Consider the following 65407-nt stretch of genomic DNA (forward strand, 5'->3'; position numbering starts at 1 on the left):
TTAGGCAGAGGCAGGTAGATCTCTGTGAGTTTGAGACCAGTTTGGTCTACAAGAGCTAGTTCCAGGACAGGCACCAAAGCTACACAGAGAAACCCTGATTCAGTAAACCAAAACAAACAAACAAAAAAAACAACCAACCCAATAAATAAATAAAATGCTATCTATCTTAAAACTCACATGCATTAGTTACATGATTATGGAGTTCATAGAGAAATATGTCAATTTTGTTATGAATGTTGTGATGTAAATGTGAACTGTCCCTCATAGTTATATCCGTGTGACTGAATACATGGTTTGCGGATGGTGGTGTTGTTTTAGAAGGTTATGAAACTTTGGATGGAGCCTTGCTGGAGGAAGTAAGTCACTATGCTAAATCTCAAGGCTTTATAGGCCAGCCCCACTTCCTGCTTGTGTCTGCTTCCTCGCTGGAGATGCAACATGATCAGCTGGCCCTCTGCTCCTGATGTTAGGACTTCTCTGCTGGAGCCATGTCTCCTCCACCATAATGGAATGATGCCCTCAGATTATAAGGCGGTGTAGGGTTTCCATCCCTTAAATAGCTTTCTGTCTAGTATTTTGTTACAGAAACAAGAAAAATAGCTAATAAAATGGATGAACAAATAACAATAAGCTGTGGTAAACATAATTTATAATATTCATAAGTCATAGACGAGGTGGTGATGCACAGCTTTAAGCCCTGTACTCGAAAGGCAGAAGCAGGCAGATACCTGAATTCAAGGCCAGCCTGGTCTAAAGCACAAGTTCCAGGACTAGTAGAACTACACAAAGAAACACTGTCCCTACAAAGAAAAATGAACAAATCATTAAAAACCCCATACAAATATTATGTTTCTGTGTTGTTCTTCGGAAACAGAAAGAGAGAAACTCGGGGTCAATGAAAAGAGGGTGTTGAGCTTGCAGAGCTGCTGGAACAAACAATTGATTTTACACCTTGCTGCAGCAAGGCTGCGGATTTCATGAATTTTAATGTTTGATTTTAAATAATTTTTATTTAATTAATTAGAAAATACATTTATAATAAATAATTTAGTGTCACTTTATTAATGTTAAGTATATTCAAATTGCTTTTTTCTTTTACTTAACTTTTATTGATTCTTTGTGGATTTCACAATATGCATCCTGACCCCACTCATCTCCCCATCCCCTCATGTGGAGCCTCCCCACTGAAACAAAGCAATATTTAAAAGAAAAGTCAAAAAACAAAGGAAACAATCAAACAATAGAGGAGGAGGGAGGGAAGGAGGGACAGAAGGGTGAGAGAGAGAGAGAGAGAGAGAGAGAGAGAGAGAGAGAGAGAGAGAGAGAGAGAGAGAGAGACTCTCATGAAAACTATAGTGTGGCCCGCTGAGACAGGACTAGAGAGATGGCTCAGCCACTAAAGGCTAAGCTCACAAAATTGTTTTTGTAGCAATCTCCAAACCATTTTCATTTTGTAAAATTGAAACTCTATACTCATTAAAAACTCATTTCTACTTCTTGCCCATGGCGACTTTACTTTCTGGTTGTGAATTGGCTATTTTACTACTTCACATATAAATATTCTATCATATGTGATATCACAGCTTATTTATTCATTGATCCAGTGTTGAATATCTGATGTGTTTCCACTTTAGGCTATTATTACCTCTGAACACATGTTATAACTCAAAGGTTCTCCTGTTGCCCTTCTACTTTTGTATAGACCATGAAAGCAGAATTCATGGCTTCCTATCATACTTATTGCATCAAATTTTATTATAAATATGTAATTAGATATAAAACTTGTCCTATGATACCTGCTTCATGCTTCCATTCAGCACTACATGATGCTGCTTATGTACAGGGCAAATTGCTACAATGCTAAGGCACTGTATCTAACTCCAAAATCAGCTATGGTTCAAATCTAAACTTGTTATAAACCACAACATGATGGAATTTGGGGAAGATTTCACCATGGGTCATTTCTTAAGGTATTCAAACGCGAATGGACTGTGAGGAGGAGGTGGAAACTGTGGATGGTAGGGCCTAGTCGGAAGAAGTGTGTCATGGCTACATGCCACCGAGAGATATATGTGCTCATTAGATTTAACCCTCCACTTGGATCACTCAGCAGGAGAGTTCCTGTTGAGGAATTATCTAAATGAGGTTTGCCGATGGACATGTCTGTGGGAGGTTGCCTTGGTTGTTAGCTGACATAAGAAGACCACATCCATTGTGGGAAGCACTATTACCTAGGCTAGGTTCTGAACTATATAAGAGCAAAGAAATCTAGGAAGCAAGCAAGTAGGCCTCATGTTTCTGTCAGTTCTTGGCTGTGACCATTGGTGGTAGCAAGCTCTTCTCTGACTTTCCAGGAATGACAGAATGTAACCTGGAACTGTACACCAGATAAGCCCCTTCCTCCCCTAATTTACTTTTTGTTAGAATGTTTTGTCACAGCAACAGAAATAAAAGGAAATAAAAGGAGAACAATATTTTCCCCTCCCTTCCTGCATGGCATTTTGTTTTGTTTTTCCTGTTGACCGTCACTGAACAAATCATCTCTTCTGTCACATGCCCTTGTCACCATGCTGTTCTGCTTCACCATAACACCAAAGCAATGGAGGCAGACAAACATGGGCGACCACCTCTAAAACTGTGAGCCAAAATAACCTTTCATCCTTTAAGTCTCTTTCTCCGTACTTTGTCTTAACCCTGGAATACTGAGTACACATTAGTCAAGGCTTGAGTATTTCCATTTGTTCATGTCTTGTACACATAACTGAATAATAGAGCATAGAGTAAAAATATCATTGTATGATTTGTATGATTTTTATGGTTACTTCACAACAATTGCTGGCTTATTAATTCAGCAACTGACACATAATGGTGAGAGATATTTATAATCAGCTACACAAAACGTTTATTAGCAACATTAGCATTTGTTCCAACTTTGTGAACTTGTGAACACCTTCACAATATCGCATGTTATCTCTTCCACAATGTTGCACATAAATCTCCTCTACAATCGGATAAGCAAAAACAGTCTTTCCTTTTGTTCCCCTACTTGAGCCTGTACGCTGCTGACATTGCTATCCGTCCACATCTTGTGTTTCACTGCTTTTATTTCTAGAAGTTTAATATTCTCTTTTTCTGTTTATTTCTCAGGAGCAGAGGTTGTGCCTTCGCTTATCTTTCTGTTATTCACTAAAAGACTTAAAGGAAGCATCTACTAAGTTAAATTTAGACTCCAAAGTACTTCATGCTTTGTAATATATGTAGCAGATTCTCTGTAATACTCTTAATTATTATTCATAGAAATAGATAAATATAAGAGGTTTTGCAATATTGAAAGTTTATTTGAGGAGTCTTAAGATTCGAAACATAACTGTTTTTAAAACATGCCTACTATTTATTAAAGATAAAAATATGTATGATTCTAAGATTCTCTGGAGAGGTCAACCAAAGAAATATACAGAAAAAATATTGGGTGCCAGTGTTAGTGTTAGTGCAGCTGATGTCTCTAACAACCACGGGGAGCGATTATCTCACACAGTGAGAATTGAAAGAGAATCTGAGTTTATCTGATTGTAAATAAAAACAAGGTTTTACAATTTTATTTTTGTTTACTCAATAGGCAGATATAAATTTTACACTATCCACATGAATTACTTCAGTTTCCAAATAAACCATACTACATATGACCTTTGGAAATTTTCACCTCTGTCTTTCAATGAACAATCTTCTTCCTGGCAGCTGGGATACTTAATCTCTAGGTACTTCTCAGAATAGTTCAAATGTTCTTCAGTAAAGTTTGCATCATTTTTTTTTCTAACATGAGCAGAAAGAAAAACTTGACTCTTGTCGTGTTGACTCCTCTGTAGCCATGTAGTCCACAATGGAGCAGTGTTCTAGTTTCCTTATTTCCACATGAATATTTTATTATCGTAAGTTTCTAAAGTGCTGAAACTACATCTTACTCCTAATTTATTTTCAGCTGTCATATATCAAGTAAACAGTAACATGTTAATATAAATGACTGATATAAATAGTTGAATAAAGACTGTGAGAACTTTCTTAACTGGAACTGTCTTACCAAACATCAAAAAGGATTAAAAGAAATCAGGAGTAGTGGCACACAGTTGTGATCTCTGCATTTTGAAGGTGAGAGCAGGAAGATTTGAGGCCAATTTAGGCTATGTGTGAGACTTGGTCTATAAATAAAAACAATAAAGGAAGTTAATATGTGTATTTGAGGACATTTCAAGTAAATATGAAATGCTTTCTGTGTCTTGCAATTATTTATGTCATCCATACATTTTTCTGTTTCTAAGTAACTATATATTTTGTTTTGTACAACCCCAAATATTGATAACCAAAAATAAAAAGCTGGATACAATAGTAAGTCAGTCTGGCCATATGGCATGTGATGATTTATCTTCAAGGAAACATAACTCTAGATTTGTCTATGAGGACGTCTAGAGAAGGGTTTAACTTAGGCGGGTGACAACATTCTGTGGGTGGAGTCCTAGACTGAATCAAATGGAGGAAGCAAGTGAAGCAGCATCATTCTTCTGTTCCTGCTTTTGAACTGTAGATGCCACCCGTGTTGTCTGCACCCCGGCTTCCTGTCCGTGATGGACCGTACCCTCCAACCATAACGCAAGATAAATGCTCATTGCTTAAGCTGATTTTGTCAGGTGTCCTCTCACAGAAGCAAGAAAAACAATGACTACATAGCAGTTTGTTTTCAGAGAAATAAATTTTTTGAGAAATACATGTAAAGCTATCATTGCATAAACAAAAAACATTTTATAATTATCAGTATTATTTAGTTAATGATGGTAGTACATTAGAATATTAAAGACAGCTGTTCTTTTAGATATGATGAACTGTTAGAAAAGACAAAATAAGAAGACACCAAAAATTCTATTGGAAGCTGGATCCAATACTTGAAGCACTGGGTCATTTCTGAGATTAGTCATTTTCCCCTACTGCAGTGGGGTCAGTAAGAAAGGTCTGAAGTAGAATGGTAAATGTAATGAGAGGACAGGCTGAGGAAATTATTCTGGAACACATTATTTGGGTTTCGAATAAAGATACTCTCTAAAGTATCTTTCTTTCTCTAAAGGAAGGAAAATTGGTGGTTTCAGTTTGCTCCCTAGCAGTTCCTAGAGTCAACTCCTGCCGTGGAGATGCGCTGCGAATGCATCAATGTGTTTCCCATATAGAAATCTCTGCGGCGATGGATAGTGAGCTCCTGGCAGGGAGGTATTTGTAATATGCTTTTACTGCCAGAAAATGCATTTATTGTTTGGATGGCTGCAGTGTGCCGAGATGCTCAACAAAATTTAAATATTTTAGAGATAAAAATAATTTGCAGTTTTCTATAAATAGTCTCCAGGGCATCAGACTAAGAACAGAATAAGCCCCAAACCTCAAAATCTGAAGTCTCCCTCACCCAAGTACACAGTTTGACTACTGAGGCTAACATTCACAGTGGAAATCGAACATGCTATGTAGCCATTACCAAGCTTATTTTCAAAATGGAATACAATGTCATTTACTCAAAATATAACTCACTGGTTTGAAACATGACCAGGTGGCACAAAGTCAATTGCGTCTGATGACTTATTTCCAATTAAGACAGGTTTAGTTTTCCCTACTACTTAACGGTTCATTTTTTAAAATCCATTTACACAATTTAAATATATACAATGCAATAAACTTAAAGATCTATCTCTATCTCTTTCCATTTTCACCTTTTCCCATCTCTTTCTTGTGTATTGGTTTTAAAGGAGAACAGTTAAGTGATGAAGGCCTGCCATCTACTGGTGAACAGGAAGCATTCCTAAACACTGCGAAGTGTTAAAATGACTCGCTGGAGTGCATTCCACAGACAAAAGAAAAAGTGGTGACTAAATTCTAAAAGTGAAGCCCTAATTGATATAATAATTTTCTTATTCTCTCACTTGTTTCAATAAATCAAATCTGAACCAGCCCAGTACCACCAAGGACTAAGCTAACCCTCTAGAATGCAAAGTTCACTAAATCTATAGCACTTAGTAAAAATCATTTCCCTCTTCTTGAGCATTGTCAATAGTACACAAATATGGCTTTGTAGCATGAACTTGGGTAAATGGATTAAGACTTTGAAGACAATTACTAGAAACGATTAAATATTTACAGACTAGGCCACTGGCAAAACTTCCAAGGGAGCATGCCAAAAGCACACAAATCTCATAAATTCCTCATGCCTTCTCTTTCAAAACTCAGAACACCTATTTCAGTGTACCTCGTGACCTCTTTATAACGGGAGAAGGAGCCAGAGAATAGGAATCCTGGATGTGGTTTCCACATCACACATGCTGGTCTCACCAGTACTCCAGTACCGATGCACATGAGAAATGGTTAGCGCACTCTAGGACTGCAGCTGTCTTCCTATCATACTTACACTAGACCACATCCACACAGAAACCTCTCAGCTGGTGAGATAAAACATAAAACCTTTCTTAAATACAGACACACGGCTTATGTTATCAAATTGGTCCGATCAAAGATGCGGAGTAGAGAAAGTGTAGCATTGTTAATCAATAGGCTTGAGAAGTTAAGCAAAGCTATAATATGCTGCCTCTTAGCCAAAACTCTTGTACAGTTAAGATTCTCTTTGGAGTCAACTTTTAATTTGAATGTCACTTAAGTCATTTTTCTTCTCATTTTGAGTAAATACACAAAGTAGCATGTTTCATCACAGTATTTTCATAAATACTGGATGAGGAATAGCTTACCAAGAGCCAGCCAAAGCATTAGGGACAGCCCATTGCTTGGAATCCCTCAAGTCTCAAGTACAACAAGCGACACAACTGTTCATATATATATATATATATATATATATATATATATATATATGAGAGAGAGAGAGAGAGAGAGAGAGAGAGAGAGAGAGAGAGAGGGCCTAGATCTGTATCATGGAGACTCCCTGGTTGTTGGTTCAGACTCTGTGAGTTCCTATGAGCAGGGTTAGTTGTTTATGTGGGGTTTCTTGTGATACCCCTGACCTCTCTTGTTCCTACAATTCTTCCTCCCTCTTTTCAGCAGGATTCCCCAAGCTCAACCTGTTTGGCCATGGATCTCTGCATCTGTTTCCATCAATTTCTGAATGAAGGCTCTCTGAAGACAATTAATTGGTGACAATAGTCACCATCCTGATCTCAGTAGACATCCAGTTCAGGCTATGTAACTACTTTTGCTAGGAGTCTTAGCTGTGGTCATGGGAGTTTCCCTTGCATCAGGTTTCTACCTGACCCCTAACTGCACCTGCTTTACAATCACCCCTTTCAGTACTCTCCCCCTCCATTCACCCCACAACCTGAATCCTCAAGTTCCCATCCCCATCCACCCCCAGTCCACTCAGGAGATCTATTCTATTTCCCCTTCCCAGAAAGGTTCATGTGTCCCTTGTTAAGCCTTCCTAGCTACCTACCCTCTCTGGGTCTGTGGATTGTAGTGTGACTAACTGGATGTCAGCATGTAAAGACTGCAAATAGATTCATACATGTCACCCTACACACAAATCAAGTCCAAATGTGTTGCCTGAGGTTTCTGTCCTATCCGGTCCTTGTGCTGCCCAGTTCCTGCAGTCCTTAATTTCCAAAGAAAATTGGTCTACATTAGCTATAAACTGATTGGCCCAATAGCTCAGGCTTTGTATTAGCTCTTATAACTTATATTAGCCCATTATTCTTATCTGTGTTAGCCACATGCCTCAGTACGTTTTTCAGTGAGGCAGTCACATCTTGCTTCTTCTGAGTCTGGGCCAGGACTGCAGACCAAGCTTTCCTCTTTCCTGAATTATACTGTTCTCATTTACCTACCTTTACTTCCTGTCTGGTTGTCTCACCTATACTTCCTGCCTGGCTACTGACCAATCAGCACTTATTTAAAATATAATTGACAGAATACAGATAATTGTCCCATACCACAAATAGATCAAAGACTTCGCATAAATCCAATTAAATGAACCTAATAGAAGAGAAAGTGGGAAACAGCTTTGAGTGCACTGGTAAAGGAGTCAAATTCCTGAATATAACACCAGTATCACAGGCATTAAGATCGACAATTAATAAATAAGACCTTGTGAAACTGAAAAGCTTCTGTAAAGTAAAGGACACTGTCAACAGGACAAAACAGCAGCCTACAGAATGGGAAAAGATCTTCACCAACCCCACATCTGATAGGGGCTGATCTCCAAAATACATAGAGAACACAAGAAAAAAACAAGACCTCAGTAAACCAAACAATCCAGTTTAAAAATGAAGTATAGATCTAAACAGAGAATTCTCAATAGAAGAATTTCAAATAGCAGAGAAATGCTTTAAAAATTGTTGACATCCTTAACCATCAGAGAAATGCTTCTTATACTTTAAATGCTATTTTGTCATGTACTTGCCTCTTTATGCAGTTACCTCCTGTGACTCCAACAAAATAAAAACAAAGAAAAAGAGTCTAAGGCAGGGCATCAGACTCCTCTGTGTCTGTGAAGTTTGACAGGGTCTAATGCCTCCTAGACATTACAACAGATTACTGGCCAAATACAGATGTCACCTATGTTAGTAAAATGATGTTGGAAGACAATGTATCCATGTGACTCTTTATGATCTATGACTTTGGTGATTGTTGATTAGTTGCCATAAAGACAAGATCAGAAGCATACAAATTTTCTCTCATGTTCTCTTATGGAATCTGTTTGACATTTCTATGTGTTGTTGTTTAATAGTACTGAACTCAAAGTCCAGGCCCCATACGTGATGCCAGGCAAGGGCTTCCCATTGAACAGTACCTGGCTAACTGCCATCTCCTTAAATATATACACTTGTAGAGAACATGAAGTCTGAAACAGAGCTAATAGAGCACCTGTTGCATTAGCCTTAAACCACGGATGGGAACCGCTATCTCTCTTGTTACTTCATCCACATTTTGAAAACATCGTACTTCGGGAAACATTGAAATTTGTGTTGTTTTGTTGAAATTCTATTAAAATATAATGTACAACAAAAATAGTGATCTGTGTAGGACAATTTTTTTTTTTTTTTTTGGTTTTTCGAGACAGGGTTTCTCTGTGGCTTTGGAGCCTGTCCTGGAACTAGCTCTTGTAGACCAGGCTGGTCTCGAACTCACAGAGATCCACCTGCCTCTGCCTCCTGAGTGCTGGGATTAAAGGCGTGCGCCACCACCGCCCGGCTGTAGGACAATTTTTAAATGGGCACTTAATACATTGAGCTTTTCAGATGACAGCAATAGTCACTAGGCCACTAGAAAGGTAATGTGCATATTTAGTCTTCTTGAGTTTTTAAAATTCAAATAAAAATAGCACTTAAGTATTCAGTTGGCAATGCAGATTTGTGACAAAATGTGAAATCATACACTCTCCACCTTCCAGGATCCTTGAGGCAGTGGGAAGACTGAAGGTCTGACAACAAAGTCTTAGATTATCCCAAAGACTCCTGTCTGTGTCACCATCCCAGCTTTTAAGAGGTGACAATTTACCAATCCCATAAAAGAAATATGGCATACAAAATGACAGTGACAAATGACATATGTTGGTATAGCAACACTGTTCCCTGCTTTATAATGAAAAGTCATCTAGACATCTGGTTATAAGGGATGGGACAAGGAATTTGAAGAAAAAAATCACTGTGTACCCATGTTCTTTCATTTCCTGGCTTTCTCTACTCAGTTATAGCCTTGAATATCACCTTAACATGAAAAACTAAAGAGATTAGTGATACAAAACAAAAATGATAAACTTCCTGGTAGCCAGAGATGAATGTGGAGATATATTATAAGGAAACTATACAATACATAAGATGTTCTTATAAGAATGAAACACACAAATGTTTTTATAAGCAAATAAAACAATTGGAAATTAGGGGAAATAATCTTATTCCAATAGCTTAGAGCTACTACTTTTAATGTGTAATAAAGACATAGTTTTTTTTCTTCCATGATTAAAAGGCAGGTATATTGATGAAGTAAACTCAGTCCACCAATTTTTTTCACCAGCTTCTGAGACCTGAAAGACATCAGAATGTGTGCCGGAGACTATGACTGTCTACTCTTCACAATTCACCAGCACCCACAATAAAAAATTTCTTCTAAAAATGTAATGCTTACTCAAAATACGTGTCTATTATTATGAAGATATTCTTTGGGTTCTTTTCTTTAACTGGACCTCTGAAAGGAAGAAATAACTCCTTACAGAAAAATGACCTAGAGATTATGATATTCTACTTTGCATAAAAATATTACCTAATGTTCAGATCTTATAAAAAGAACAAGCTAGAAAAATAATCAATGCTGTGTAAAAAGTTATGAGTGTAGAAGTAGGCAGAGAGTACCTCTCAAGGAGGAGATTGGGCTAAAATAAATAAATAAATAAATGGTAATAAGGAAAAGTAGAAAATGACCAGGTAGTGACTACAGAAAGCACACATTCTAATGTTAAGAAAGAACCTTGCATAAAAACCACTGACGATGCTGAAGATATAACTCTGTTGGTAGAGTGTTCAACTACTAAAATCAACGTCCTGAATTTAATTCACAACATGCATGCATGCCCATCACTTTCATATCATTGAAGAGAGTGATATATGAGGAAGAAAATGGCATGAAATGGAAGGCAGGCAGGTTTCAGTTTACATGTAACCTTGTGGCAAACAAAATGTGTTTAAAATATAACTTAAATACTAAATAAAATACTATGTGATTTTGAGTAGTAATGATATTACTTGAATTTTTAAAAACAGTCATACTGTCTGGGGTGTGCAGACTCTATTGTGTGATGTGACTTTATCTGCATGGATTGCTGTAACAAATCATCATATAGAATAACTTAAGCATTAGACATTTATCTTTCATTTTTCATTTAGAAGGTCAAGATGATGATACTATCTATATGATAAAGGCCTTTATAAGGGTGAGCATTCTCCAGTCTTGTCACCTTTTTCCTGTATCCTCATGAAATGGGGGAAGACTAGTCCTATAAGGGACTAACTCATCATGATGGCTCCTCTCTCTTCAGATTTTTAGCCAAGTCTCTATCTGTAAATGCTATCCCATACTGGGGGTCTGGGTTTTAACATGAATCAGGGACACAATTTGGACCTTAATATGGGTCAAAAGTCAATTGTAGACATTGTTTTGGTTTTTCCAACACCCCCTTTCCCTCTCTGGATTACTGTGGTTTGGGCGAGACTGATATAACTTGAATTCCACATTACTCCTCCTGGCTAAAGAAAACAATGGAAGCCAGGTATGGTGGCACGCACCTTTAAACCCAGCACTTGGGAGGCAGACACAGGAGAAACAGAGTGATTTTGAGACAAGCCTGGTCAACATAGTGAGTTCCAGAACAGCCAGGACTACATAGAGAGGTCCTGTCTCAAAAGAAAAGGAAAGAGAGAGAGAAAGAAAGGAGGGAGGGAAGGAGGGAGGGAGGGAGGGAGGGAGGGAGGGAGGGAAGGAAGGAGGGAGGGAGGCAAGGAGGGAAGGAGGGAAGAAGGAAGAGAGGGAGGGAGGGTGAATGTTGCCAGCACAAAGGTCTTTGCAGTCACAGATTAACACTAGGGGAAGTAGGAATGTTAAATTAGGAACATTGTCTCTTCAAAGGGAAAGATATATAATCTTTCTCTACCCAGAAGGATGGGAATGGAGGTGGTTAATAGTCTGGGTGATCTCTATGCCATCTGTAGGGCCAAATCACATCTGACTCCTCCAGGATCCCATAAGTAGGGCCATAGGCCACTTCTACACTATCTGTATGACCAGGCTCTTCCCTAGGCTCCCCCAAACACAACTGGAGATGGTTAGTATCTCAGGTGACATCTGCATTATCTGTATGACTGAGACGATGCCAGATCCTCCCCTGGGCCCTTAAGGTGACACTTGTAGCTGGGCAGGGGTGACATATGCCTTTAATCCCAACACTGGGAAGAGGCAGGCAGATCTCTAGAGCTAGTTTCCAGGACAACCAAGAGTATACAAAGAAGCCCTGTCTTGAAAAACAAACAAAACCAAAATAGCTCATGCATCCTATAGAGAGAACACATCCTCATGGAATAAGTAGTACATACGGCCATACCACTCTGAAAGCTCCCGATCTCGTCTGAAAAGAGTTTCCATGTAATTATGCCCCATTGTGTACTCAGGATTTCATTACACCAGGAATTTTTTTCCCAAACTGTACTGTTTCTAATTATAACTAAAATTAATTGTCTGGTGTCAGACTCTAGAAGTTTGAAACAATGATGGCTACTGAGTTATATTGGCATGGATTTCTTTCTTGCCTCATATGGATTGATAGTCTGCCAGCCCTGGTGTTTGCAGAGACCCCCCCAACAGAAAAAAAGAAAAGGAGGAAGGAAGGAAGGAAAAAAGGAAGGCAGGAAGGGAGGGGAAAGGGATGGGGGAGGGAGGGAGGGAGGGAGGAGGGAAGGGAGGGAGGGAGGGAGGGAGGGAGGGAGGGAAGGAAGGAAGAAGAGAAGGAGGACAAAACAGGAGGAAGGAAGGAAGGAAGGAAGGAAGGAAGGAAGGAAGGAAGGAAGGAAGGAAGGAAGGAAGGAAAAAAGGAAGGAATCAAGCAATAAGCAAACAATGGCCTATGACTTAGTTCTGGGTTGTTCACAGGATTGGAATCTGATTCAAGAGAGCTTTACCTGACTGTCAATGGGGCAAATAACTAGGAAGTAGAAGAAATGAAAATATCATTATGTCATTATATCAAAACTTGGAGGAAAATTTTAAAAAAATGAAGTCAATAAAATTAGAAGGAACTTGAATAATCTAGAAAAGGTTGATGGTGAATTCATTTTAAAAGAAGGACATAAAGAGTCTGTACTGGGAAGCATGTCACTAAAGTATACTAGGTGACCTTTAATAGGACAGACAAAATAATGAATAGGACTGCTTCAACTTTTCTTTATGTGGTTGGGTAAATGGGTGCCAAAGTGTATAAGGGAATAAACACACAACTCGCCAATACAGACATCAATAAACCTGTTTTTGCACTTGTTAATTTTATACCAATGGCATTTTTTAATATTTGGGGTAATTATGTGTGAATCTGAATCTTAAGAGATAGACAGACTGTGTACATTGGATGAGGTATGTAGTAAACATAAAAAGATCTCAAAAAATGCTCAGATCTAGTCATGTTTCTTTCAGTTTTATATTGGTGTATCTTACTGGCACAAAATAAAAAATGTCACTATAATTTCTGATTCAGTGTGGAGACAGCCCTAAAAACAGACTGCAAATCAGCAGAATGAATCAAAAGACAAAGGATGACAGTTGTCACTATTCATTATCTCTTACTTGCTGTAAATTAAAAGTGCTGATTTTTTAGTTGATGCTCAACTAAAATATTAAATATGGTCTTTGCACTAAAAATAGCCATCTAAAATTCCTTGGAAGTACCAATATAAATGTCTGGAAAGATGTTATGTTACACTTATCCAGAAAAAAATATTTTTTGTTTTTTAAAAAATATTTATTTATTTATTTATTTATTTATTATGTATACAATATTCTGTCTGTGTGCATGCCTGCAGGCCAGAAGAGGGCACCAGACCCCATTACAGATGGTTGTGAGCCACCATGTGGTTGCTGGGAATTGAACTCAGGACCTTTGGGAGAGCAGGTAATGCTCTTAACCTCTGAGCCATCTCTCCAGCCCCCAGAAAAATAAAAATAAAAAATGTTTTGTTGAAATATTTTTCACCTGCACTGAAGAAGTTGACCATTTGATAATGCTCCCAGAAAAAGCAATGGTGGAGATTCTGAACACTTCATTAAGCACTGGTACTTCCCAAACTTGAAATTCATTTCAGTTTTAATTTTCAGAGTGACGAAAGTCAAGAGGAAGCAGCATTTTAGTGAAGAAAACATTGGTAACTTGTGCTAATTTTGCCTATTTTGAAGTGCAGCATCTTGGATCAACCAAGTGATCTTAGTCACTGAGGATTTGGTAAAGTGAACACAATGTACAAAGCATTACTGAAGAAGTAATTCTAAATTTAGGCAGAATGGAATTCTGTATACTATTGTGGAAAAAATTATTAGCTTTTGCTTAGTGACTTACAATCATTCACATATTTATAACGTAAGAACAGTACATTCAAAATAATGATTAACCAAAAGTAGGTACTTTATAGCAATGTATTTGTATAAAGCAAAATACCTCCACATATAGCATGGAGTAATTCATTTTAAGGTAATATAAATCCCTTGTGTTAAAAGTAATGGGGCATCTTTATTTAAATGCCAGCTGCTGTCAGGACAGAAGGAATGGTAGGCTAAAGGAGAGAGACCGTATACTCTTATGAACTTCACATTCAAGTAAACAAAAGAGTAATGAAATAAGAACTACAATAATAATGATCCTGATAGAAATACATTATCAAGATTAGAGTAAAGAACATGTATACTTATTAGATTTCTGGGCAGCATGAAAACTAGATACCTGTGCTGCCTCCAATATAGGCCATGTAGCTTATGTTCATGTTCCTATCATTGCCAGATTATGCAGGCTGTTAATGCTAGAAGGGAAAAAAGTATACTATTCTGCATTACACCTACAAAGTCCACTGCCCAGGCCACATGTATAAGAATTGTCCAAAGCAAAGTATCTCCCTTTCCTTAAATGACTATTACTGTAAGTATATCACATCCAGTTACTGTAGAGAGGCTATGTGGAAGATGTACGCACAGAAAAATAAAGCTATCCCAAACTCTTGCCTTATTGATGATTCTCAGATCGCTAAATGGTCATCATACCCACTAGTTCTTTGTCTATAATACCTGACTACTTTTAGAGGTCTCCTTACAAAATCAGTAAATCCATAGAGCCATACCAGTTTCCTGAAATATCCCTTTTACTAAAGATAACTAATAAGGAAGCTTTTCCAGCTATCTTAAGAAAAGATGATTTATTCTTTAATGTTTTAGAACATTGCTGTGGTGGTTTGAATGAGCTCATATATCTGAATACTCAGTCATCAGGGAGTGACACTGTGAAAGGATTAGGAGGTAAAGCTTTGTTGGAGGAAGTATGTCACTTGTGGAGAGGGTTTGAGATTTCAAAAGCCCAAGCCAGGACCAGTTGCTCTCTTCCTGCTGCCTGCGTATGTGGATGCAGAACTCTCAGCTACTTCTCCAGTACCTTATCGGCCTCAATACGGCCATCCTTCCCACCATGGTTCCTGCCATGATGATAATGAACTAAACCTCTGAAAATGTAAGCCAGCCCGGTTAAATGATTTTATAAGAGTCGCTGTGGTCATGTTATCTCTTCACAGCAGTAGAACACTGACTAAGACAGTAGCTTATATATGTATAAGTATATGGTGTACTTCCAATATATAAGAACTCTAATGAGCTATATACAATTTTATTTTATAAAGCAATTTCATGAATTTATTTTATTTAATCACCATAGCAATACCTCAAATTACATAATTTTATCCATGTTGTCTACGCATGAAACTGGGTCATAATGATATTAAGCATTTCTCAAACATACAGACATCTAAAGATATTGAGTCAGTAATGGAATCTAGGCAATTTGAGCCCAGAGTTGGTATTCCTAAGTAATTTCCTTGTCTTAGGTGACTCATGGATTAAATTGAGGCTAAAATTTCTCATTAATGCATTGCTTCACAATAGGCTTTCTAGTTATCTGTTGTTTTGCTTTATTTGTTGTAGTGGTAGCTATTAAACCAAGGGCCATGAGCATCCTAGATAAACATGCTACTACAGAAATATGTTTCTGATCTACTTTAATTTTCTGAAAATTCTTTTCTTGGGTTTACCAAAGTCATGAGAAATCCATCTCATTCACTTGAGCGCCCTCATGGAACACCTATGCAACATCATATTTGATGATTCTCAGTAGTCCTCAAGATTTATTGTATATAATACACTGAACATTTTCCTTTATAAAACCATGAGCATTCTATTTCCATGAAAATTCCCATTTACTAGCTCAATCAAGCTCTTTGAGGCTACAGGTACATCATCCTCTCCATTTTCTGCAGAGTTACAGACTTTGGATTCTGAATACTTTCAACTTATCATACAATCGTTTGTTTAAATTATTCTGTTATCATTATCCTGAGTCTTTCTAGCTAGTTTGCTCAGCATCTCCAATTAGAATTCAAAAGTTCATTTGTACTCTTTCTAGTCTATACTCAGAGAAACAACCATGCCTAAACATAATGTCATTTTATAATTCTATCAGTAAATAGCCTGACTTACCCAAAATCTCAATATTATTCTATGATTATCTTGATTTAACTTATATAAAAAGCATTCTAAAACACCTTTCATTATTAGATCCATTGAAATTGTCTCTGTTATTCTTCATTCTCTACAGATAACTTAGTTTCACTTAAGTAATACAATGGGATAGTCATCAAATAGAAATTCTTTAAGTACTCTGCTATCAAACCTGTCAATAATTTGTTTAGGTTCCAGTTTTTCATCATATGCTTCTGATTTTTTTTAAAAAATAGTATATGTTTATCTGCCTTTTCAAACGCAGTTACTTTCCATGTTATCTGATGCAGAACCCTTTACTCCAGTCTCCAACATCTATGTTAATATGTAACCCTTTTACTTCAAGGTGTATTCTTTACTATGACCCAGTTATAAATAATAAAATATGTATATATTTGTGACATATCATTTTCAACTTAATGTACACATTATCACCATCATTTTTATATTTTCTATACATTATGTATAAAAACATTACAAACTTTTCTATTTCTTAATTAACAATTTATATAAATAATGAAAGTAAAAACTTCATAATACAAAATTACCTCACTAGACATGAACAATCAGTATCTTATCTTTATTTCTCTTGCAGTTTAAAATACTGATTATTTCTTGAAAACTAGAATTTCTTTACACAAAATACGAAAAACAAATCTCTCATGACAAAGAACATCATCTCATGTTTTTTACATGTTTAGACTTATCAGAAAGTTAGTATTAGTTTTTTGTTATACCATTAAGTTCTTAGATCAGTGATCTGTCTCACACCACTACCCTTTCCACATGTTTCTGCTCCCTCTGATAAATTGAATAGCATGCTGCAGCCATTATCCCACTTAGATACTTCATAGCAAAGTTTGGCAGAGATGAAACTATTTGCTTCAGTTTCATGATACAATGTACTTCATTGGTTCTTCCATAGCTGCCTGCCTTTCTTCAGTCCCCACTGTTGTGGAGACTTTTACAACACAGAACAGCACCTGTGCAGCTTGTCCTTCTCTCTCAGCATCTCATTCCCATCCTTAGTTGAGCTCTTGCTCTAGCTCACTTGTTCATTCTTATAATTAAATAGTTTTAGCAAAAATGTAAGATCTAACATAAGCCACCCCCAAAACCCTACCAAAGATCTCCTACAGCTGATAAACAACTTTAGTAATGTGGCAGGATACAAGATCAACTCCAAAAAAAATCAGTTGCCCTCCTATACACAAAGGATAAAGAAGCAGAGAGGGAAATCGAAGAAGCATCACCTTTCACGATAGCCACAAATAGCATAAAATATCTTGGAGTAACTCTAACCAAGGAAGTGAAAGATCTATTTGACAAGAACTTTAAGTCTTTGAAGAAAGAAATTGAAGAGGATACCAGAAAATGGAAGGATCTCCCTTGCTCTTGGATTGGGAGGATCAACATAGTAAAAATGGCAATTCTACCAAAAGCAATCTACAGATTCAATGCAATCCCCATCAAAATCCCAACAAAATTCTTCACAGACCTTGAGAGGACAATAATCAACTTTATATGGAAAAACAAGAAACCCAGGATAGCCAAAACAATCTTATACAATAAAGGAACGTCTGGAGGCATTACCATCCCTGACTTCAAACTCTATTACAGAGCTACAGTATTGAAAACAGCTTGGTATTGGCATAAAAACAGAGAAGCCAACCAATGGAATCAAATTAGAAGACCTGGATATTAACCCACAAACCTATGAACACCTGATTTTCAACAAAGGAGCTAAAAGTATACAATGGAAGAAAGAAAACATCTTCAACAAATGGTACTGGCATAACTGGATGTCAACCTGTAGAAGAATGAAAATAAATCCATATCTATCACCATGCACCAAACTCAAGTCCAAATGGATTAAAGACCTCAATATCAATCTGAACACACTGAACCTGTATAGAAGAGAAAGTGGGAAGTACTCTACAACACATGGGCACAGGAGACCACTTCCTACATATAACCCCAGTAGCATAGACAATAAGGGCAACATTGAATAAATGGGACCTCCTAAAAATGAGAAGCTTCTGTAAATCAAAAGACACTGTCATTAAGACAAAAAGGCAACCTATTGACTGGGAGAAGATCTTCATCAACCCCACAAAAGACAAAGGTCTGATTTCCAAAATATATAAAGAACTCAAAAACTAGACTTTAAAATGCTAATTAACCCAATTAAAAAATGGGGCACTGAACTGAGCAGAGAATTCTCAACAGAAGAAGTTCAAATGGCCAAAAGACACTTAAGGTCATGCTCAACCACCTTAGCCATCAGGGAAATGCAAATCAGAACAACTTTGAGATACCATTTTACACCTGTCAGAATGGCTAAAATCAAAAATACCAATGATAGCCTTTGCTGGAGAGGATGTGGAATGAGGGGAACACTCACTCATCCATTGCTGGTAGGAATACAAACTTGCGCAACCACTATAGAAATCAGTGTGGTGATTTCTCAGGAAATTCGGAATCAACCTACCCCAGGATCCAGCAATACCACTTTTGGTAATATACCCAAGAGATGCCTGTAGAGGGAGCGGCAGGCTGCTTCCTGGCCGCCAGGCTAGCTTATGCCCAGAAATAACAACACACAAATTGTATTCTTTTAAACATTGCCTAGCCCATTAGTTTCAGCCTCTTATTGGCTAATTCTCACATCTTGCTTTAACCCATATTTAGTAATCTGTGTAGCACCACGAGGTGGTGGCTTACCAGGAGAGATCTTAACCTGTGTCTGTCTCGGAGAGGAGAGGCATGGCAACTGCCTGAGGTGTCTGCCTGACTTGGCTTTCTACCCAGCATCCTGTTCTTTTTACTTTGCCTACCTAATTTTCTGTCCTATCAAAGGGCCAAGGCAGTTTATTAACCAATGAAAGTAACACATAGACAGATGACCCTCTGATGGAGGAGTGTCTATGTGTTTGTGTTACTTTCATTTTTAATAAAGATACTGCCTTGGCCCTTTAAGAGACGGAAAATTAGGTAGGCGGAGTAGACAGAACAGAATTGTGGGAAAAGGGGTAGCAGGCAGTGGGGAGATGCTTCAGGCAGTCGCCATAGTGAGTCTCCATGCTTCTCCTCTCCGAGATGGACACAGTTTAAGATCTCTCCTGGTAAGCCACACCTCATGGTGCTATACGGATTACTAAATATGGGTTAAAGGAAGATGTGAGAATTAACCAATAAGAGGCTACAGATAATGGGCCAGGCAGTGTTTAAAAGAATACAGTTTCTGTGTAATTATTTGGGGTAAAGTTAGCCGGGTGGCGGGACACAGCCCTGCCGCTTCTTTCTACAACCCTCCTCCATCAGATGCCCTATCATACTACAAAAGCATTTGTTCAACTATGTTCATAGCAGCATTATTTGTAATAGCCAGAACCTGGAAACAACCTAGATGCCCCTCAATGGAAGAATGGATAAAGAAAGTGTGGAATAAGTACACATTAAAGTACTACTCAGCGGTAAAAAACAATGACATCTTGAATTTTGCATGCAAATGAATGGGAATACAAAACACTATCCTGCCCCAGTCACTGAGCCGCCGCCGAGGACTCAGCTGCCTCCCCCTCGACCCCTCGCTTCCCGTAGCCCGCGTCCCCCCCCCCCCCCCCCCCCCCCCCCCGCCTTCTCCCGCAGCCGCCTTCCACAGACCGTTTCCACCGAGGAAAAGGAATCGTATCGTATGTCTGCTATTCAGAACCTCAACTCTTTCGACCCCTTTGCTGATGCAAGTAAGGGTGATGACCTGCTTCCTGCTGGCACTGAGGATTATATCCATATAAGAATTCAACAGAGAAACGGCAGGAAGACCCTTACCACAGTCCAAGGGATCGCTGATGATTACGATAAAAAGAAACTAGTGAAGGCGTTTAAGAAGAAATTTGCCTGCAATGGTACTGTAATTGAGCATCCAGAATATGGAGAAGTAATTCAGCTACAGGGTGACCAGCGCAAGAACATATGCCAGTTCCTAATAGAGATTGGACGGGCTAAGGACGATCAGCTGAAGGTTCATGGGTTTTAAGTGCTTGTGACTCTGAAGCTTAAGTGAGGATTTCCTTGCAATGAGTAGAATTTCCCTCCTGTCCCTTGTCACAAGTTTAAAAACCTCACAGCTTGTATAATGTAACCATTTGGGGTCCGCTTTTAACTTGGACTAGTGTAACTCCTTCATGCAATAAACTGAAAAGAGCCAAAAAAAAAAAAAAAAAAAAAAAAAAAAAAAAAAAAAACCAAAACAAACAAACAAACAAAAAAAAAAACCCACTATCCTGAGTGAGGTAACCCAGACCCAAAAAGATGAATATGGTATGTACTCACTCATAAGTGGATTCTAGCCATAAATAAAGGACATTGAGCCTATAATTCATGATCCTAGAGAAGCTAAATAAGAAGGTGAACCCAAAGAAAAACATATAGTTATCCTCCTGGATATTGGAAATAGACTAAATTGCCAGGCAAAAATTGGAAATGAGGGTGGGGTGAGGGGAGATGGGGAGAGAGAAGTGAGAAGGGGAGGATGGGGAGAGCTTAGGGGAATGGGATGGTTGGGATGGAGGAAGGGTGGATATGGGAGCAGGGAAGTAGATATCTTAATTAAGGGAGCCATTTTAGGGTTGGCAAGAGACTTGACTCTAGAGGGGTTCCCAAGTGTCCATGGATATGTTTCCAACTAGTTCCTTGGGCAGCTGAGGAAAGGGAGCCTGAACTGGCCCTATCCTATAGCCACACTGATGAATATCTTGCATATCACCATAGAACCTTCATATGGCGATGGATGAAGCTAGTGACAGAGACCCTCATTGGAGCACTGGACTGAGCTCCCAAGGTCCAAATGAGGAACAGAAAGAGGGAGAACACGAGCAAGGAAGTCAGGACCGCGAGGGGTGCGCCCACCCACTGAGATGTTGGGGCTGATCTAATAGAGCTAACCAAGGCCAGCTGGACTGGGACTGATGGAGCATGTGATCAAACCGGACTCTCTGAACGTGCGGACAGTGAGGGCTGACTCAGAAGCCAAGGACAATGGCACTATGTTTTGATCCTACTGCATGTACTGGCTTTGTGGGAGCCTAGTCTGCTTGGATCCTCACCTTCCTAGACCTGGATGGAGGGGGGAGGACCTTGGATTTCCCACAGAGCAGGGAGCCCTGACTGCTCTTTGGACTGGAAGGGGGGGTGGAGAGAAATGGGAGAAGGGAAGGAGGTGGAAATTTTTAATTAAAAAATAAAATAAAAAATGTAAGATCTATAAACTAGAGGTTTGGGACTTTGGCTATGTATTAAACACACATACACCCCAGAAGAATACAGGAATGGTCTCAATAATGTAGAACTTCAAAAGTGTCTTCTGAACCATTTCCAGGTTTTCATGGTTCTACATCAAACATACCTCTCACATACTCTACTTATATGTTTCTGAGTCTGACCACTCTTGCTTCAGTTAGGGTTGATGATAACTTTTGTCATCAAATATAACTATTTTGATATCAGACTGTAATAAGACACTATGCAAATTTCTGTTGTTAAATTCAAATTTTATTTTCTCTGTATAGAGTTTGCATGTGCCTGCAGATTAAGTTTCACTTAGAAGTCAGCTGAAAGTTGTTGAACGTGACATCAGAAGGGTAGATTTTTATGAGCTATGAGTCATCATACCAATCTTTTTTGCTTTGAAGTACTATGATCTATTCCAAAGATTTTGGCAAATTCTTTCATCTTTAATTGAATTGCCTAAAATACAATGAGAAACCCTTTTTCAAATATCTAAATAACAAAATGAAATTCAGCCTTTTCATCATGTGTTTTTTTCCACAAGTACTGTAAATCACTTAGTTACTACTTTAAGCATATTCATATTGTGGAGGCACTGGCTGGTGGCATTGTAGGCAGTGATCCTCAGGACATAAGAATGAAAACTCAGTGCAGACTGGCTTTGTCAACTTGGATGAGACTTCAGGGAGTCTACAGGCAGGTGGTTCCTTGTTAGCATATTTAAACCACAGTATAATTTGTGTAAAGGTTTCCAGGCAACAATCAGTCCAATTCGTTGAATTCCGGGTGCACAATAAAGTTTAAGGTCTGAGTACATAGAACTCCTTTACAAAATACATGTGACCATAAGGGTGGGTTCTATAGATGAAAGACCTAGAATCTGGTGTTGTCCCTGACTGGTAGCATAAAGGTCAGCAGGCCACAGAGCACATGTGACATCTCTCATAAGGATGGGTAATGATCTTTGGGGGAAGGGAGCCTGGAATAATCTTCCTGGGGCCTTTGGATGAAGTCTGCCTCTATAGCACAAGGTGGATGAGGTCTGCCTCCCCAGTAGCAAAAAGTCACAAGGTTATTAGCACAATCCACTCTCAGCTTTCTGGGTGGAATTAAAGTATTTTATTTGTATCTCCACCATTGAGGAGAAACCACAGGGTGGTTAGCATTCTTGGTTCTCTCTTGGTGCTTCTCTGTAAGTACAAGGACTTCTGTGACCCCAACACATAGAATGTTCCAGTGAGAACTACTTCCTCCATTTATAGCTTCCCACTTTTCACATCTATCTCAGGCTTATTTGCACCCAATAATCTTCCTTTTAATATTGTACCCATGATTAACAATTTTATGAATTTTGAGTTAAGATTCTAAGTTAAAATAACATTAAATTCTTTAGTTATCCATTTGTGAATTATCGATTTCAGTTGACTAGATAACTAAACACATTCACAGTGAAGTCTGCATTCAATGCAGGCCACATACCTATTCATGGCATTATCAAAGTTTTGGCAATAAGACTGGAAATTTAAGTTTAATTAAACAGTGTGCTTCAATATGTTAAAAATTTAGAGACTATACATCTCAGAATCAAATAAAAATATTAATAGGACCTCATTAAATTCTTTGAGAAAATTAAAATTATGAGGAACTTGTAAGGATTATAGTAACTTTGTTTTTTGTATGCATTCCATGTGGCATAAATCTATTTATTATTAGGATATGTCATTAAATTTTGACACAATCTATGTATGCAGCAATCATAAAAATGAAAGTTAATAATGTTCATGTGTAATAGAAAGCCACTCCATTTTTTTCTATAATTTCATCACTCTGATTATTCCTACTGTCCCCAGAATAACTCGGTTTTGATTTTAAGATGATTAACATACATTATTCTGGGATTGGAGAGATTAATCCATGGTTAAGAGCACTGCCTGCTCCTCCAGAAGAGTCTTTCCAAGTCTCAGCATTCACATGGTGGCTCATAACCATTTTTAACTCCAGCTACAGGGGTCTGACACCCTCTTCTGGCTTCTGGAGGCACTGTTTTCATACAAATACTTACATATATAAAATAAAATAAAATCTCAAAACAATGCTTTATTCCTTTAAATGTTGTACTCTTTATCATTTTGTCCTTGAGATTTGAAATTAATCATATTTGTATTCTTTCACCATTACAATAATAGTAAAAAGAGACACAAAAATCACCAAGACCATAAATTTTTATTGGGGTAAAATATTAAACTATCCCTAGCAATAGTGGAGAGGGAACCCAAACCAGCCTTCCCATATAATCAGATTGATGAATACCCTAACTATCATCGTAGAGCCTTCATCCAGCAACAGACAGAACCAGATGCAGAGATCCACAGCCAAACACCAGGTCAAGCTTCAGGAATCCAGTCAAGGAAGGAACATATAAATAAGAGAGGTCAAGATCATAATGGAAAAATATACAGGATCAGCTGAACCAAGCCCTTGGAAACTCATGAACTCTAGACTGACAGCTGCAGAGCTGCCATGGGATCAAACTAGGTCCTCCACATGTGGGGGACAGTGGTGAAGCATGGACAATCTGTGAGGCACCTGGCAGTAAAACCAGGATCTATCCTTGGTGCATGAGCTAGCTTATTGGAGCCCATTGGTGGGATGCCATGCTCAGCCTTAATGCAGGGAGGAGGAGCTTGATCCTGAACCAACTTCATGTGCCAGACTTTGTTGATTTCCTATGGCAGCCCTTGCCCATTGGAAGGAGTGGTGGTGGGGAGGAGATGGGGGAGTGTTGGAAGGAAAAGGGGAGAAAGAACTGTGAATAGAATGTAAAATGAGATAATGCATCAGTTATATAAGATTATAATAAAGTTGAGAAATGTCCGCTTTGTGGTGATGCTAATAGGCTCAGTGATGAATCTCAACACTGCACATTTATGGAGAAGCTGCTATAACAAACCTACCCCTGAAAAAAAAGATTAGTATATCCAATATATCCAATAATAATGATAATAAATATGCTTCTGGTTTGTGTTTTTAAAATACTATTACTTTCCAAAAATCATTATTTTAGAGTATGTATCTGCTTTTTAAATGTTAAATACTATGCCAACTTAGTCCACAAGTGGTCTAATACATCTTATGTTCACCATACTTTTTGAATGCATTTTTTTTCTTTTGGTCAGAGGAAAAAAATAAAGTTTTATGATACTGTTTTGTTCATTATAGCTCCAGGAACATACATAATCCAAGAGTGTACATATGTCAGGTGTGTGTTTATAATATAGCTAAGGTGTACAATAGCCTAAATTATCTGTATTATGTAAGAATACTCTATGCCACACAATGACAAAATTATGTAAAAACTTTTCATTTCGACACTATTAGGCGATATTTGGCTGGATGTGCAAAGTTGACGTTGGACTGAGAATGTCATCCTCCTTCTTGCAATATGTGTATAACAGTGTTACAAGATGCTGCCAAAGATGACAGACAGGATTGTTGTGACTACTGCAATTGTTATTTTATAACACTGTGTGCATCTTCAATCATCCATAGAATAAAAGTTTCTTTAAAAAATTAATTCATAAGGGCAGGGAGAGTTGGCTCAGTGGTTAAGAACATGTACTTGTTTTACAGAGGACCAGTTTCAGGTCCCAGCCATTATGTGGAGTGATTTACAACCCCCTATGACACCAGATTCAGGAGACCCAATGCCCTCTTCTGTACTCTCAGGACACTGGTATATACAGTATGGATGAGCAGGCTGCGTCCCACCGCCCAGCTACCTTACACCTGAAATAACCACACAGAAATTGTATTAATTAAATTACTGCCTGGCCCATTAGCTCTAGCCTCTTATTGGCTAACTCTCATATCTTGATTTAACCCATTTCTAATAATCTGTATCACCACTTGACTGTGGCTTACCGGCATAAGTCTAACCAGTGTCTGTCTCAGGCAGGAGAACCATGGTGTCTCTATACATGCACACATATCCACCCCACATGTACACATAAGGAAAAATAAAATAAAATTTTTTGAAAAGTTAATACATAGAAAAAAGCAGTTTTCAAATACTGCATCTTGATCTTAGAGAATATTTATTCATGTGCATGTTTTAGGCATCCACAGGATTACACAATAATATTATAATAGGTACATAAAAATGAAAGATTAAACATTAGCTACAATTTCTATCAGAAAATGTCTTCAAATTACTTATACAGCATACAACAACATACATTACAACTCTGTTGTACTCATTGTATAACCTCAAATACTTTATAAGAAGTAAATTTAAAGTGATTTGGTTATTAGTAATTGAGTACATGAATTCTGTATTCCCAATGCCTGGGTTGAATTACATCTTTGCAATCCACCCACTATGACAACTTAATTAAATTGAGTGATTTATACTCCATCTTTCTAACCTAAAATAATCTAGATAATTAAGTATTTGTGTTAGGTTGTGGATGGAAATTAGAAGGAAAGCCTGGAAGAGAATAAGCACTGAAATTTTGTCAAATATAATTATCAAAAATAAATAGAGATTTTGTTTTCTCAGCTATTATTAACAATAACATACAACAAAAGCAGGGTTTTGGTATTATTGTTATGTATTATATAGAGAGTACGACATTAGTAATATAGGTGGACAGAAGATTAAGTCATGAGCCATGTCAAGGGCCCTAAGTTCTTCAAATTCATATGAATGGCAAAAGCTTCCCCAAGTCAGCTCAGGAAAATAACAAAATCTCCATGGTCCATGTGTGGATGTTGACAGTGTATGTATAAAATGTCCACCACCACTTCCTTCTCCCACAAGTTTACAGCCTGAGACTGCTCCCATATAAAGATCCTACCATGATTATCTATGCCTGCCTCCTTGTTCAGTTGTATACAATAAACCCTACTCCTCAGTTTAGATGTATAACATAAACATACTCCTGCACCTCCATCTCAGAACACAGCCCACTTGATCCAGCATTTCTAGGTAACTGTCTTTCTTCATTCCCAGTCTCCACAGTTAGGTCAATCCTAAATCATGCATGCCATGAAAATATATGTGTTGAGAAATAATTTTCTGTTACACAAATAGGTCAAATGTATATATTTAGACATTTTGACTGAGTTTTGTTTTGAAAAAGTGTTATCTGCTTTTACCTTTTTGAAGCATGAAATACCATATTTTATATATGTTTAAACTCAGTGTTTGCATTATAATTTACATCACTGTCTTCCAGAAATTTTATTTATCAATGATTAAAAAAATAATGAATATTACATGTTCAAGTAATGACATATTTGTTATATGAGATCTTGAAAGGTGCAATGCTACAAAAACACATCTTTAAAGAGGGAATTAAATGTTTTCTTCTTTAACATATGTGGAACAAGAACACCTGGAATTCATTTCTGTTTTAATGTGAACAAATTCTTCATGACCCACTCCTATTAAAAGCTAGTGCCTTTTAAAGTAGTTAGCAGATGTTTGCTGCCTTCTTTTATTTTATTTTTCCTTTTCATTATACTAGCACTCTTCCTCTCCTATGTTTCATTTTTTATAATTATTTTTCCAGGAAAATAATACATGTGAATAAAAACTTGCAATAAAGCCTGCCAATACTTCATAACACATTTTATTTTCAAAATTCTTTGAAGTTAATCAACACTCCTATAATTTGATAGGTTAGTAAAATGTTGGTAAATTCTATTAAAAGACTGATGTTGCCTCTACTAGCCACATTATTTTTAAATTTCTACTTTACAATGGCAAATACTATGTAAAAACTGCTATTTTACTTTCACTATACAAAGTAGACGTGGCAACGGCTGTTAGACTCCTAGGCAACTCAACCACCAAATAATACTACTCCCAGGAGTTGAGTTTTTAATGATATTTCCAAGCTGGTCTTGAATAACTGAATTTTCATACTTCCCATAGGACTAGATTTCATGAACTGGTTTTAGAAGTAGAACACTGTTCCTAAAACTAACATTTATTGAAAATTTTCTTACAATACTATATCTCTTCAGTCCTTTAAATAGACTGCACATTTGTCCTGATGAAAATTTTCACTCAACTATCATGACTATCATGTAGTCAACTAATGAGCATTTTGTTGCTACTATTTTTCATAAACAATTTATAGCAAAAACTACTCAAGAAATGAAAAAGCCCTAAGCACATAAGTTCTCAGAATCACAGACAACTGACCAAATATAAGACTTGTTAATATCTAATTGAATATTTACCAAGGTGACATTTGCATTGTTTTAAAAGATGAGTACAATATAAATAAAGCAAAATTTAAAAACCAAGTTGGAAAAATTGCTAGGTCACAAAGTTACTCAATCTATTAGGAATAATTAGCAGTAGAAACTAAGGTTATATCTCAGTGGTAGAGTGTTCTTCTAGTATAAGCAAGGTCCTGAATTCAGTTCCTAGTACAGGGTTGAGGGTAAATCAACTATAAATGAACCAGCTCTTGATATTTAGCATCATCTGAAGACAACTGCTTTATAGCTATAAAGAATTAACACATGACCTTGGTAAAACTCAATGGGCCACAAAACAACAACAACAACAAAAAATACACAATGTAAGACAGATTTATAAGAAGAATGGGGACTACCAGGGAAGGAAGGTCAGGATAATTACAGTGAATTTTTTACATGAATGAAAATGTCAAACCACAAACGTATTTAATAAGACAATAAAAAAATTAATGCCCCAAATAGGTAAGAAACTCAAATGACTCAATACCCCAAATATGCATAACAACTTCTCAAAATGGACAAAGATTGTAAATCGCCACGTGGCAGTGGCTTACCAGCAAAGTTTCCATATGTCTTACTCAGGTGGCAGATGCATGGCATCTCCCTTTCTGCCTTCTTTCTCCCAGCATTCAGTTCTGTCTTCCTCACCTACCTAAGTTCTGCCCTATCAACAGGCCAAGGCAGTTTCTTTATTCATTAATGGTAATCACAGTACACAGAGGGGACTTCCTCATCACACTTTCAAGGTCAGGGTAGGCTCCAGTAAAAACAAGACTCTGTCTTAATCCCCCAGGCTCCAAGAAAAGAAAAAGAAGAAAAAAAGGAAGGAAGGAAGGAAGGAAGGAAGGAAGGAAGGAAGGAAGGAAGGAAGGAAGGAAGGAAGAAAGAAAAAGAGAAAGAAGGTTAAAATAAAGACAAGGAGTTGGGCAATGGTGGGCCAGCAGAATGCTTGCACACTGTCTCTGTACAGCACCTTCCTGTAGAACGGTTCCCAGCTCTGCTCCTCCTGCTGATTCCCAGGCATCATGCTTCAGTTTGTCAATGCTGTAAGAACTATTTGAGACTGGTCACTATCTGGCAACCCAGATTTTGGTGATTGCCCTTTACCCTTTTATCAGTGAATAACTCAGCAGCATTTAATATGAAATTATTCCTTTTTAAAAGTCTTTTGGAGCTTGTCATACGGCACTGGTGCTAACCCAGCCTTCTAACCATTCTTTATCTGTCCAGTGCTGTTGGGGCAGCTGGCCCAATCCCTGCGTTCAGGGGCGTGGCTGCTCCAGCGGGGTAGCCATGCCCCTTAAATAGGATTGGGGAGCCGGAAGGTGCCCCGTTCGTTTGCCCCGCGCTCACTCCGCTGGACCCTTGGTTCTGTAAGTTCCCTTATCTCCCTTTGTATTAAAATTGAATAATTATAAAAGGACTATTTTTGGTTATTTCCAATCTTCGCCGCTTCACAGTGCTATCCCCTCAGCTTCAGTTTTTTCACTTATTGTTAAATGAATGCAGTTACAAATAAGGGAAAAGTATTTTGGTCCCATTTTATCTACACACTGAGAAACACAGACATTCAGAAACTGGTACTATGTTGTGTTTGGTGTATATCTGAAAATGTTAGAGAGGTTTCATTTTCATCTCTTTTAAAATTATGAACTAATTTTTGTAGCTGGGCAGACGATAATAAATCCACCAATAGTTACTATATATTTTACAATTACATTTTAAGCCATCCAAACAAATTCATCCCTCACTACACCCTCCTTTCCACTTCCGAGAGCACTTTACCAGGTAAGGACTCTATTGCAGCTGTACATGATCCAGTTCTAAAACTCCTGAACTAATCATGTCTTCCCAGTGCTTGCACACATAGTGTAAAACCCCCAGGCCACCATAGTGGCCAGGTCCCTCCCCTGAGGACCTCCTACTGCCAGATTCCACTCACAGAACACTCTAACTACCCTAACTGCTGAACCCAGTCCCTACCCTACAGAGTAAAACTTCCAGTCTCTGGATGTGAAATCTCACCAATCCCCACCCTGGAAAGCTTCACCCTGAAAAGTTCCACCCTCTCCCCAACAAACACTGTATAAACCCTGCCTGCCCTCTGTTCAGTTCTCTGCAGCCACCTCTCTGACTTTCCCCCTCCCAATAAATCTCATGCATGAGTTTTGTGGTGTGACTGGTATTCCTTGGCTCCCAACTGTCAGGATAACTTTCCATTTGAGCTGTAACGCTTACACATAGTTCCTTTAAGAAAAAGGAATCATTCTTCATGGTTTGGGGAATTGTTGATTTTTTAGGAGTATATTTTGATTTAGATTAATTTTAGATATTTCATCATCTGTCACTTAACATTGGGGTCACATCTTGAGAAATGTGACATTAGACAGTTTCATTGTTATGTGAAGACAATAACGTGTTTTTACGGAAGCCACATTATAGACAGTTTAGTTCAACTGCCTGCCATGGCCTCTTGGAACAAACAAGAGACAAAACAGGCACAAGATATAGGGAACTGTTGCAAACATAAAACAGCATGTTGTGGTGAGTAAAACTGGATGAGTGGAAGTAAACTCTAAAATCACAAGACAGGAAATACAGGAGCTAGTAATGGTCATTTACTATCATTGTCAAGTACTGTGTACTGTAAAGACTTGCTTGTCTTTACAAGACTACTCTAATAAAATTGGCAGCACTCACTTGTTGTTATCGGCATCACCAGCAACACATGGACACTCACTGAGATTCAATGCTATCAGTAGGTAAATGTTTAGTTCTATCATGATATCATAGGCTTACTGTAGTATTGTTGCCTTTCATTGACAGAAATGTCATTATGTAGACTATATTTTAAAAATTAAATAGAAGAGATCAGTATGAAGACAAAGGTATTAAAGGACATCAAAACTGTAAGGCTGAACACAGAAGTTTCCTAATTAGATGTCCTTTAAGGAACAGCAAGAGGGAAAGCAAAACAACAAAATCCTTCACATTAATTATACATTAATTTTTAGAGTTGAGCATCTTTTGGAGTAATGACTGGCTGTTAGTAGTGCCAAAATAAATCTTTACCGCCACCTTGTGGAACAATGCAATTCTTATATTTCTATGTAATTGAGTGTGGCAAGATTCACAATATAGCTCTACTTATATTCTTCATTTTCTAAAGGGGAACTTCAAATTAACCCTTGAATATCTACAAGTGCTCCTGTTGCATTCACAAAAAACTATCACTTTCTTATCTATATGCTTTTCTGTTCTAATATTGTTGCAGTGATTGTATTTCTAATCTAATTTCTTTATTTTATTTTGTTTTTAATTTTGCTCCAAATATATTAAGAAAAATTTTCATGATGACTGTAAATTTACTTATTGAGTTCTTTTCATAATGTGTGTAAATATATATATATATATATATATGTATATATGTACATACACACACACACACACACACTTAGAATTTTTATTGCTGTGAAGAGACACCATGACCACAGCAACTCTTACAAAGGAAAACATTAATTGGGTGGCTTACAGTTCAGAGGTTCAATCCATTATCATTATGGTGGGACATTGCAGAATGCAGGAAGACATGGTGCTGGAGAAGGAGCTGAGAGTTTTACATCTTGATATGCAAACAACAGGAAGGAAACAGACACTGGGCATGACTTGAGCATATATGAGACCTAAAAGCCCACCTCCACAGTGACACACTTCCTTCAACAAAGCAACACCTCCTAATAGTGCCACTCTCTTGGGAGGCCATTTTCTTTCAAGCCACCACATATACACTGACACATATTGTGTGTGTGTGTGTGTGCATGTGTGTGTGCATGTGTGTGTACATATATACATATATATATTCACTTGCTCAACATACACGTCAATCACTGCTGTAGTAACATAGTAATAAAAATATAAATCCCTGTTTTGCACAAGTTACATTTTAGTGAGACATATAAAGTACCCTTGAATGTCCTCATTGTCTCCTAAAATGTGTTTATGTCACATAACAAGTTGCACAATACCTTCCTAGTTTAGAAGAAAGGAAAACAAATGACACACCATTTCTTTCTTGAGAAAGTATAACTCAAAATACTTCAAAATTAGAATAAAGAATAGAAAATGTAGAAACTTAAAGATTTAGTAATTTGCTGCATAGATGGTGTTGTTTCTAAAAAATGCTATAAAGTCCCAGGCGGCAGCTATAGGCAGGCAGCAGACTCTGCTAGAAGCCAGTCCCAAGGCAGAGATGGCTGCTGGTCCTAGAGCGGGTCGCCCAAGATCCCGGGGCAGGTCACAGTGGGTCCCAAGAGGGCGAGCTGGTCCCACCATGTGGCGAGCAGGAGAGACAGCTGGCAGCGGGTTTGGGAGAGCCAACGGCGGTAAAAGGCACATAGACACAGTAGGCAAACATAAAAGTAGACATTTTTACTTAGAGGAGAGAAGGAGAGAGGAGAGAGAGGGAGAGAGAGAGAGAGGGAGAGAGAGGTGGGAGGAGAAGAGGGGGAGAGGAGAAGAGAAAGGGGAGAGGGGAGACATGGAGAAGCGGGGAGAAAGGCAAAAGCGAAGCTGCCTCTCCTAGAGGAAGTTGGGAAAGAGAGAGCGAGCTCAGGCCGGAAGCTGAAGATCAGTCAGCCTCAGGGGATGGGGAGGGAATGGGCATGGCTTGTCTCTTAAAGGGACCAGGGACCAAAACCATAACAGATGGGATTTCAGAAAAATTTAACACAAATAAAGGAGTAAAAAATCAAAATTTTGGCAATCTTGACAAGACAATTTGTCTAGCACTTATGTATATCATCAGAAATAAATTTTGATAAAATACCAGGGACATTGAGTACCAGCCTCAGTACTCCCTCAGGGCTCAGAATTGGATGTCTATGGCAGGCGGTGATCTGAGGGTAAAAAAAAAAAACCTCAAGAATGTTACCTCTGCATCTTCTTTTTTTGTGCAAGGGGAAAAATGAAGTGAAGGAGTGCTGAAAAGCAGAAGAGTAAGGGGAAGAAGAAGAGTTAGCAAGGAGGAGAAAAATAAGAGTATGGGCTGATCACGACGTTTCTAGGCAAGGATGGTGATAATATACATATCAAAATCACAGAGGCAGGTAGAACCTGACAAAGCAGTACTCCATAGCAGAAGACCTGACCCAAGAAAGAGCCAGTATTCAAGGGGAAGTACCTGACATTCTAAAACATCAGATAAAGTTATTAAACAACCCTGAATCCTATATTCTTCCATTATCTTTATCTAATGTCTTTTGTGATAATCAGCTTTGGGAATGCCCAGATCTGTTTGTAAGCAAAGGTGGGGCATGAGGCCTTCCTGCTCAATGCCTGTCTTCTATAGAAATTTAATGTGATAATTTTGTGGGATTGACTCTCTATAAATTTGACCATTAGAAAAAAGAGTGAAAGTTATCACTCTAAGGCCTCGTGTTGGTGGTGGGGGATGGGCGGTGGGCGGGGATGAAGAAAGGTCATTCTGTTGCCTGTGCAGAGGTTACACTGCTGAGGTGTTCTGGGAATGAATCTTAGTTTGAAGGGAAGAATCATGGCTTCACAAAGTTTCCACAGATATGACAGTGAATTTTCCAAAAGACAAATGTTCCTGCAGCTCTGCAAAATGGGTGCTCCATAAGTTGTCCACTTGTGGGTCTGCCTTTATGAATCTGTGAGCTGTGCATTCACTGTATGGTCTTGTGGGCTCCAAAAATAAAAAACTGAAGTAGTTTTTAAAACCTAATATTTTAGGGCTGGAGAGATGGTTCAGTGGTTAAGAACACTGGTTGCTCTTCCAGAGGACTCGGGTTCAATTCCCAGCACCCATCTGGTAGCTCACAACTGTCTGTAACTCCAGTTCCAGTGAACCTGACACCCTCGCACAGACAAAACAACAATACAAATGAAATAAATAAAATTTAAAAAATTAAAAAGCTAATATTTTAGATAAAAAATGTAAGTTTTAGAAAATGCTTGCCATTATTGCATAAGGAAGTCATTCCTAATTGACAAGAGCTGTACGTAAAGTTGTCCCCTTTTCTATAGAACTTTTCATTTATAAAAATAAGTTATGATAAATTTTATTTTTGAAGCTTTGATTTTAAAAGAGATGTTTGGTAAAATGCATATATTTAAACATTTTAATTTGTTTGAGTCTGGGTCCTCTCCAATAGCATAGCTAAAAACAAAAGTTTTAAGCAAATAATGCATTTTAAGAAATTACCAGTCAGAACCTAGAAAAAACCTAAATGCTCCTCGACCAAAGAATAGATAAAGAAGATGTGGTACATTTATACAATGGACTACTACACAGCAGAAAAAAATAATGACATCTTGAAATTTGCATGCAAATGGATGGTGTAATGATTGTTCTGTCTCTTTAAGAGACAAGCCACGCCCACTCCCTCCCCCATCCTCTGAGGCAAGCTGATCTTCAGCTTCCAGCCTGAGTTCTCTCTTCCCCACCCCTGTCTATCTCTCTTCAGCTTCCTCCCTCTTCTCCCCTTCTCCTGTTCTCCCCTCCCTTCCATAACCACTAAATCCACATAATCCAACCTCACTATGCATGGTGTGCCTATCTGTCTGTCTCTCTCACCAGCAGCCATGCCACTTGGCTCGCTGCCCAGGACCAGCTGCCTTCAAAGACCTGCGGCATGGTCTCCTGTGCAATCCCTGCTCTCAGGACCCACTGTCCCCTGCCTGCCGCCACTCAGGGGACCTGCAGTGTTTCTGCCACTGCAGCTATTCAGGGATCTGCAGCAATTTTTAATTTTTCCATTACAGATGGATCTAGAAGACATTATATTGGGTGACATAATCCAGACCCAGAAAGACAAATATCATATGTACTTGCTCATAAGTGGCTTTTAGAAATAAAGCAAAAAGAAACAAAACAAAACAAACAAACAAAAAACAGCCATGGATCTAATCTACATGGGAAGTAGAAAAAGACAAGATCTCCTGAGTAAACAGGGAGTGTGGGGATCATGGGAGAGGGTAGAAGATGAGAGGGAAGGAAAGGAGAGGAGCAGAGAAAAATATATATCTCAATAAAAACAATTAAAAAAAAGAAATTACCAAGAAGAGACATAGAACACTGGACTGAAAAAGAAAGGAAAAATGAATCTTGTTGTATATCACTCTCATTGCTATGTTTTTTCTAGAGCTCAATCCTAAACCTTACAGAAGTCATTTTATGACTTATTAAACCTATGGACATCCACTTATGCCTACTGTCATCTTCAGGGCTAGAATATAGAGTGCTTACTCACTAGGCAGCAACCCTAGGTTGGTCAAGGGTTGCACCATTTTATATTAACTCTTGTACTTCCGGGTTTGTGATCATAGTGTTTCTACATGACTTAGCTGACTAGTTAGTTTTTATTTCATTTTTTTCAGTAGTGTTCTATTTATTCTTTCACAATTTCATCCATATATACATTATATTGTGACCACATCCAACCCTGCAACCCACTCCTCTGGAGTCCGAAACACATCACCTAATCCTGCCACCAACACAACCCTTTCTCACTTTTGTTTCCTTATTTTATAACTCATTGTCTACTCCTTCAATGATATGGGACTATCCACTGGGACATGGGGCACCTATCAGTGGCCCCTTTTCAACAGTCACTAATCACCAGGATCTCCTCAGCTAGGGGTGGGTCCTCATGAACCCCTCATCACCCACACTGTGCTGCTGACAGGAAGACAGTGTTTCAGAACGCTCCTCTGCATCATTCAGATGTTACAATTTTGTTCCTTTCTTCTGAAATTCACTGTGCCAAAGCTGCTGGAAGCAATGATACAGATGCCCCATTTAGGGCTGGAAACTCAACAGTCTCATGTTCTCAGCACTTTTATGCATTTTGAGTCTCTACAAAGAGATACGATTTCCATTGTGAAAAAGAAACTCCTCTAACCAAGCTTGGGAACAACAGTCATGTACCAGGATAAGCATAGTTGTTTAGAAGGCAGTTTGACAACATGCCTAATTAGCAAAACAAGAGTAGCTGGTTCCCTTTTAGGAACTATGAGCCTATCCATAGGCCTTTGACAAGGTATCACAAGGTATGATTCTGATGTCTTTTGTGAAACTACTAAAGTTAATAATAACAGTATCTTTAATAAATAAAAAAACATGAATGAGATTTTCTTGGTTTTTTTACTTGTTTTTCGAAGACAGCATCTCATTATGGAACCCAGCTGGCCTTGAATACTTGATCTTCCTGCTTCAATTTATCCTGAGTCCTGGGATAACATCTGTACATCACCCCCAGTCATCAAGATTACTATAAAGAAATATTTTCACAATTTTTATATGATGTGTTTAATAATGTGTTTTCATCACAACTGCTGTATACAGAGAAAATTCAAATATGGATAAGAATAGGAAAAACCTGTAGTCTATAAATATTCATGTACATGATCACCTGTGCATATCAATGGGCACAAGACAGAAAATACAACTTTTATATGTTACTTCTAGTCATTCTGTTTAGATTTTAGTTACTCCTATGCTTTAGAAAATGAATTCCAGTGTATTCTTGTTTATAACATCTATTGTTTATTTATTTGATAAGTTATATTGAAGGGGTCAGAATGTAACTCCATCTCAGACATAGAGCAACTCCATTGTAGATAATAACCCTAAGCCTGAGTCCAGGAAGTACCCCAGCCAAGTTTAGCTAACCAGTTAAACAGCTTCAAACCTGACCTTAGAAGTCTGGGAGACCCAAAGTTGCAGGATAAGGCTGTTACTGACCATCTATGACTAAAAAGCCCACAATAGGTGAAACTGTTACTAGCCTCATTCAATCAACACATGTCCCATGTAACTGTTCTTGACTGTCCAATTAGAACAAAGATTAGCTCACCATACTTAGAATTCCCCAAATTTCCATTAAAAAGGCATGCATGTCTTTGTCCTGGGTCGTCATTGCCATGTTGTGTGGATGACTGACCCTGCATGCTGGCTATTTCTGCAGAATAAAGGCTCTTTGTTTGCATACTATTTGAGTCTGAGGCCTTTCTTCAGAGAGTTTCAGACACTAATAGTACTATGTATTTCATCCTGATCTTAAACTCACAATCCCCTGGTCTTATCCTGACTGATGGAATCGCAGGCATGCCACACCCATCTTGTACTCTTTGTTTTCATAATATTTTTATTGATTATTTAGGAATTTCACATCATGAACGCGAGCACACTCACTTCCCAGTCCTCCCAGATCTGCCCTCTCCACCAATGGACCCCTCCCCACAAGAAGAAGGCAGAAAAAGATTAAAAAAAAAAAAAGCAGTTCAATTTATGCTACCCTTTTAAAACAACTCTTGTTAGTTCAGTTGTAGGTGTTGTCCTCGAATATACTGAATCCTAAATTTAATCTCTAGCAGCACAGGAAACTGAGTAAAGGGGTAAATGGTAGTACCCACAATCCTTGTGACTGGGAGGTGGAGGCAAAAGGTCAGGAGTTCAAGGTCATTCTATGAGACTGAGCCCAGTGTGAACAATTGAGACCCTGTGTCCAAAAGGAAACCCCCACCCTACCCCCCACCCCCGATTTTATAAAACTTCAAATGCTTAAGGTTTTGTAGCAATTCAAATTGTCACATAATTACAGATGTTTAGCAATTCTGAATGATCTGTAAGATACTAAGTTTCCATTCCTGGAAAAACGGCTAAGGTGCCTTCTTAAAATACCAAAGCAGACCTGGCCTTCAGGTTCTTCCAGAATCCCAGTCCCTACTTGTTATAAGAGGTGGCTGGCATACCTTGTGCCCTCTATCCTGAACGATTCAGCCCAAGGCTAGGCTGCCCTTCTCCAGAGACTCTTCCTTACATAATCCAAATATTTTGGTTACCCGCCCCTTTTGGACCTCTGCCCTCCAGGTTGTGGCACCTGGTTCCTGGTTCCCTTCCCCTCCCCACATAGCCCAGCACAATCTGGTCATGTCCACTCTGAACTCTCTCAGATGGTCATTTTTTTAATCTTATTTTTATATTTTTAAATTTATATTATTATGCCAAGATCCGCGAAGTCCCCCCAAAACAGCAAGGAGACTGAGTCCCATATGTAAAAGTAAAGAGTCTTTATTTTATGCAAGTTTGCAAACTCGGTCTCTCTGTCTGTCCAACGTATTGGAATAATCAGACAGCCCCAAGCTCAATTATTATAGTAGTAAGGGTGCGGGGTGAGGGATTTCTCAGGTTCAGGATCCCTGACTGGCTGACATTTGTCTAGGGATGTCCTGGTGAGTGTGCTGGCAGGTGATCCTATCTACAGCTGTTGGAATGTTAAGTATTTCCTTTGGATGGTCTGTTCTTGGGTGGTGCTCGGGCAATATCAATCAGTTTGTGGTCCTTCCTGCAATCAGGTAATTGCTTCAGGGTAAACTACTGAGACTCTGGTCTCCATTAAGCTTATCATGGCTAGGCCCAACACTGGCAGATGATAGTGGTTGGAAGAACTTCCTTTGTGTGGTCTGTTTCTATTAAGCCTATCATGGTTGGCTCCTACAGTATACTATAATCAATTATTTTCTGAATGTACATTTGTATCAGTGAAAAACAACTAACATTAAATATTAAGACTACTTAAATGATTCATGTAACAACCCCATTAATGATGCTGTGACCCTATGATATGCAACACTGAAACTGGCCAGAATAAAAACTTCAGAGCTTCTCATCCATTTCTTATTGTTTATGATTAATTTCTATGGTCTACTATAACAGATATCCATGGCTAAAATAAAATTTGGTACCACCTGCTAGAAATCAATTGGCAATATATAGTCTTTAAAAACTTAGACGTATTTAAGAAGCTTATACCCTTTACACAATATTAGTTACTTCCTAGGGGAATAGAAAAAAAATAAACAAATTCATTATTGATGGGCATAATTAAATTGGTGAGTATAGAAGCCAGCCATGATAAGCTAAATACAAACAGACCACCCAAAAGAAGTTCTTAATTTCCAACAATTATCACCTGCCAGTGTAGGACTCAGCCATCAATAAGTTTAATAGAGGCCCGAGTCTTAGTAGTTTACCCTGAAAAGCAATACCTGGTTGCAGAAAGAACCACAAACTGAGATTACCAGAGCACCACCCCAAAACAGACCATCCAAAGGAAATGCTTAACATTCCAACCACTGTAGATAGGATCACTTGCCAGCACACACTCAAAAGGATACTCCTAGACAAATGTCAGCCAACCAAGGGTCTTGAACATCAGAAACTCCTCACCCCACCTTTACTACTATAAAACCCCAACTCTAACTGAGCTTGGGGCTCTCCGTTTATTCCAATACAGAGAGACTGAGTTTGCAAAGTTGCATAAAATAGAGGCTCTTTGCTTTTACATACGGGACTCGGTCTCCTTGTTGGTTTTGGTGGAACTTCGCAAAAGTTTTTGAGCATAACAGTGAGATTATAGGAGAACGTGTAAATGACAGAATTCAACAAACTTCCATCTTTCCTAAGAATGACTTAGCAATGACATAAAATGGAAATCATCTTAGGTTAAAGGAATACATAACTTTATTTATGTTGAAGTAATACATAAACTTGATATCTCTAGGTATTAAAAGGATATGGAAAAATGAGAAGTCTTATTATTGGGATGAGAAGGTTGTAAGCAAGTCTCCATTAATAATAAACTTGGCTCGTCGGATACACCACATCTTTTTGGTGTGTCTCATTAACGGTGTTTGCTATTTCAAAAGTGCCCTGTTGAAAGTATCTGCTCAGGATAATGCTGCTTGCATGTTGTCTGTTAATATATGTGCTTTGTACAATGGACTTGAAAGTTTACTGTATGAAACCGACGGATGGACTGCTAAGTGGCAGCTAGTGTGAAATAGCAACTTAGAACTGTGACGGACTGCGGCTGCGCAGATCCGTACCCAGGGACAGGTTAAGGCGGCGGTCCTCACCCGCCTCACTCACCCTCTGCCGAGGGAGCGTCTGCACGGAGGACCCTGCACGCCGCTGCCTCCGGCCACGAACTCCGCAGCACACACCACCACCGCCCGGAGGACGCGGATCACAAAGGGAGAGTGGCTCGCCGGGACTTCCGCTTCCGGCCCCGGGTGTCTCATCGATAACTGTCCGGGTCCACCCCCACTGCGCTCTCCTGCGGGAGTCCGGCGGGGTATGTACCGAGGAGCGCCTGGCTTGGGCCCAGCTTCTCGACTCTTCTGCGCCTGTGCAACCCGAACGTTCGCGAAAATTCCTGAAGCGGCACCGGTGGCTACCGGAAGCCGGCGCAGTCCTCTGTTGTAGTGCTGGCGATTGGTGTGGTGCTTTCCTCTTGGTCCCGGCGGTGTGGGTTTCACCTGGGAGACGGAATGGCGCTTCTGTGTTACAACCGCGGCTGCGGCCAGCGTTTCGACCCGGAGACTAATGCGGACGGTAAGCAGGACCCTGGCCCCGAGCCTCCCCGCCACTCGCCGGCCCCGTCTCGACCTCCCTCCGCTCCGGGAGCCTCCACGTGTCTCCCACGCCTAGGGCTGGCCGCTGCTGTCTTGGGTACCCCATCCCTCACCGGGCACCCCCTGCACCCCTCCTCAGCTTCAGGGCTAAGGTGACCCGGTTTACGCTTTGTCACTGCCTTGATTCTTGGGCGCGGAAGGGCTGGGGAAGTGGGCAGTAGACCGGTCTCGCATTGGACTTCTTGTCGCATTTGGAGTGCTAGTGAGAAGCGTATCGTCACTCGTTCAGGCTACCTCTCCTGTTTACTTGTCTTCTAAAGAACTGTGCTTGGTTGCGGAAATGACTCTCACACATCCGTCTCACAGTAGCAGCGATTTCGGTATAGTTTTGCTGGGGCCTGCAGTTTTAAACCACGCCGACCAGCATGACATGAGCCCCGGTGGTGCTCCAAAAGCCGGTGTGCTCTAATTAAGAATGTACTGAAAGCAAAGTACCTATCGTGCGTGAACCCAGAGGTCTGAGTCTCATTGAGTGGGATGATTATGCAGATTGCTAGACTGTTGTGGAAAGTGACGACACTTATCTCAGATTTACCTGGCATGTATGGTATGCTTTTTATATGCATGGTATTGAACTGTCACTTCGTTATATAATTTAACTAGCCTGTGAAGTATCTCGCTTCAGACCAGAGTTCCGCGTTGCAAGAAGAGTTTAAAACCAGTACCTTAGAGGTCTTTTTCACGTTTGCGGTGTTTGAAATATTTATCTTGGTATCCATGTAAACTGATGAGTTCTTTCTAAATAAGACTGGTACAGGATTTAAAAGGAAAGATGAAGCCACGCTACAAGCACTGGTTAAACTGCCGTGGTTATGTACACGTTTTACTTTACTACTGAATACACTGCTGCTTTATAGGTAGTTTGGGGCAATATTTTTAGAGTACTAGATTCTGGTCCAAAGTTCAGGAGTGGTACCAACTTGTTACTGAAAGTTAGTCTATCCATGTGTGGATTGGTGTATTACATAGAAAAGGAAAAAAACAAAAAACCAGACTAGGAAAGCCACACGAGTAAATCATCAATTTGGGTGTATTAAGAGCATCACCTACAGCAGGAAACTAATCACCTGGAGAGAAATGTGTTCACTTTAGCAAAGTGGAAATTGTTTTAGAAACTAGGGATAAATGTCAAGTAAAACTGGTTGAATGAATGGCAGTTAACAACACTGGATTTAAGAGAAAGTTTTTTGGAATGGGAATAATTTGATCTTTACGTTGAAATTATAAATTAAATTGTTTATGTTGAAGGTGCCCGTGTGGTCTATGTTCTCAGGGAGTGCAGTGATGGTGTCTTCTTTGTAAGAAGCTGTAAGTCTGTACTCAGTCTTCTTATTTATAATAGAGTAGTATAATTTCCACGTTTATTGACTTATTTCATCCCTTTAGTTTTATTTTTGTTTGTTTCGCCTCGTATGCAAAAATTAGACTCTTTTCAAGACGATAGGACATGTTAAAAAGAATATGAATCATAGCTTACATGTGTTAAGTACTCTCAAGGAGACACACGTTTGCAAACAGCACAGCAGCTGTGAGTGACAAGTGAAGATTTCAGCTAAGCCTAGTGTAAAAAGCCTTCAATATAGCCGCTAGTCTGCTGTAAATACGAATCTCAGCACCGCTGAAGCCTGAGAGATGCTAGAGGACGTTCTTCTGCCCATCTAATGTCATTTCCTTTGAAAGCAGTGATTTTTACAGTTAACTCAATACTGGTTACATGGTAAAGATGCAACTGTCCTGTTGTCCAGCTGTGTTTATACATCTTATACTTTATGGTAGTGATTGCACATTAAATTAAATGATCTGCTATTCCCTCTCAACTCATATCTTTGTGCATACACATTTCCATGCCCAGCTTCCTTCTTAGTACTTTGTATGCATAACCAGCACTTAGTAAAGAAGTAATAGGAGGTAATAGTAGAGGGTAGAGAGATTTCAGGGCAATACAGGGAATCAGATTGTTGGGAAGCCGGGGCAGGGTGGGGGAAATTAAACTTGGAAGTTTGAGTGAAGTAAGAAAATTACAGAGGAATATAAGTGTCTTTCTCATCATGGTGTACTGCATTCTCAGATAATGTGTGTTTGTTACAAATAAAATACTCCACATTGCTAGTGGTAATAAATGTAATTTGTATACGAGTTAAATAAGTTAAAATTTCTGTAATATGGAGAGAGACCAGAAATATAAAATGATCAATAGCAACCATGAAATATATTATAGAACTGAACTCTGGCTTGTATCTAGGAATTACTTGTTAAGAATGCTAATGTAGCAATTAGGTATTTCTGCAGTGATTAAAATGTTGAGTTAATAATTTTTTTTCATAATATCTTTTTAGAGAAGCTTGGGCAATTTTTATGGATCAGTTTATAAGTATACTTAAATTTGATATTGTTGCCGGACGGTGGTGGCGCACGCCTTTAATCCCAGCACTTGGGAGGCAGAGGCAGGCGGATCCTTGTGAGTTCGAGACCAGCCTGGTCTACAAGAGCTAGCTAGTTCCAGGACAGGCTCCAAAAAAAGAGATATTGTTTTGAAAAGATAATTGAGAATAAGAGATGGGAAGGAGAGCTGAGAAATTCTGTGCTCTCAATATGATGCAACTGTTCCATACATGAGCAGCTGTGGTTGCCTGCACAAGACTGCCCAATACAATCTTCTAGTTCAAATATTCCAGCCCAGAGGGAGAAGGAAAGTCTGTGCTTCCCCCAAGCTAAGCTAAGAAGCTGTTGGCAGATGATGGCAGCTGGGACAGGAAGGGCTTTTCTTCAGGGGAGTGGCTAGTGAGGTGCATAGAGACTGCACTGGTTAGACTCAGTGGGAGGGAAGTTCTGGGGAAAGGAGATGGGTGGGTGAGTAGGTGGGGGTAACAAGTGAGGAAGGTGGGTACGACTGAGATAATTTGTGCACATGTATGAAATTCTTAGAGAATAAAAAAGAGATATTGCCAGAATCATTAGGACTTAAAGTTTAGTAGTAAAGAAGTTTTATTACAAAAGATGGAAGAATGCAGAGTAGTGGTTCTCAGCCTGTGGGTCACAACCCCTTTAGGAATCAAATGGGCCTTTAACAGAAGTCTCCTAAGACCATTGGAAAACAGATATTTACATTATGTTATGAAGTAGCAATGAAATAATTTAATAGTTGGGGGGAGTCACCACAGTATGAGGAACTGTATTAAAGGTTCACAGCATAAGGAAGCTTGAACTACTGTCACAGAGTATTCCTGAGTGTTATTCTTGAACAGTTCTATATTTTGTCCCTGTGTCATACTCTTAGAGATTTAACTTACTTTTTTAATACAAAAACTTAATGAAGTGTTAAGAGTACTTTGCCTGCTTTTGGAAAAACGATCAAACCCTAAGCACCCTAAGGAGGGATACATAAACTTGTAATTGATAAACAGCTGTGTTTTTTCCTTTCTCTGTTTTGACCAGATGCTTGCACGTACCACCCAGGTGTACCTGTATTTCATGACGCCCTGAAGGTAGGAACAAGTTACTTTTCAGTTTCTTTATACTTGCATGATAAAATTAAAGGTATAATTTTTTTTCCTGCTTCAGCTTGTCAGTTTTTCTTAATGACCATTTGAGGGCGCTTTAAGCATAGTCTTTAAAGACAGTAATATTTCCTCATTATAAAGTTATTTACATTCTGACTCATTTTCCTAATGATGTATTCCCTTCCTAAGTTTGAAGTTAAATAAAAGCAGTTATACTGGTTTTGGTCTTTAGTCTGTCACTGTTGGCTAATAAGAAAGGCTTCGTCTGAATGGTTTCGTTTTTTTTTTTTTTGTTGTTGTTGTTGTTTTGTTTTTCTGAGACAAGGTTTCTTTGTGGCTTTGGAGCCTGTTCTGGAACTAGATCTTGTAGACCAGGCTGGCCTTGAACTCACACAGATCCGCTGGCCTCTGCCTCCCAAGTAAGGGGATTAAAAACGTGCGCCACCACCTCCTGGCTCTGAGTATTATATTGTTGTTTCAGATGTTTAATGCTTTTACAAGTGTTTTACTGGAAAAGTCATACTGTATTTTCTCCTTTATTTCCTCGGTGAGCTGAAGAATCAGAGAAATAGTATAGTAGTGGGTTTTTTCTTGTTTGTTTTTGCTTTGTTTTGACAAGGTTTTTGATGTTGTCTTTTTAAAAATTCATGATTAATATGAGGTGTGCAACTTCTCAGTAGCATACATTTTTAGAGAAAGATAATCTTAATTTTGTAAGCATAAGGCTACTTATAATCTTTTCTTGAATATTAACATTACAGAACTTTTCTCTCAATATCCCCCTTATAATACTAAAGTATTGTTGTTAATATAAATTTAACTACTCATTTCATTAAGTAGAAAACTAGTGGCTTTATATCAGTCCTTGTATTACCTGAAATTTACTGGGTCTTGGAATCCGAGATTTATAATACATAGTGCAGGATACAGACAGACGAGAGTCTGGAGAATGATTGGCAGTGCCATCACTCATCATCCAAGCATGAGACCTAAATTTGGATCCCTAACACATACATAAAATCAAAGTGAAGGACCTGTTTTAACCCAGGTCAGGGAAAAGCAGGTCCTTGGCCTTTCTGTCGAGCTAGTCTAGATGAATTATCAAGCTCCAGGTTTTGTAAGAGACCTTATTTGTTAATGACCTTATTTGTCAGATCCTTTAAATACATGAATTAGAGAGTGGTTGTTTGGAATTGAACTTGGCACTAGGCAAGAATTCCAGTAAGTTACATCCGTAGTCCAGTAGATAATGTTTAAAAACTTTTTTTTTCTAAAGGTCAAATAATATTCATAAACAAATCAAAAGCTTCTGATTTTCTATTTTAAGTACTTAATTGATTATTTAAAGTCATGTGATTAGGAAGCACCATATGAAACCTGAACTCATGTATGTTTGTCTGTGTATATGTCAGGATTCAAGGAAAGAAGAGCGGCACAGTTTTAAGGGTCTGCTTGTTTTTCTTTGTTTTATAGGGTTGGTCCTGCTGTAAGAGAAGAACGACTGATTTTTCTGACTTCTTAAGCATTGTAGTAAGTACTGATTTATTCTTTTTATTTCTCTCAAAGGACATCCTTCTAGAAACTCCAGGTGGGGCAGTCAGATCACTGCTATCCGCTGACTCAGCTATCAGGTCACGCCAGACTTTACAAAGGGGACTCATCTGTTCCATAGCCTCTAAGAACTCTTTGTTTACCTTGGAGAATAGGATTTTATTATGTTAACTACAGACCATGCATACCATATATACATACATTTTACATTCTTGATTTTGGTAGTCCCGAAAAGAAGGAAGGAAGTCTCAGGCAGGCAATGATAAAGCATATTTTTAATTAGAGGCAGTAAATTTTATTTATCAAAAACCAACGAGATGGTTCATTGTTTTATATGACACCAAGAAAGAAATCTGTTTCTATATTATAGATGAGAAAAATGAGTTGTAAAAGATTATTCAAGCTAAGATATATTTCAGTTTAATGGGAAAGTTGACACTTAGATTGAGATGTTAGATTGAGAGTTTTGTTTTAAGGCAGGGTCTCACAAAGCCCAAGTATAAGTGGGATGACCTTGAACTCCTGAACTTCCAGCTTCCAAATCCAAATGCCGGGCTTAGTGGTATTGGAGGTCACACTCAGGGCTACATGCTAGACAAGCACTATACCAGCTGAGACCGCAGACTGCGGCCTTTTTGAATAGACTTTGGCATATATACATAATTTGATTCTTAAAGCACCCAAAACACAAACATGCATAATACATAAAGTAGGTGAAAGCATAACTGTTCATTTGTGTCTTTTACTGACAGGGATGTACAAAAGGTAGACATAACAGTGAGAAGCCACCTGAACCAGTCAAGCCTGAAGTCAAGACTACGGAGAAGAAAGAGCTGTCTGAATTAAAACCCAAATTTCAGGAACACATCATTCAAGCCCCTAAACCAGTAGAAGCAATAAAAAGGCCAAGGTATACTCTATATAGCTGCTTGTATTTGTAAGACTATGATAATGGTGTTTGCCAGTGGTAATTCTTTTTAACATTGTATATAAAGGCATTTCTAATGAGGCCACTGTGTTTTTTCTTCTGGCAATAACCCTGTCATTTTTGAGGGCATGCCCACAGTTGGGAAGTTGTACGTCTTTATTTTCTGGTATATCTTTCTCATGTGGCATGGTGGAATTCAGTAAAATTGTCCGTTTAAACAGTTAGTTTAAATTGAAGAGCCACAGAGGCCTAAAGTAAAGGCCACTTACCTTTACTTTCAGGTTGAATATGAATTAGTTACTCTCATTAGTACTTGGAGAGTTTTATTTTATTTGGTTTGTGATAGCCTGCCTGTCAAAATACTTTAAGAGTGGCTTTTGCCTCAGTTTGAAGTAGAATTAGATTGTTCATAATCTCCTTCTGTTCAAACAGACTATATTCTGAAACACATTAATGGGTTTACTTGTGTAACACAAGAGCCTCAAACTGTACTTAAATAGTGGTTGATTTAGAACATGAACTACAAAATGTAAACTCAGGATTTGGGCTCCAGATATGTCTTTCAGATGAGTTCTTTTTCAATACAAGCCTGAGAAATCATTGAAATCAATTGAAGCTTTTATTCACACTATAAATTTACAGTGTTCCTTTTTCTTTATTATACTTAAATAAATTTATAAACTACATATATAGCACAAGAATCCTAAGTTTTGATTTTTGTTTGCCCATAAATATTTTGAAGTATAGGCTATAGTTCAAGATCAGAATGCTTTTATTCCACCTGCATTATTAATTCAGTATTAGTAGACTGTCAAACACAAGCCTATGCCATTTTAAAAAAGTACTGGAAAAAGACAGGAATTCTGTTATACTATAGTCTGTGTTTTAATCTGTTACATCACAGTAGAGCTTCCTACAATATAATAGTATGAGTTAATACCATTTTTAAATGATGGACTTCAGATTTGTAAGTTCTACTAAGGAGGCTATGAAAAAAATTAAATGTATTATTATTATTTTTAATCTGTATGGGTATGTTTTGCCTGCATGTGTATCTGAGCACTTCCATTCCTGGTACCCATGGAGAACATCTGATTCTCCTGGAACCAGAGTTAGAACTCTTGATCCCGATCCTTTGAAAGAATACTGTGTTCTCCTAATCAGTGAGATAGCTGTCCATCACTTAAACGTTTTATTTTAATCCATTTGATACATGAGTTAAATGGTTTCAGTGTACTTTATTGTTTCCCAGTTTGTCATTGTGGATGCAGAGCGAATTACCTGTGATATATTTTATTGCTATATTTATTAATGGTCTTAATATTCACTTATTGTCAGACTTGGAAATTATATATAAAAATCTTAACTGTTATGAAATATTAGAAGATGGTTGTGGTTTACAGTCATAAAATTGTATCTATATTTGGAGGTCTGTATGTCATCTCTCCACATAAAGTTAATTGACTCTACTAATACACATAAGTATGCTTTCACTTAGTGCTTAAGAATTTATGCTCAGAGTTTATATTCCTAGTCTTTACTCCCTATAGCTCCACTGTGTAGTAGTGTCTTTTAATGCTAGCAGTGTCTTTAATATTTGAAACTTAATTTCTTAATAGAATCATTTTATTAAAAGTTAAAATGTTGTTAGATTATGACATTTGTTTATCAAATACATTTTTAAGGAATAACTTAAATATTTAATGACTCATGGAAGATTTTTAAGGTCATCAATATTAAGTACAAAGAAGTACTTTGGTCTATTGATGATAATATACTTCAAAATTCTCCAGCCCAGATGAGCCAATGACAAACTTGGAATTAAAAATATCTGCTTCCCTAAAACAAGCACTTGATAAACTTAAACTGTCATCAGGGAATGAAGAAGATAAGAAAGGTAAGTCCCTGGTTTTTTGTTTTTCACAATGTTCTTCTGTGTAAGTAAGAGGTAGCTGTATAGCACTGAGTGTGTGGAAGTGTAGCACACTGTATGGAAGAACTTACTTCATTCCCAGATGTTGATGGCACCATGAAAGAGCATTCAGTTCATCGATTATGTCCATGTGCAAACTTAGCACCCCTTAATTTCTTTCAACTAAATTTCTTCAAGAACGGAAATGGTTTTTGTGCGTCCTATAAAAATCTATTCTTATCCATTGACCTCTGCTTACTATTAAGGGGCAAAAATACCTTCCGTGATTTCTGCTGTATAAGAGCTTTAAAATTGGATAAGCTCTGCATTATAGAGTGAAAACACGTTATATATCATTTGGGGGCATATATGCAAAACCTAGATGTCCGGCTTTTTGTTTCTTTTGTTTGAAGAGAAGAATTTTCCAGTAGCTTGTCTTGGATGTTGCTGTGTGATCGAGGGTGTCTTAGAACTCATAGCCATCTTGCCTCAGCCTTCAAAGTGCTGGAATGTACAGCACCAGATCAGCTGGGCTGTGGGTTTCTTTTTCTTTAAATCATACTTGTTTTATAGAAAGATTTTTTTTTTAAGACGAATACAACTGTGGGGTTCTATTTTAATATTGTAGTTTTAGATTTTATTCCTCTGTTTTAAAAGAACATAGTCATGAAACTTTGTGTTACTTTTTTTTTCCATTGCAGAAGAAGACAGTGATGAAATTAAGATTGGGACTTCTTGTAAAAATGGAGGGTGTTCAAAGGTATATATTATACAACTTTGGATTTATGGAGTAAAATCTAACATGGACGCAAAGGGCTCTGAATCACTCTAAAGGTAGCAAACACCTGGATGCTGGTTAAATGTTGGGCACTTTGTTGAACACTAGGACTATAAATACAGTAGAGATTTTCTAAGAGGAATATCTGGTAGAATTATGGGAATAAATCTAATTTGATTGACAATTATTAAGCACTTGATATATGTTAGACATTGGTTCAGGGGCTGGAGAGAATAGTATCACACAAAAACCTGAGGAGTAAGTATATTCTTAGGTGAGCAAGAGAACAGACTAGGCCATTGAATAATTAATTCAGACACACCTGAAGTAAATTTAATAAACAGAGCAACTACAAAGGTTCCAGTCAGGGGCTACTTAAATAAGATTTGTTGGTGAAGGTCTTTCTGATGTGGTACTAGTTCAGAATTAGGGGGAGGAGGACTGTAAACCTGGGAGTAGAACCATCCCTAGAGGGAGCAGAGGTCGAGAGGCTTTAGAACTGTGCTGCTCAGTGCATGCAAGGTCCCAGGGCTTGGGCAATAATTGAAAGCCATGGGTAAGGAAGTAGTCAGAATGGTGAAAGGTCTCAACCAGGATGAGGGTTTGAGGTGCTTCAGACTGTGATGGTAAGCCATTACCTTTTCGGGAAGGTGTTTCTATTTGGTGAGGCAAGCCTGGCCTCAGACTTCATTCCTGTCTCTCAGCTGAGTGCAGGATTATGGTTGTGTACCACCATGCCCAATTTAGGGAGAGGTGAAGAGATCGCTGTCACAGGGGAAGTGGAAGAAGAAGAACGAGCTTGTATATTGTTGTGAGGGCCAGACAGTGTCCTGGAAAGGAGCTTGCTGAGAAATGACTAAATGTGGGTATGGCTCACATAATGAGATCTTTTGCTGTCTTCTGTATATATACCCTCTCATGCTTTTTCCTCGGGAACACTTTTGAGCATGGCTCCTTCCATTACCAACTACTCTTGTCTCATGGTGAGGATTATGATAACATGGCTTTGTTTGCTTTTTCGTTGTATGTTGAATGCTTGGAACAGTGCCTGGCACATAGCTGGTGTGTGTACAATTAGTGGTATACTTTGAATACTTGTGCCTTCAAGAATATGAGTAATTAGTGAATTTAGGGTCACAGCCTAAGCCCCAAGAAGCCAAGTTTAGACACCCATCTTTGATAAACCAGTTTTTAAATAGATAAATTAATCTGAGAGAAACAGGAAAGGCTTTTTTTAATACATGTGATCACATTGGGAAGAGGGACAAAGATCCAGCAGCTCTCCTCCCACCAGTCCATTTTGTGTAAGAGATGGCTTAAATAGAGGCTTAGAGGTATGCATAACTAAGTGGTCCCTGGCTTTGTTCGATCTGGCCACTCAGACCCAGAATAATCACCCAGAAACCATATTATTTGCAGTACTGCTTGCCAATAGCTTAAGCGTATTGCTAGTTAGTTCTTACATTTAGAATTAGCCCTTTTCCATTATTTTACCACGCTACCAGCAATATTCCAGATAGCAGGTCGCATCTTTCCCCTGTGGTGGCTACATGCCATCTCCGTGACTCCCCCTACTCTCTCTTCCTCTATCTGCTTGGAACTCCTGCCTTACTATATTCTGCTAAGCCACTGGCCGAAACAGATTTATTCATTAATCAATAAAAGCTACACACAGACAAAAGGACTTCGTACACCAGGTCCCAGTCAAGTCTGGTTCCACCAACCATAAACTCATCATTGTCTGGCTTTTCCATTTGACTGGCACAGGATTTAGGCCTTCTCTTCCAGCATGATATTTCTGTGGGTAATTTCTTTTTTGGGCTCCATTGTTTAAGTAGTCTGTTAGTTAAAATAAGGGACACAAGTGTCTGAAGCGATTAAGAGCACTGACTGCTCCTTCATACATCCTAGGCTTGATTCTAACCATCTGTATGGCAGTTCACAACCATCTGCAACTCTAGGTCAAGGGGGTCCATTACCCCTTTTGTCCTCCCTGGGCTCCAGGCACACATTTGATGCATAGATATGATCGGGCAAAATACCCATGCTGATAAAATAATGAAATAACAATAAAAGTGGTATCTTTATCCTTGCTGGGCCAGCTACAGTTGAGAGTGAAGATGGGGTGTCAGCAGGTTTGTTTTCCTTCTATGACATTTGAGATTCCCCTGCTTACTAAAAGTGGAATGGAAACAGAAGTATAGCCTCATATGTATAAGGTAGAAGTAGTAAGTAAAAGGGGTATTTTTTTTTTCATTTTCAATTTTATTACTTTTTTTAAATGTTTCATTCAATTTAATTTGGTAATATTCTTTTCATACTCCCAAGCCCTTCCAAATCTTCCCTACCCACCCAACTTCATGTTCTTTCTCTCTCTTTCTCAAGAAATAAGTAAATCGCCGAATCATAACTGAAAGTGCACATATATAAAAACTGGAATCTGTTTTGTGTTGGTCAGCTCCCCATGAGCATGAAGCCTGTCCTGGAGCATGGCTGGATTTTTCCCCCCTTTCTCACCAGGTACCAGTTCCAAATTGCTTCTTGGTTAGGTGTGCCCACTTGCCCTTCTCCGTGCTGGAGTTTTTTCTGATCCCCCCTGTCTTTTTTTTTTTAAGTCTTAGGCATGCTGTTGCAGTCTCTGTTCTTATGTACATAAGTTCTTTCTGGAGCATGCTGTTTTATTGGAGTCATCCACCACTTCTGACTCATAGAATCTACTTCGTAGATTCCTGAGCCTTGAATATTCAGACATCCATTTATGGCTGAGTGCTCCAAGGTTTCTCATTGTCTACCCACTGTCAAATTGTCTCTCTGTTAGTTACCAGCAACCACAAGAAGCTTCTCTGATCTATGGTTAGCAATATGTATTTTCCCTGCATTGTTCATTTGGCAGAGAAGTAGTAGTTTTCCCCCAGAGCACATGGCCTACCTGTCTAGCCTCAGGTTCTGGCCTCATTAATAGTTTGAGGTGTGGATTGAATCTTCTGGAGTGGGCCTTGAATCCAGTCAAAAGGCAATTTGTTATGCCCTCAATTCGTGCTACGTTGCACCAGTCTCCAGTCTCCCAGGCAGTTTGCCGTTAGAGGTCATAGGGTTCGTAGTTGGGTGCCGTTGGTAGAGAGTGAGAAAGGCAGTATGAGGCAGAGTACGAGCGGAAATTCATCTCAATAAAAGTACCAACAATGGGGAGAGGGAGATATATCTAACAAAACTGATTGCAGTAATACAGAGAAAATAATGGGAATGTCATAATACTGTTTCCTTATATCGGTTGAAATTAAGAGATAACCAAATTTAAGTGCCTTTAGTGGTGAGAAATTAAAATTTTAGATTATAGAGGATTTAAGAAATATTTATTTCATTGAAGTAGTGAAATTTGTTAGAACTTGTTCACATACAAATTTAAACTTGAGGACTTTCAAAATGAAGCTGGCAGTATCTTCAGCTTCTTCACGTGTTCCCCTGAAAGGGTTATCTTTATCTGTCAGCACGTATCTTGCTCTCTTTGTTCTCTTTCTTAATCTTCTTTCATGTGGGTTTGTTAGGTTTGTTTTAGGGAATATAACCATAATCTTACCCTTTTTGGTGCTTTGTGAATGTCATTGTTGAGTATGTGCTACAATTGATAATTGATTTTTCCTTCCCACTGTTTTTTTTTTTAATAACACTGACCTTAAACACTTTAGTGTGTGACATACTAGAAATGGGATTATATATATATGTGTTCAGTTTCAGCAGATACGTAGACATAGGAGATTTCAAAGGTTGCATATTCTATATGCTTGTCGGTATTGATGAATTGGATCCACTTGTATGCACATTGATACATTTTGTCGTATCGGTGTTCTATGGTTCAGCTGTTCTGACAGAGTATACAGTTTTCTCACTTAATGTTTCCTTGACCTCAGCGGTGTTACAGTCGCGTGCCCGCTGATGTTCCTACTGCTCAGGTCTTTCCTCTCTGACCACAAGCCCGTGATCTCTCCGCTAGCCTTTCTTGTCATTCTTTCCCTAGCAGTCTTGTAGGAACTATTCATATCTTTTAGCTCCAGGTCTCTTGTTGGAGGTATTTCATTTGATTTCCACTGGCCTGATGATACCATTGATAAACAAAGGGACTTTTAGTTTTCATGAAATGGAAGTTTTCCTGTTTGTTTTTTTTTTTTCCCTTTATTGCCAGTGTTCGACTTTATTTAAGAAGTTCTTGTTCAGAGCTACATTTTCTCATGCAGAGGTACTTTATGTGAAACACTGAGTATGGTGGAAAATCTGAGATTTTTTTTTAAATAAAGGACATTCAAGGAGCATTTGCTAGTCCTTGAGTGAGTTTAAACAGGTTAGTCTTTTGAGTTTGACCAGATTTTGTGATAACTTCAGAGGTAGAGAGGACAGATGTACTGATTCAGATTTGGAGGACTGGGGGCATTTGATGCCATTGGATAAGATAAAAAGAGACATTTAGGTGGCAGTAATGATAAATTCAGATTCTAATATAGTGGAATTTATGTACTTAAGGAGATAAACACCTAGTACTTTGTACAGAAAAGAAACACAGAAAATCTTGGTCTTCTCTACTTTAGTTAATATGATTATAAAAATAGAGAGCATACTACCAGCTACATCCATGTTTTATTAACATAACTTTTTGTGAATTCATCTGTAGAGCCTTCATGTACAGCAGCAGTGGGGCCCGGATCTTCCAGACAAACCATGGATGTTTATATAGGTCTGCAGCTCATTTTACCATTTGTAGGGATAAGATGTCACCATTTCCTGAAACTTCCAGAATTGATTTTTAGATTTTCCATATTAATTAGTGATGCCCACACAGAGTATACTAAACACATAAATCATACTCTGTTTTGGGGAGAGTATAAGTCCCCTGATTCCAACACGTTTCTATAAATTTAAATATTTGAACCTCATGCCTAAAAGCCTTAAAGCCTCTTATTTAGTAAGTTGGCTAGCTTTCTGTTTTCTTTCTTTACAGGAATCTATAGTTTATTTATGTTAAAAGAGAGGCATTTTCCATTTCTTGATGAATTTACCAGTATTATTTCAGTATTTTCTGGAGGCCTTATAGGTAACAAGTACCACAGATAGGTGTAAGATGCAAGTGTGAGATAAACAGCTAATTTTTTCTCTCTGTCTTTGTTTTTTAGACATACCAGGGTCTACAGAGTCTTGACGAAGTCTGTGTGTATCATTCTGGAGTACCTATTTTCCATGAGGGGTAATTTATGCATTCCTAATAAAAAATTTATAGTAGTGATTCAAAATATTAAACCTTTATATCTTTAAACATTGCAATGCAGTTTTTGGGAAAATTTTACCTACATCACCATTTAATCCTTATAATAACCTAAGAAAAGGGCAGAGGCAGTTGCCTTCATTAAGTACAGGAGGAAAGTGGAGTTATAATTATTAAGTAATCATTGTAATTTTTCAGTGTGATCTTATTTAGACTTTGGTTGTGTGCATTGCCTCTGCCTCAAGATACTCAGCCCTTAGCCTCCTGCAGAGAGCACTTACTGGCATGTCCTCCTGAGTGGCCTGAATTGCTTTTCTTAAAGGACTGTCATTCATTTTTAGGACATTAGAATTTTTTGGTCATGGGGCGCGGAAAGCCCATGCTTTTCCATAACTCTCAATTTTGAGTTTGTCTCTATATTGTGTTCCCAAATGCTTCGGATGCGTGGAGATCTGTAATTTTTAGTTACTTGTGCAGGGTTTTATCTCAAGTTAGTAGTAATGGTTTTCCCTTCTTTGAGATTGTTCATCATGTGTGGAAGCACTAGTTTCTACCTTGTTCCTTGGTCTTTAGTGGGTTGTTGAAGTGTGGTTATTACAGTATTCATTCATATCTCTTTTGGTAGCTTCATGAAGGAATTAGGGTGTACATTCTCAGTGAGAAACTAGACTTGGAATTTGTGATTATAGATTTATTCAAAAGCTAGGTTAATAGAATAAATGTCACCCTGGTTTTCAAATAATTAGTTTTCCTAGTATGTATCCATTTTAATTCTTCACTAGTAAATACTTGCAAGATATTTAAAGTTGGAGTATTTATTTCTTAATTACCTCTGTTATAATGATAACTTTAATCCATTGTGTGATTTAAAGGATGAAATATTGGAGCTGCTGTAGAAGAAAAACCTCAGATTTTAATACATTCTTAGCCCAGGAGGGCTGCACAACAGGGAAACATGTGTGGACTAAAAAAGATGCGGTAAGTCACCTTTTAGGTTCACATACTGGCCTGCGATCATCTAAGCCATGTTTCTAAAGATCTGAGATTAGCATGTGTTTATAGCATAAAACTAGCTTTCTTACAAGGTAAGTAAAGCATTGGCATATGTACAAAGTAGTTCATCTCAATCTCCCAACAAAATAACCCTGTGTATATTGATACAGGTATGTGAGTTTTCAGAAATACTTTAAACTTATTAAAACTGGAAAATGCTTGTCTTATTAAAATTAGTTTCACAGGAGCTAGAGAGTTGGCTCCATGGGTAAGAGCACTTGTTGTTCTTTCAAAGGATTGAGATTCAGTTCCCATCCCATCACCTAGAGACTCGCCTTTAGACACCATACATGCATGTGGTACACAGACTTACATGCAAGGGAAGCCTTCACACACACAAAGTAAATCTAAAAATGGATTCGAAAAAATTAGGTTCACAGCCTTTCCTACTTTGAAAATTGTCTCATAAAATCACTTTATTAATTTAATGTTACTAAACCAATAGTTAGGCCTCTAATTCTTTTTTTGCTCATAAAAAAAATTCCACCGTACATTTGGTCCCTCCATCTAGTGTTCACAGTGAGATTTCTTTGAACGCCTCTGTTTGCTCTGGGGAAATTTATCAAGGAGGAAAGAGTTGCAGGGCATCAGTTCCTATTTCCTGGGTTTATTTTCAAAATATTTTAGAGCTATGAACATAATTCCCTTAATCTCTCTAAGCTGAGAAAATAAAACCAGTTTGTCACTACATAAAGGTTTGTATGCCAGATCTCATTATTTTAATAGCATGGTTAACCAAACACATTCTTGTGCTGTGCTGTGCTGCCATTGGTAACTTTAGGAACCTTTCTGGTTCATAGAACGTCTATGTTTTAACTCAAGGATGAACTTTCAGGCTAGACGTGTATTCAGTCTTCAGTATGTCATTGTCATTTTGAATCATAGATTACTTAACATAAAACTTGCAGAAATCTTTTATTAGCAGAAAATGAGGTATGCTTGTATATTTTCTCTGAAATCAAAACCTTAAATACTTTGAAAAAATAAATTTTATGCTTCCCTTTTTGTTTAAAAGTTAAGAGTGGCACTCGGGAGGCAGAGGCAGGTGGATCTCTGTGAGTTCGAGACCAGCCTGGTCTACAAGAGCTAGTTCCAGGACAGGCTCCAAAGCTACAGAGAAATCCTGTCTCGAAAAACCAAAAAAAAAAAAAAAAAAAGTTAAGAGTGTATTTCTTGGTGAAATGTAACTATTTTTCCTTCTTTTAAACAAAACTGTCTCATTTGATTTTGAAATTAATTGATCCTGTAGTAAAGCACCAGAGAATAATGGTCATTTCCAGACTAGCGGTCATCAGATGACTTCTGTAAATTGTGACATTTTCTGTATGCTAATAGGAAAGGACAAGATAATTTAATAATCATAGGAATAGTTATTAGTTGACAGTGTGTGTGTGTGTTCATGCATACATGGTATGATGGTTCTGTGTTTGGTGTCTTCCTGTGTCGCCACCGTATTTGATAAAATATGGGTTCTCTCTGAGCCTAGAGCTCATCAGTCCAGCTGTGGGATCTTGTGATCAATCTTCTGGCACTAGGATAACAGAATCAAGCAATATATGAATTTTTTTATGTGGATGTTGATGTTCCAAACTCAGCCCCTCATACTTGTAAGGTAGGCATAGTACCAATTGAGCCAAGTCCCCAACCTTAATACCACCCAAAACTCTTCATTTGTACAAAATAAACTCAAAGGTTCTCAGACTTTCAAGTTCTTGTGTTGTCTTGTGTATCTTACCGAACAAATTCCTTTCTCGTTTCTGTCTTCAAAGAATGATTCTGTGACAGAACTTAGTGGACAATAGGGTGTGAATGGAATGAAGTTTAGTAAGGCTTGTGAAATTGTCTCCTAAGTGAACAGTAACTGTATAACCCTAAAGGAGAAAAGCCAAACTGGAGAAATGAGGGTGTTCTCACATCATAAACTTGTTAAGATATTTGTATTATAGTTTATTGTTTAAACCTCTTGGTGGAATCTTTAGATGTGTTACCCTGAAGCATCAAGTGCTTCATTGTGCATGGTGAATTTTCCCCTATTAGTTGAGTGAGTTTTTTTGAAAAAGTTGTGTTGTGTCTTAAGGTCACAAGGTTTTTATTACATTACAGGGGAAGAAAGTTGTTCCATGTAGACATGACTGGCATCAGACTGGGGGTGAAGTTACCATCTCAGTGTATGCTAAGAATTCACTGCCAGAGCTCAGCCAGGTGGAGGCAAACAGTACACTGGTAAGTCTATGACCTGACTGAGTAGAATTACCCTTAATGCATTATTTGTTCATATTTCCTCAAAGTTCTTAGCTCTGATCAGAAAACTGGTGACTTTCATAGAAACAGTATTTTAAGTGAAAAATCAGTCTATGTGTTTCTAAAGTTTGCTCTTCAGAACACTGTTCTGAAGCTTTCTTAAAAATGTAGTATCTTAGAAGAATCACAAAATACAGGTTTTTCAGTATGAACCTTCTGGTTAATTTTCTTATTCTCCTAATCATTTTCTTAAAGGAAGCAGGAGGTTGGGGAGCCACCATTGACATTTTCTCATGGCTTAAGTATTGTCCATCTTGTCTTTCTAATTGGTGCTTGGTTTCTCAAACCTTCACTCTGATTTAATCAATTATCGCTCTTGACTGGATGTGGTTCACTGTTTTACTGCATGCTTAGTGTGTATTAAGGCCTGGTTTTCAATATCTACCACCAAAATAACAATTTATCTATTTCAGTTAAATGTTCACATTGTATTTGAAGGAGAGAAGGAATTTCATCAAAATGTGAAACTGTGGGGTGTAAGTATTATGAATCCACTTATTTTTTTTCCTGACAATGAAAAAAATTTAGAATGAATACTCATGGAAAGTTGATGAATATAACCTTAATGTGTCTATCAAGATACTTAAATTGCATTAAAAAATGGCTCCAGAGGCTTGATTTTTGACATTAGAATAAGCAAGATGTGTTTTTCTGAGACCAATAGAAGCACCGAGTTAACGTTTCCTCTTGATGTGCTGCAGGTGATTGATGTTAAGCGGAGTTATGTAACCATGACTGCAACCAAGATTGAGATCACCATGAGAAAGGCGGAGCCCATGCAGTGGGCCAGTCTTGAACTGCCCACAGCCAAAAAGCAGGAGAAACAAAAAGAAGAAATTGCAGATTGATTGGAAGAGAAGCAGAAAACTCTTGTCTGATTTAGAGTTCTCGGTGTGTGTGGTGAAGTAGTAGCTTGCTGCTGTAACCTTTTTGTTGTTTTTTAATCTGCCATTTTAGGGTTATCATGAGTTTCTTTAAAGCCAAAGTCTCTTGATTTTTTTTTTTTTTTGTGCCTCTATCTTTCTTTTGAGTTCCTTAATAAGACTTCAAGTCTCCTCAATAGTAAAAACATAGTTGTTACCCCACACACAAAGGGAGAAAAAACCTCATAAGCATAATTGTAGTATTTCTTAGTAAAAATTATTATAAGCAGAGAAATAAAAGGATTTTTTTATCCTTATATCACCGTTACCCTTAGGACGGTAGAAAAGTGTAATATAAAAAAATTTAAAAATTTAATTGGCCTTTTCATGAACTTTGTTACTGTAATTCTTGAAATTCTTTAAGAAAAAAGTTGTTTGTTTCCCCTATGAGGTGGTTACTTCGGTAGTGCTAACACTGAAGCGGTGTAGTCACTGTCTGTGTACTGCTCACAGAATTCATTTGCGGTTTGTTTAATTTCAGAAAGTTACACCGATATCTTTAGTTCTTTTCAAGCAGTATAATTTAAGACTATAGGAAATAAAATTAAGTTTATAGAAGCATCAATTTGGTTAAAATTTATCATTTCATAAGAGTAAGCAATAATGTTTTGAAAATCTTTTTAATTAAAGGTGTTTTTATGATGTTTTGACTAAATTTTATTAAATTTATAGTCTAAATCTCTTAGAGATTATCTTTATCTTCCAGATGAAAACTGTATCTGTAAAATTGTGACTGTAGCTTTGTTGAGATGTGTCAAGGTATGTGTGAGGCTTGAATCTGGAATGCCTCTGAGAGCTTGTTTTGAGTCTCCAATTTACGGTTCTGTTTTGAAGGCTGTGGAACTTTTTGGATGTTGGGCCTGGTGGGTTCTCTAGGAGTGAACCTTTAAGGATTATACACCCCTGCTGTCAGGGCATGGAGCCACCTCTGCCTCGCGCTCTCAGTGCTGCCTCCCCAGCCATTGTAAACTGTATCCTCTGAAACTGCGAGCCAAAATAAACCTTTGATCCCTTGATTGTTTGTGTCGTGTGCTGTGATCAAGGCTACAAGAACAAAGTGTGCAGTACAGAACAAGTAGGACAGCTTGTCTACGTGTTCTATGTTAGTGTAGCTGCTTGATTCTTCAGAATTATCTAAGGGTTTCATGAAGAGGTTGACAAGTTTACCAGTACAATACTGATTTTTTTATACCTCATTTCTATTAATTGTATATGACACAGAACATTTATGTTTATGCCAATTACAGCCGATAATGAATAGGTTACTTTTTGAGGCACAGCTCAAGGGGAAACTTGTTACGTGAACGCTAGAACTCTAGTAAATTGGCGCCTTAAACTGGTATAAATCAAAATGAAAGTTAAAGGTATTTACGATGGTATTAATGGAATTCTTACAAAGAAAGTATGAGTATAGTCAAAATATTATCTTAGTTAATAAAGAATCTGGGTGGGCGGGCTGGAGAGTTGGCTCAGAGGTTAAGAGCACTTACTGTTCTTCCAGAGGTCCTGAGTTCAATTCCCCGCTACCACATGGTGGCTCACAACCATCTGTAATGAAATCTGGTACCCTCTTCTTGCCTGCAGGCATACATGCAGACAGAACAATGTAAACAAAATAAATAAATAATTATTTAAAAAAAAAAAAAAGAATCTGGGTGGGCATTGGAGTGAGCTCCCTTAACAGCACTGGCTGTTGGGTTTGATTCCCTGCACCCATATGGCAACTTATACTCAAGGAACTCTACTTCAGTTACAGGTCCCTCTTCTGGACTCTGGGCACTAGGCAAGTATGTTGTTGGTGTTAGATACAGCCAACTATATGCATCATTTTGTCTAGTTCTGTCAACAAGTGTAAAGACACAAATCTAGCCTTTAAGCTTTGCTGACACAAGGGCATGCTAACATTTTTTGGCACTGAGAAACTGGAATCCAAATATTGTTTAGTTAGACATGAATTCATTTACAAAAGAGATCTTATTTTCTGCCTGAGGGAAGAGGTTGAATCATTTTGATTCAAAATATTAATTGTACTTGTACCACTTCCTTACTGAGACTGTTGTTTTCCCTTGGATAGTAGCATGTCTGTTGAGCGGTACTGTCGAAGCAGATGATGACTCCTAACCTCAGACTGGGTTGCACAGCACTGTGTTCATTTTACATTGTGCAGTGGTTACATTTGTGACCATTTAATTGTTATTTCCTTCCAGAACCTCTGTATGTCACTCAGATAAAAATTAAATGAAATCACCTTAAACTCTATGTTAAAGTGACAGTATTTTTAAGGAAGAATGAATGTTTTACTCTGTCAATTTATTAAGAAAGGTTAATGAAATGCTTGTTAGCTGGAAGACATTATTTCTGTTAGATACATGCATTTTTATTACGTCATCAAAGCAGCCAAACCTAGATATATTTTATACATGTTGTAACTCATTGTAGCATGGGGTACTTAAATGTTATTTTTCTTGCCTAGTTTTGCTTGTACAAAAGAATTAATATCCTAAATTGGCCTGTCTTTTCTAACCGCTTATTTTGAAATAACTTTAGGTTTCCAGGATTATGAAACTAGTACAGGAGTTCTTTATGGTTAGTATGTCATCTCCCCATATTAAAATTTTTATGATAAACAGTTTACAGAAGTAAGACATTATTAACCTTTATATAATTTAAAATAAAAGATTAATTTTAGTGGGATTCTTAAAGGGAAATTTTTGAAACCTGTCTTATAATGTAAGGCAGTAATGTAAACAATTAAAACATGAATTGAAATCAGCTGTTTATAGGCTGACTGTGTACATTTACAGAACTATAGTCATTGCGCTGGTTGAGCTTTGTCATTTGTATCTTGTGCTAGGGATTTTGTCTTTACATAGATCTTGTTTGATTTTCTTATCAGTTCATCAGAATGAAGAGAACTATTAAAACATTCTTGCAGATATTTTGAGTTCTGAGTTACTGCTTCTAACCCTTTTCTTAAATTGATTCTCTGAGAACTGGAGAAATAGTGCGCGGAGGTTAAGAGCACTTCAGCTCCGGAGGAGCCGAGTTTTCACGTGCCAGCGCCCATTGTGGTCGCTGTCAACTCCAGTGGATCTGTTGCCCTCCTCTGGCATCTGTGATGAGCACCCACAAACATGCAGAATGAATGAATAAGAGTACTCTGAAAATTGCATGTTGTATACACCCATAGTAAACTTTAAAAACTCTTAAAGATACTTGAGTATATATTTTTTTGTTTTAGTTTTTTTTTTTTTTTTTGCTTTCGTTTTTTTAACTCTACGTTTTAAGTTTGAAGAGTAAGGATTGTTTTTTTGCTGGTTTTTGCTGCAGATTATTTTATTTGACTTTATAGTAGTTTATCCAGTATTGCTCCATGGCTTTATTCTGAAATATGAGCTGTTAAGTTCAGCTTGGTATTTTAAGGTTTTTATTGGCATGTCTGATTTCTTTCGTTGGTAGAAGGTCATGTTTTTCCCTGATTGCTTGTATCTTGTTCTTACAACTACATTTCATCCCACTTGCATGGGCCTTTTAATCAATGATAGATGCCTGTGCCCTTGGACGTGTAGCATTATACCTAAAATACCTAGCTTGCCAAGTTTCTCTGTATGAACTTTGTGCTTTGTTTTTGAGTTTTTGTGGCATTCTTAGATGTATGGAATTTCTTCAAGAATAGGTTTACAAAGACTATTTTCATGTATGGTCTTTAGATATTTTTAGGTCACTTAAAGATTTTGTATCAAAATAGCTTTATTTGTTACTCCTTTTCCACTAGCAGATATGCTATTCAAGTAATTAAATTATATAATTATCTTTTTAAAAAAGATTTTCCTAACTACAGTCTAATGATTAAACATGAAAAAGGAAAACCTCCCAAAACTTGAAACATCAAATAAACAACAAAGATGTTGGATGAGTCTGTTTCTGTTTTATTTGTTAGTCTTTTTGCTGCCTGCATGTTGCTTCTGTTTTGGCCAACTAATGGAAACCTATTTTCTACTGCACTCACTATTTGGCATATTTGGGTGGCTGTAAATGACAAGCATACACCAGTAATGGACTGGCATTGTAATAAGAATATCGTTGCATGAGAACTTAACTGCTCACGGCTGCTCTGTGAGGGACGTTGTTTTGCACTACAGGTAAGGAAAGGATCATGTCACTGGTTAAACTCTGCAGAGTTGAAACCAGTGAGCTGTGGAATAAAGATGGCACACTCAGACATTGGGAATTTGTTCCTGCGTCTGTGTCTAGACATACTCTGTACTGTTTATCAGCCGAATGGGTAGGTTTTCTAAAATACTGCCATGTTGCATGGGAAACTGGTCACTCTTAGCAAATGATATTTGTTAGAAGATAATTTCACAAAATATGTCATTTTTGCCTGGATGACTTTGGTTGATAGTCTATTAAAAACTCGTCGTTTGTGATTTGACAACTCTTAGAGTCTGTGGTTTTTCCAAAGATGATTGAAGGAAATAGCAGAATCCTCAATGCAACAAATCTAATAGTTTCCATAGCCATTCAGGTAGCGTTACATACCTTGTAGATGTGAACGCTAGAACCTTCAGTCAAACACCAGCAAATTTAGCTTTGCTTCCCTGTTAATGTAAGCTCGGTTAAAAACAGACAAATTTGCAGTGTCTACAACTATTCCTGATATAGGGATAAGGGGTTAGCTACTAAACAGTTCAGGATCATTAGGTTTTTGTTTTCTGGTGGGCCAGTGGTAGTCAGAATACCATTTCTAGACTAGCTTGATCATCCCTCAATGAAAATTGGTTAGAAATGCAAGTGCTTGGTCCCCAGCTCTAAACACTGAGTTAAAAAATTTAAATGGGACCTAAGGCTGCAAAGTAATTTCCAGGTATAACAATTTTTTGATTTTTTTTTTGTCTTTGTGCCTAATGATGGTTTGTGTATAAAATGTGTATTAATAACGTCAAGGAAATAAGCATTTCCATCTTTTCAGCCACTACTCAGTCACTTTTGTGTGGCAGGACTTTAAGTTCTGTTTTGGCCATTTTGAAATACACCATGTGTTGTGAGATGCTTGCATGCTCAAAGTGGAGGTCCTTTTCCACTTTTTTTCATATGAACAACACAGCTTACACATTAGATCAGTTTGATACAGGCATTTGGAGGTGGGAAAAAGGAAGAACGCTCAAAATAGATCAGAAAAGAGAATAAACAAACTATGATATTGAATTGGGGACAAGAGAGTACACATTTTTAATAGCTCCTAGGTTTGAGTATAGAGGGACAGTCCAAAGGAGACAGACAACAGATTTTGGAAGTAATTGATTCTCAAAGAGACTGCGGAGTCACAAATGAAGTTGCCCGACCTTTAAGGAAGCTCTGAGTAAATCAGCAGGATGTAAGATTATGCAACTTGATACAGCGATGATAGTATTTTGACCACACCTTTTCATTCAGAGAGAAGTGAGAATCACTTGGCACAGATGGTGCAGGCACAACATAAGTGAGTCCAGTAAGAGATTCATTTACATTAGCATACCACATGTTTGAAGGCCACCACCAAGCCATCTATAATGTGCCTGCCAGAGGAGACTTCTAAGAAGGAAAAATGAAGATTGAACAAACCCACACAAGCCAGTGAGTGCACATCAGGCCTTGACTTGGTGTCACTGAGGAACATACAATACATTCATTCTGAAGGTAGAGAAAATTGAAAGTGTGTGTCAAATTCCACAAACATAAATACTTGGTACTTTGAGTTGGCTGTAATAAATTGATATAATTACAAGATATTTTTGTAAGACTTTATAGTTTTCTGGTAATCTTAAAGCCTGATACAAACAGATCCCAAGCTATCTGCTTCCTAATAGAAGCCATATTGGCCACTTTAGATACCTTAAGATTTCTTGTCTTGCTTCCCAGCAAGAAGAGATAGCACAGGAAGGTGTCATCTTTAAAAGGCAGGAAGTCTTTCTAAAGCAGTGAAATAAGAGGAAATCAGGATGGAGAGGTGGGTGATGGAATTCAGATCTGTTTCTTCAGGCAGATAGAGTAGCTGTAAGACTGCATTAGAGCACATTTCAGACATGTTGATTGTGGCTTCCGTTTAGGAATTAAGTTATTTGAAACTGCACAAACCAAGCGGTTCTTCAGTTAGTTTGTATCAAACACTGACAAGCATTTTGTTAGCTTTATTTTTGAGGACCTCCCCATGATCAGACTATTGTATCATCCATATTCACAGGCAAAATCTGTAATTTTCCTAAGGTCACAGATGGAATAAAGGGCAATTCAATTTTAGCAGGGGGCCTCTGCCTCCAAAGTTCTTAAATTTAACCATGACCCCAAAGATAGCATTCAAAATTGAAATTATCGCGTTTCTGCTTTTCTTACATCAAATAGCTGAATTATTAAATATGACAATGCTTTGATTTGTTGCAGTAGTTGCTGTGGCAGCAATTTTAGTTGTCAGTTGTCATAGCCTGGACTCACTTGAGAAGAAGGAGAGTCTTATGAGGGATTATCTAACTTGTTAACGAGTGGGCATGTCTTTAGAGAAATCTTGATTACATTGGTTGAGGTGGGAAGACCCTGCCTGGGATGCTGGGCTGTAGAGTGAGCTGAGTACCAGCATGCATGCATTACTTGCTGTTCGCTTTTGACACAGTGAGGCCGCTCTCTTGGTCTCCTCTGTCACTGTACTTCCCCGTAGTGATAGTGATAGACTGACCTGGAACCATGAGCCCAAATGAGCCTCTTAGCTCTGACTTGTTTTGTCAGGGTATTTGATCGAAGCTTCAAGAGAGGACTCTTAAGACACAGAAGTCTGTTGCTATACTGTTTCAGTGAGTGCCTTAGGG

General features: G+C 38.1%; 2 protein-coding genes across 2 annotated transcripts; both read left to right on the forward strand.

Annotated features, from left to right (window-relative positions):
* The first annotated feature begins 20008 nt into the window (after window positions 1-20008).
* Window positions 20009-20528, forward strand: LOC119809063 (eukaryotic translation initiation factor 1-like). Its single transcript, XM_038321761.1, has one exon. It carries the CDS (start codon window positions 20009-20011, stop codon window positions 20348-20350), a length of 342 nt encoding a protein of 113 aa, XP_038177689.1. The 3' UTR covers window positions 20351-20528.
* Window positions 20529-40016: 19488 nt separating this feature from the next.
* Chordc1 (cysteine and histidine rich domain containing 1) lies at window positions 40017-59584 on the forward strand. Its single transcript, XM_038321760.2, has 11 exons — window positions 40017-40291; window positions 43807-43856; window positions 45345-45401; window positions 46175-46332; window positions 48144-48247; window positions 48964-49022; window positions 54203-54273; window positions 55164-55269; window positions 57448-57567; window positions 58059-58121; window positions 58347-59584. Exons 1-11 carry the CDS (start codon window positions 40228-40230, stop codon window positions 58491-58493), a joined length of 999 nt encoding a protein of 332 aa, XP_038177688.1. The 5' UTR covers window positions 40017-40227; the 3' UTR covers window positions 58494-59584.
* The last annotated feature ends 5823 nt before the right edge of the window (window positions 59585-65407 follow it).

The sequence above is a fragment of the Arvicola amphibius genome, chromosome 3, assembly GCF_903992535.2.
Source record: "Arvicola amphibius chromosome 3, mArvAmp1.2, whole genome shotgun sequence".
NCBI lineage: Eukaryota > Metazoa > Chordata > Mammalia > Rodentia > Cricetidae > Arvicola > Arvicola amphibius.

Bases quoted from the DNA above. Each gene is read 5' to 3' on its own strand.
- LOC119809063 (XM_038321761.1), top strand. From the start codon at position 20,009: ATGTCTGCTATTCAGAACCTCAACTCTTTCGACCCCTTTGCTGATGCA.
- Chordc1 (XM_038321760.2), top strand. From the start codon at position 40,228: ATGGCGCTTCTGTGTTACAACCGCGGCTGCGGCCAGCGTTTCGACCCG. The intron at 40,292-43,806 runs GTAAGCAGGACC...TGTTTTGACCAG, and splicing joins CCCGGAGACTAATGCGGACG to ATGCTTGCACGTACCACCCA. The intron at 45,402-46,174 runs GTAAGTACTGAT...TTTTACTGACAG, and splicing joins CTGACTTCTTAAGCATTGTA to GGATGTACAAAAGGTAGACA.